Raw genomic sequence first — 72,089 nt, 5'->3', positions numbered from 1 at the left:
GGAAACACATTGAAACCCTTCAGTAAATTTTCATCCTCATATTCCCTCTAATCCTCCATTAAATTTCTAAACAACCTTTTTGATTATTTCTCCAAGTTTATTCACTTAGATCATTCATCATAAAGCAGCCACGCGACCTGGTCCACGGCACTATCATTTCCAGCTTGGAATACGTCATTTGACACTTTACTATTTTTTATCCCCTTGTTCTTACCAGCAACATTTATTTTCAAACATAGCCGGAGTTATTCATTAAATGTATAAGTTAGATCATGTCACTCCTCTCCTTAAAGCCACTACAGGGATTCTCACTTCACATACATAGCACACCTGCCATACACACCATAGCTTTGAACTCTGGTACGACATCTGGGCCCCTTGTTTGCTGCATTCCAGCCACCCTGTCTTTCCTGGCCCATGTTTCTATCCCAGGACTTTTGCAGTGATTTACTGTTCCCATTTCCTAGATTGCTCTTCCCTTGTCTGTCCCATGGGTCATTAATCCTTCACCATCCTCTAAGCTCTTTTCAACTTATATGAGGTTGGTTGAATTTTATATTCTTATTGAGATCTGACCTCGCACCTGTCCCCATCATTCATCATTCTTTTTAATATATCCCTTTTCTCCATAACACACATCACCAAATGACTTGATATTTTTATGTACTTACTTAATTACAGTACAATTAAACGTCAGGGTGGCAAGATGTGTTTTTGCTTTGCTCACTCCTCCATCACCAATATCCACAGAAATATGATGACTTACTATTTATGGAATGAATAGACTAAATGAGGAAATCACTAAAATGCTCTCATGAACTGTTAGGCCTATTCTCTGGCTCTAACTGGTCCATGGCCATGAAGTTCCTATGGAGAGTGGGTGCCAGGCTTCTTAGGAGAACCAAACAACATCCTGCTACAAAACATGGCCTCTCCTTAGAATCAACAAGTACCATGCAAATGAGCCAACACATGGACAAAGAGAGTCAGTCCACAGGCACCCCCTCTACCCTCTCTGTTCTAAAGTGGGAAATGGATAAAGCTATACAGGAAATGAAAGCCACAGAACACTTCATTCTGATGGCAGACACAAGGTGCTTGTGTTTCAAAGGAAGGGCTGCCACACACCTGCCCAAAATCAACACTAAATGTTTGCTTAAAAACCAAAATAAGACAAAATGGGGAAAAAGCAGATACATGATATGCAAAACCTCTGTGGATGTTTTGAACCAAATTAAGTTTGGTTGGTGGCATCCACATGCATCTCAATGACTTCTGTGAAATCTCAAATGATGTCTAAAAAAAAAACTTTCCAGTGGCCAGAGGCCCACAAGTACATAAACATCAGGAGAGCATATGTGAAATATTACAAGAGGAAGAATAAGTGCTCACTGGGTCAGCCTTACAGTTAAATTAGGACATTGAGGCCTGGATATTGGAAACATGAATAAACAAGGAAGATGCTCCCTGGGAACTCTTCAATACAGAATGAGAGAACAGATCTTCAGGAGAAGGTACCAGGACACCATGACAGAACCAATGTTAAAGAACATGGTCAAGATAAAGACAGGAATGTGCCTCTGGCAATGGTTCCCTATCAGGATAATCTTGAACCCCTGGAGACACTTGGCAATCTATGTAGAAATCTCTGGTTGTCACAACTGGAAGGTAAAATGGTACTGACATCTCTTGTGCAGAGATCAGGGATGTAGCTTACTGTCCCACAACATACTCTGAAGTACTATCAGGCCCCAGATTTCCATATTGGGATGAGTGGAAATCCTTCCTTTCCTCCTTCAGGGACCTTATAGCATAGCACAGTCCTGGGGTGGGCTGTGCAGGGTTAGTCATGATTTAGGAAGAAATTACTTTCACATTTATGTGAAGTCTGGTCAGGGAACTCCTTAATAGTGGTGCCAATTTTTCTGCTTGAAACCAAGGAAAACACCCAGAAATGTGAAGGAATCTATCCAATCTGTTGGACTGTAGGGGTGGACAGTGATGCAAGGATCTACTGGGAACTGTGCAGACCTCACATGGCCAATCAGGGATTTTCTCCTCATACTAATCCCCAGAGAAGATTGGAAGAAAAGGAGGATAATAAAGAACATGATGAACCGCAGGGACATCAAGCAAGCAGCCTTGCAACATGGCCCCTGAGTGGTGTTTGTGAAGCCCACTGAAAAGTATCCAGTGAGCTCTGCAACTCAGGGGTGGATGGGCCCACAGCCACCCTGAAGGCCATGGGAGCAGTCTCAGAGCATCTAGAAATAGCCAAACTGGAATGGGAAGAATCAGTTGCTGACTCATGAACAAAGCCCCAGGGTGAGGTCATTCTGACTGTTGACCAGAAAGATGGGGATAAAGAGAATAGAATAGAAGAAATGCTAAACCAGCAAGTAACAGAGAAAAAAAAAGAACCATAGCCAGATTCACTAAGGAAGGAAACAAGAATCCTCTGGCATGTCCAGAAAGTCACTAAGAGCACATTGTGTTATGAGTAGACTTCATTATTTTTTCAGTCTTCCTCTCTTTTATCTTCTACCAATTCCCTGTTTCAATGACACTCCATAGTCTGCTTTAAATGTCTTGTCCACTATGAACACAAGGGACAAGGATTTGCACTATCAATCATTTTAAAGGATACATGTCTCAATGACATTATTTTGCCATTTTTTTCCTGACTTGCCTGACTTTTCTTCACAAGAGATCATTAGCTTTCCTACTCTACATTTTAAAAATGAAAGACTCCCTAGTCATAAATGTTCTACAGTTAGTTATAGCAGAGGTGGCATGCAGAGTTGCCCCTGCTCCAAGTCTAGCTTATGCTGCAATGGAAGGAATAAAAAGTGCTGAATTAGAGTTAATCATATAAGAACAGGGAATAAAAGAACTGAGACAGAACCAACCTCACATATTCTGTGGTGATATTCCCTAATATATTCTGACACATACATTTTCAACTATTCTAGAGGGAGGTGCTAGAGACAGAACAAGACTAATGAAAAAAAAACATTTCACCAAGTAAAAAAATATCCAAAACATTTGCTTTAAATTTGCCTGAACTTCAGTGATTAACTATAACTGTTCATTAGCCCATCCTACCTCCCTTCCATCAAGGCTCCTTAGCTTCCAAGTTGAGCATCTCATCCCTCCAGCCCGTGCTCCTAAATGTTTTGATAACCAAAATTTTCTTAGAGAAAAGAAATCTTTTGGGTCGGAAGTCACCTGAATGGCCTTGCTGGATTAGTAGAAAATCCTGTGTCTGGTTGATGGCTTACTGTTGTTTAAGGCTCTGTAGCTCTGATAGGCTCTTCTGAAATCTACCTCTTCTCAGTCTGTGCAAAGTAACACACACAAGGTGGCTGAACAGGGCTTATATACTCACTTGGCTTCTCTCCCTCCTTTCTGTGTGATGCTGACCAATCATAGAGGAATTTGGGGAAGTCCCATTTCTGAATCAACTGTATTTCCCAGAACACAAAAGTGAAACCCAAATTTGTCTTTCCAGGAATTCAGTCAGTTCTGAGAAGAGAAAGTTGAACGGTCTTGAGATCACAAGTAAGCTGTCAGAAATTTAAGGCTTGACAAGAGAGGAGAGCACAGGGAAGCAACTTAATAACAAGGCTAGAATACCTTCCATGGTCCCTGATCATTTTTTCTGATCCCTGACTCCACAAATGCAGCCTGAACTGAGAGTCACATCAGCTGTCTCACCAGAGACACCCCCCACTCCCAGCCTCTGTGACAGTAACCTTGTTCCTGATTAATGTGAGTTTATTTCACTCAGACCTCATCACTATTTTATAAACATTAAGGAGTGCTGTAAAATGGATGTGAGAGTTTGGGGTGAGGCAGTCAGAAGACAGAAAGGATGGTGTTGTGGTTTGGATGTGAGGTATCTCCCAAGAGCTCTTGGGTGAGAGTACAAAAATACTCAGAGGTATAAGGATTATATTATGAGAGTTTGAACCTAATCAGTATTATTCCACTGATATGCATTAACTGGATGGTAGCTGTAGGCATGTAGGGTGTGGCTTGAGGAGTAAGTCACTGGAGATGTACCTTAGGGTTTGTATTTTGTCCTGGATGAGTGGAGCTATCTCTGTTTCCTGGTTGCCATGGCCTGAGCTGTTTTTCTCCTCTCTTCCATGATGTTCTGCCTCATCTTGGATCCAGAGCAAAGAACTCTACTGATCATGGACTGAGCCTCTGAAACTATGAACCAAAATAAACTTTCCCTCCCCTACATTATTTTCATCTAGTATTTTGGTTACAGTAATGAAGGAATGAATAAGCTGACTAAAATTGACAGGGAAGTCAGTATTGATTAAAGCATACAGCTCAGCCCATAGTGCACATGCAAACCCTCATTCCTAACAATGACCTTTGGTTTTCAGTAACTCCGGAGGGCATAGTGCTTTTCCACACATTTGCAGTTAAAGCAATTGAGACACTCTAACAACTAATTAAGTTATTTGCCCAAAATCAGACAGAAAAGAGATGGAAGACTTCTCAAACATTTTAAATTAAACCTTCTCGAAGACTTCTTAGACTTTCAAATCACTGTCATTTAGTCTACAGCTTATAGAGGATGTCTATTTATTAGACAACTATTTAAAATAGCCCACTTCAGACATTTTGTTTTAGTGATGAAAAGTAAGTAATACAGTCATAAAGATGTTTCCCAAAAGGAGAGCAATGTAAACACAAACCAAGAGTTTTACCAAGGAGATAGAAAATATTTAAAAGTACCAAATACAAATCAAAGAGCTGAAGAACTCAAATATTCACCAGAAGGGATCAACAACAGGTGAGATCAACAGAAGATGGGATTAGGGAACTTGAAGATGGTTCATTGAAAGTCAAAAATCTGAGGGAAAGAAGAAAAGAAAATTAAAAAGAAAGAAGGGACTTGTGGAATATCATCAAGAAGAAGAAAAGATGTCTGACTGGAGTTCTAGACTAAGAGACACAGAAAGGGACCAAAAGTATTTTCAAAGAAATAATAGAAAACTTCCTGGTAAGTCTGGGGAGGAAAACTGAAATTATGGTATGGAAAACTCAAAGGACACTCAACAGGAGAAATAATCTAATACTCATGATATGAAAATCCAATTTATCTTGAATATGAAGGTTAAAAGAAAAAATATTTAAAACAACTACAGCTCAAATAATGTGTTAAGGAATACAAATTATTAAAACATGTAAAATGTGATGTGGTCATTCTGGTTACTGATGTGGTCAATTAGTCACTTGGCTAGTCGTGGGGGGTAGAGATGCAGAGTCAACACACAGACACTAGGAGCTGGTGAGAAGCTGGCTGGTGACAACAGCAGTCGATGTCCAGCAGCCCATTTATCTTTGGAATGCATACAACCGCTATAGGGTTTGGGTGGGGCATGCCTGCCAATCATACATAAACAAGATAATATCCATAAGTCAATCATCTTATGCCTAATGTAACCACACTACGAGGAAGCTCTAAATATTGCTGTTGTGGTAGAAAGAAGTCTGGAAGGGTTTTTGTTCCTAGGGGAGGGGGCCTTCTTAAGTCAGGGATTTCATTCCCTGAAGCTCCTGGCTATCAGTTTCCTGGCCTGGTAGTTTGGCAATGCTAACCACAAGTGCTGAGGATGTGGTTTCACAAACAGCTTGCTAGAGTGGACCACCGCATCCTGCAGGAGTTCCTGTCAGGCCTGAATGAGTGTAGATTCTTCCAGCACTCCGAGTTGCTCATAGCTGCTAGCTGTAAACTGAAAGTTATTCCAACAATGTGACATGAAATGGGGAGTAATAAAAGATATGAAGATAATTAACAGGTGCTATGATAAGATGCCTAAAGATAACCACAAAGAAGGGATCCTTGACAGATACACAGAAGATTAAAAGAAAGGATTCAAAGCATATCACTGCAGAAAATCATTAAAAGGAAGACTGCTAGAAAGGAAACAAGGAATGAAGGACTTATGAATCAGCAGGAAAATGAATTTTCTTTCTTTTTTTTTGGTACAGAGGTTTGAACCCAGGCTTTACCACTGAGCCACATCCCCAGCCCTTTTTATTTTTATTTTGAGACAGACTTGCCAAGTTGCTTAGGCCTTGATAAATTGCTGAGGCCAGTCTCAAACTTGTAATCCTCCTGCCTCAGCCTCTAGAACAATTTTCTTATATGACAGTAGTAAATGCATAGTTATTAATAATAACTTTAAAACAGATTAAGTTCTTCAATCAAAACCATACAGTGTCTGAATGAGTATTTTTAAAAGACCCAATATTATGTTCCCTACAAGCAACTTGCTTCACATTGAAAGATATTTTCAGCGTATGGACACTGAAAACAAAGGGAGGAAAAGAAATTCCACACACATCAAACCAAAAGAGAGCAAAGGTAATTATATTTATATCAGAAAAAGAATGGCTATTAAGTCAAAAGCAGTTAAAACAAACAGGGTCATGATATAATGACAAAATGCTTAATTAATTAATAAAATAATAATTATAAACATATAGACATTTAACATCAGAGCACCAAAATATATAAAGAAAATAATAAAATATCTGAAGGAACAAATAGATATCAATACTCTACTTTCAGCAATGGGTAGTTCATCTAGATAGAAAATCAACAAAGAAACACTGAGCTTAAAGAACATTTAGACCAAATGGACCTAACAGACATCCAGAATATTCTCTCTAATAGGCACAGAAACACACTTTCTTCTCAAGTGCATGAAGAACATTCTCCAGGATCATACATTAGATGAGAGAATATATCTTAGGTAATTTAAGAAGAATAGAATCATATCAAGTACCTTCCTGACTACAGTGAAAAGAAACTAGAAATGAAACAGAAGTAAATTTGGAACAGTCAGAAATATGCAAACATTAAGCAATATTCCTGAGCAACAATTGAACCCAAGCAAAAATATGGGGAAAAGAGTCAAAAATATATTGAGACTGGCAAAATTGGAAGCACAATATAACTAAGGTTGTGGGATACAACTGTGATAGTAGGAGCAAATGTGACTCCATTTTGCTTTATGACTTCATCATAACAACCCTGCCAAGTAGAAGAGTCATGACTGGGGCAAAATATTCTTTTCCTTTTGCTATAGAAACCTTTAAGAACACAAAACTACCTAATGAGGTATTGTTTCTGTAACTAGGGTAATGGGGCTCTGTTTCTGTAACTGGGGTGACTTGGCTAACTGTGATTGGTTAGGTTTCCCTCTGCTTGATGGCCCTGTCCCGCTTCTTTAACCTGGCTTGCTTGCATTGGCTAGACCCCCCCACCCCCCCAAACATCCCTTTTGCGGTTTTCAGGCTTATAAGGAGCACCCTTGCAATTGTTCAGGGCTGATCAGGGGAACAGCTTTATGTTCTGGTCAGTCACCACTGGTGTGCTTCAATAAAGGCTTGATTCGATTATATGTGAGTGGTCTGGAAGTCAGTTTATGAAACCCTGGGATAAAGCTTTAACTATAACACAACAAAACTGTTATCTGTTAGAGTCTGTAAACAAGTCAAGATGGCACCTGGCATTTTGCAGAGGGAGTGGTTTGTGAAGTAACACCAGCAAGCCATTAAGTGTGGAGATTCCTTATTGGTTGACTGCTGTATCTAGTTTATGTTAATTAAGATAAGCTGTGTGGAATGTATATATACCCCTCTAGTTATACAATAAACGGCTCCCACTCCTGCTGTATCAAAGCACACAAGTTGCTCGTCAACCCCCAGTTATTTTGCTGCGGCCGGACTTCGACAGATGGTGGCCCGTACAGGGAGCCCCGGGACACTCGAGGGTAAGTGACCAAAAAAAAAAAGCTGCCCGTCCCTAATAAGGACTCGAGCAAATCTGCTCATCCCTAGGCAGATAGGGCGAGAGGAAAAATGGCCATTTTGAGAAAATGGAGAAGATTGATACAGTATGTTTGTGTCTTGTTTTGTCTTGAAATGTTGTATTGTCTTTGTGACGAAAATATGGAAGGGGTGAGAAGTAAATTACTAAGGGAAGAAGGCACCCCAGTGGAACCAAGAATAGTTAGAGCATGTGTTGATAAGAGCCCAGGAACTCTAGTCAGAAAGAAGAAAGTTCAGAGGAGGAAAAATTATCAGGAAAAAAGTTGCAGCAAAAGGCTATTACTGAATACTTTTCGTTACTGGAGGGTGCGTGAATCAGTGCGGCAGCTGTGCACGTGTGCGAGCTGGTCATGGCGCAGCAAGGACTTTCCAAGTGGCAGTAGCCGGCTCTTCCCCACCCCCCGCCTGGGGAGCAGGACACCACTGCGAGAGCCCAAATCCAGACCTGACCCCGGAGGCACAGTCTTGCAGGCTCTTGCTCCCTGTGCCCAGTGGCAGTTTGAGTCCGGGACGCTCCCTGGAACTCTCCCCGGGAGTCTGGGACACTCCCCGGACTCTCTCTGGGGCCATCTGGGGCTGCCCGGGACGCTGCAGGCGGAAGACGCCCCACGTCCCTGAAATTTGATCATTTCCAAGGCCAGTAACTACAATGGTTCTCCCACACCTGGAAGCAAATGAGTAATGAGCACTATTAAGGCTTATTTCAAATGTAAAAAACCTTGAGATAATGTACTAAATTGTTCAGAATGTTGTTTTCTTAGTGGGATACTACAGGATTTTCTTTGGCCATCCAGAGTTCCTGCCTTCGTCCCAGTGCTGGTGAAAACAAAGGTGGAAGAATTTCCAGTGTTGCTGAGAACTGGACGAGACTTCGGATCAAGCTAGCTGCCTGCAAAACTTACCTGGACTGTGATTTAAGCTAGCTGCCTGCAGAACTTACCTAGACCGTGATTTACCTGGACTGTGAGTTAATCTATTGAGACACTGCTTTACCTAAACTGAGACAACAATCTGTAATCTACAACAAATTGTAATTCGGTATCTTTGCTAACAGTGTCATTGCTGGTATAATTTTTCCAAGGGCTTCTTGCATGGAGCCATCAATTGGCTTGGTATTGTGGCATTTTGTATCCTCCCCTTCAACTTGTAGCAGATTATTTATGGTGTTTGTGTAAAAACCACTATGGTCATTATTTAAATTAAACAAAAGGGGGAAATGTTAGAGTCTGTAAACAAGTCAAGATGGTGCCTGGCATTTTGCAAAGGGAGTGGTTTGTGAAGTAATGCCAACGAGCCATTAAGTGTGGAGATTCCTTATTGGTTGACTGCTGTATCTAGTTTATGTTAATTAAGATAAGCTGTGTGGAATGTATATATACCCCTCCTGTCCTACAATAAACGGCTCCCACTCCTGCTGTATCAAAGTACACAAGTTGCTCATCAACCCCCAGTTATTTTTCTGTGGCCAGACTGCGACATTATCAAAGGGGCATTTATATTAATATCTATGTGTTAAAAAAGAAAGATTCTAAATAAACAACCTAACATCATGCCTCAAAAAGAAAAACAGAAAAATAAGAAACCAAGTCATGAACATAACAAAAGAAAGAAAATAACAAACATTAGAATGACGAAAATAGAAAACAGAGGAATAATACACAAGATCAACAAAATTGAAGTTCACTTTTTGAAAAAATAAGCAACAAAATTTCAGCAAGATTAACAAAGAAAAATACAGACAATGTAAATAAAATCAGAAATAAAAGGAGAGACATTATAATTGATAACACAGTAATACACGGGATCATAAAGGAAGACAATGAGCTATTACATACCAATAAGGTGGATTAAAATTAGAAAATACTTAAATTTTTATCCAACTGAGTCAATAGATAAAGAATGAAATATAACAATTTGTAATAATACTGGAGTAGAATATTTCCAGTTTTCTTTTTTATTAATTTTTCTTAATTGACAAATAAGTATATTAATGTATTGACAAATATTGACAATTTATCTTAATTGACAATTTATCTTAATTGACAATTATGTATGTTAATGGTTTACAATGTAATATTTTAACCTAAAATCTTTCCAACAAAGAAAATTCCAGGACTGGATGGATTAATTGCTGAATTTTACCAGACTTTTAAAGAAAATCATATACCAATGCTCCTCAAACTATTCCATAAAATAGAAAGGGAAGGAATTCTTCCAAACTCATTCTACAAAGCTAGTATTAGATGGCTAGTAAAACCAGGTAAGGCCTCCCCAAAAAAAGGAAGAGGAAGGAGGAAGAGGAGGAGGAGGAGGAGGAGAAAGAGGAGGAGGAGGAGAAAGAGGAGGAGGAGGAGGAAAGGGAGGAGGAGAAAGAGTAGTAAGAGGAAAGAAAAGAAAGCTAGATATCAATATCCTTGAGGGACACAGATGCAAAATTTCTCAATAAAAATTTGAAAATCAAGTTCAACAGCATATTTAAAAGATCATACTCCATGAACAATTTGATTTCATTCCAGGGTTGCAAAGGTGGCTCCACATATAAAAATCAATAAATGTAATACAGCATATAAATAGAGTCAGTGATAAGGCTGCCACCCAGAGGCTTGCTGCACATATGCCTGCAGGTTTAATTGCACATGACCACTTCCATCCAGATCCTAGAGGTCCATTGTCAGGGTGCCTGTGAATTTTGCTTTACCTGAGTCTTCCTGCTGGAAATGCTGGTGGCTGCCATCCTGCTGCTTCTTCACAAGGTCACTCCTCTATGTGTGCACATCCATTGTTGTCTCTTGGCAAGTTGGAATGGTGTTGAGATCTTAGGACTGCAACATAGCTGATCCTGGTGTATCTGAAGCACAGAGCCATCTGATAGTAAATGGGTCTACATGGGTTGGTCTGGGCCTAGCAGTCCCATGAAAACTTGGAGACTGGGGGCATTTTTCCAGGGATTGGAGAAGCACAAGTTGGAGAGGCTGAAGACTCATGCTATCCCCAGTTCCATGAGTCCCTGATATGGGGATGAATGGATATGACTACATTGGGTCCAAAAGTTGGAAGAGGGTGAGACAGCATCTTGCTATCAGCTCACCTAGCCAGCCAGTTCAGCACCCAATGGATGGGAGCTACCATCAAACTCCAGACAACCCCCACCTATCAGTAGAGAAGGGAAGCTGAGAAACCTTTGGATGCCAAAGGAAACAGTCATTCAATTTTCCATCAACATTCTTTTTTTCCCTAATATCTCTACCATATTTGAAATTAAGTATTTTTATGCATCAGTTAATTGAGAACTAGGATATATGAATAGTATTTTATAGTTTTGTTGTGATATACGTATACATATATATGTATATATATGTGATATACATAATATACATATATATATATATATAAACTTTGTATATATTTTTTCTCTCACTTATCTATTTCCCTGGATTCTCTTTCTCTCTTTTCTCCTGCTAACAGCCAATCTCTATCAATTTCTCTTTCACTCTTTCTATAAATTTTTACTTCTATCTTCTGTCCTTCTTCATAAACATCACATTCTACACCATTTCTGTTCTCTTTGTCCACCATTTGAAATTTTAAACCCTTTTGCATACCTATTGATATTGTAGACAATAATTGAACATTTTATTTCTGTTTATTGCAACAAAATGGTAGAGGTCTCAATGGGAGATATAAGGGTTAATGCTGTATATTATTTATATTGGGTGCTGTTAATATTGATCTCCCCTTATCACTTCCTTTAAGGTGAGGTACTGGAAACATTCAGAGAAATTATACACTAAGGGAAGAACATGTACTGCCTCAGACCCATATGGCTAGATGGGAAAACACAGAAACAACATGAAAAAACAAGAGAACAAAAGTCCCCAAGCAAAAAGATGCTCCATTAATAGAAGCCATCAACAACAATAGAAAAAATGTCAAAGAAGAAGTTTTTAATGTACATAAGAAAACTTATCTGCAAAGTAAAGAATGGTATAAGGAGGGAAGTCAGAGAGAAAATACAGGAAATGAAAGACCACTACAATGAAGAGGCAGAAATTTAGAAGAAAACAAAAACAAATAGAAATCCTCAAAATGAAGGAATTAATACACTAAATTAAAAAGTCAATGGAAAGCATCAACAAACTAGACCCCTTGAAACATCAAGCAATGAAAACAAAATATATAATCTTTTAAAATAATATTGATCATACAGATAAGATAGTAAAAATCCATGAACAGAAATTCCCAAAATTGGGGGATAACATAAAAATGCCAAATTTAAGATTTATTGAGATAGATGAAGAAACAGAGATACAAACCAAAGGAATGTACAATCTCTTTTTTTTTCAGTTTTATTTGGACATTTATTTATTTATTTTCATCTGGTGTTAAAGATTGAACCTAGTGCCTCACACATGCTAGACAAGAGCTCTACCAATGAGCCACAACCACAGTCCTGCACAATATTTTAATGGCATAATATTTTTTAAAAATCCCAATCCTAAAGAATGAAATGGAAAATCAAATACAAGAGGCTTACAGGACCTCAAATCTACAAAATTACAGCAGACCCACATCAAAGCACATTATAATGAGAATGACTAATATAACAATAGAATCATAAAGGCCACTTGAAAAAAAATCAAATTATGTATACAAGAAAATCAATTTGGATCTCAGCTGATTTCTCAACACAGACCCTCAAAGCTAGAAGGTCGTGGAATAAAGCTCTGGAAGAAATAGCTACCAGCGGGAATTCAAGCTCCCATTCGCCTGCTTCCCGCAGACAAACAGCTGCGACTCAGCACTGATCCATCCGGCTGAAACAACTGGTCGGCCCTTCTGATCCTACAGAGGTAAATGCCTACCGAGCCTTCATAGGTAGCGGCCACAGGTTTGAAACGGGGCTTGGGAGAGACAGTAAGGACCCACCCATTGCATTGGTCACCCGGCAAAGGGAAACAAACTGTCGCCATTTGCAAGAGATACCACCATGGCAGAGAACTGACGTTATCAGACTGCGGCGGAGGAGATAACTTCATTGAATCCTGCGGCTACAGCATCAAATAAATTTATAGGAGTAAACAGTAACTCAGCAGTCAAACAGAACAAGAAGTAACATGAGCAGCTTCAAAAAGCAAGGAAGAAAAGGAGTACAAACAATGCAGGACAGCCTAAATATTCAGGAGGACCTAGAGTCATCAGAAAAATGGTCATATAAAGAACTCATGGAACACCTTAGACAGATGGAATGGAACCTTAAAGAGGATACGAGACAGCGAATTCAAGCAGCGAAAGAACACATTGAGAATGAGTTACATAAACAGATAAAAGAAGAAGTTAAGCATCTTTATCAGGAGATAGAGATTATAAAAAATAATCAAACAGTAATTCTAGAAATGAAGGAAACGATAAACCAAATTAAAAACTCAATTGAGAGTATCACTAACAGAGTGGATCAAGTAGAAGCCAGAACATCAGATAATGAAGACAAAATATATCATCTTGAAAAGAGTCTAGCCAACTCAGAAAGGCTGGTAAAAAATCACGAGAAAAACATCCAAGAGTTATGGGATAACATAAAAAAACCAAACTTACGAGTCATCAGGATAGAAGAAGGTACAGAGATTCAAACCAAGGGAATAAGAAACCTGCTGAATGAAATAATTACTGAAAACTTTCCAGAAATAAAAAAGGAAACAGATATACAAATTGAAGATGCATACAGGACACCGAGCACACAAAATCACAGTAGACCAAGACCAAGACACATTGTTATGAAGATATCCAATATACAGAACAAAGAGAAAATATTAAAAGCTACAAGAGAAAGGAGGCAGATTACATTCAGGGGTAAACCAGTTAGGTCAACAACATATTTTTAATCACAGACGCTGAAAGCAAGAAGGTCATGGAACAATGTTTTTCAAACACTGAAAGACAATGGATGCCAACCAAGAATTCTGTATCCAGCAAAATTAAGCTTCAGGTATGACAACGAAATAAAAATCTTTCATGATAAACAAAAGTTAAAAGAATTTGCAGCCAGAAAACCAGCATTGCAAAGCATTGTGAGCAAAACACTACAGGAGGAAGAAATGAAAAACAATAACCAAAACCATCAGAGGGAAGAGCCTCGGTAAAGACAGAGGGTGAGGGGAAAGATAATCATGGAGAAACAAACTAAATTTTTTTTAAAAAAGGATAAATAATCAAACATGGCTGGAAGTACAAACCATATATCAATAGTAACTCTGAATGTTAATGGCTTAAACTCTCCAATAAAGCGACATAGGCTGGTATCATGGATTAAAAAAACAAATCCAACAATATGCTGCCTCCAGGAGACACATCTGATTGGAAAAGACATACACAGGCTGAAGGTGAAAGGATGGGAAAAAATATACCACGCACACGGTCCTCGTAAGCAAGCAGGGGTGGCCATCCTCATATCGAATAAAATCGACTTCAAGACTAAGTTAATCAAAAGGGATAAAGAAGGACATTATATACTGTTAAAAGGAACCATTCACCAACAAGACATAACAATTATCAATATCTATGCACCAAATAATGGCGCTGCAGCATTCATAAAACAAATACTCCTCAAGTTCAAGAATCAAATAGACCACAACACAATAATTATGGGTGACTTCAACACACCTCTCTCACCAATGGACAGATCCTCCAAACAAAAGTTGAATAAAGAAACTATAGAACTCAATACCACAATCAATAACCTAGACTTAACTGACATATATAGAATATATCAACCATCATCAAATGGATATACTTTTTTCTCGGCAGCACATGGATCCTTCTCAAAAATAGACCATATATTATGCCATAGGGCAACCCTCAGTAAATATAAAGGGGTGGAGATAATACCATGCATTTTATCTGATCATAATGGAATGAAACTGGAAATCAATGATAAAAGAAGGAAGGAAAAATCCTACGTCACATGGAAAATTAACCATATGTTACTGAATGATCAATGGGTTACAGAAGACATAAAGGAGGAAATCAAAAAATTCTTAGAGATAAATGAAACTACAGACACAACATATCGGAATCTATGGGACTCAATGAAAGCAGTTTTAAGAGGAAAATTCATCGCCTGGTGGTCATTCCTCAAAAAAAGAAAAAACCAACAAATAAATGAGCTCACACTTCATCTCAAAGCCCTAGAAAAGGAAGAGCAAAACAACAGCAAATGTAGCAGAAGGCAAGAAATAATTAAAATCAGAGCAGAAATCAATGAAATTGAAACAAAAGAAACTATTGAAAAAATTAACAAAACTAAAAGTTGGTTCTTCGAAAAAATAAATAAGATCGACAGACCTTTAGCCATGCTAAAGAAGAGAAGAAGACAGAGAACTCAAATTACTAACATACGGGATGAAAAAGGCAATATCACAACAGATGCTACAGAAATACAGAAGATAATTAGAAATTATTTTGAAAACCTATATTCCAATAAAATAGAAGATAGTGAAGACATCGATAAATTTCTTAAGTCTTATGATTTTCCCAGACTGAGTCAGAAGGATACACACAATTTGAACAGACCAATATCAATGGATGAAATTGAAGAAGCAATCAAAAGACTACCAACCAAGAAAAGCCCAGGACCGGATGGGTATACAGCGGAATTTTACAAAACCTTTAAAGAAGAATTAATACCAATACTTTTCAAGTTATTTCAGGAAATAGAAAAAGAGGGAGCTCTTCCAAATTCATTCTATGAGGCCAACATCACCCTGATTCCGAAACCAGACAAAGACACCTCAAAGAAAGAAAACTACAGACCAATATCTCTAATGAACCTAGATGCAAAAATCCTCAATAAAATTCTGGCAAATCGAATACAAAAACACATCAAAAAAATTGTGCACCATGATCAAGTAGGATTCATCCCTGGGATGCAAGGCTGGTTCAATATACGGAAATCAATAAATGTTATTCACCACATCAATAGACTTAAAGATAAGAACCATATGATCATCTCGATAGACACAGAAAAATCATTCGACAAAGTACAGCATCCCTTTATGTTCAAAACATTAGAAAAACTAGGGATAACAGGAACTTACCTTGACATTGTAAAAGCTATCTATGCTAAGCCTCAGGCTAGCATCATTCTGAATGGACAAAAGTTAAAGTCATTCCCTCTAAAATCTGGAACAAGACAGGGATGCCCTCTATCACCACTTCTATTCAATATAGTTCTCGAAATACTGGCCAGAGCAATTAGACAGACGAAAGAAATTAAAGGCATAAAAATAGGAAAAGAAGAACTTAAATGATCACTATTTGCAGATGACATGATTCTATACCTAGAAAACGCAAAAGGGTCTACAAAGAAACTACTAGAACTAATAAATGAATTCAGCAAAGTGGCAGGATATAAAATCAACACGCATAAATCAAAGGCATTTCTGTATATCAGCGACAAAACTTCTGAAATGGAAATGAGGAAAAACACTCCATTAACAATATCCTCCAAAAAAATAAAATACTTGGGAATCAACCTAACAAAAGAGGTGAAAGATTTATACAATGAAAACTACAGAACCCTAAAGAGAGAAGTAGAAGAAGATATTAGAAGATGGAAAAATATACCCTGTTCATGGATAGGCAGAACTAACATTATCAAAATGGCGATATTACCAAAAGTTCTCTATAGGTTTAATGCAATGCCAATCAAAATCCCAATGGCATTTCTTGTAGAAATAGATAAAGCAATCATGAAATTCATATGGAAAAATAAAAGACCCAGAATAGCAAAAGCAATTCTAAGCAGGAAGTGTGAATCAGGCGGTATAGCGATACCAGATTTCAAACTATATTACAGAGCAATAGTGACAAAAACAGCATGGTATTGGTACCAAAACAGGCGGGTGGACCAATGGTATAGAATAGAGGACACAGAGACTAATCCACAAAGTTACAACTATCTTATATTTGATAAAGGGGCTAAAAGCATGCAATGGAGGAAGGATAGCATCTTCAACAAATGGTGCTGGGAAAACTGGAAATCCATATGCAACAAAATGAAACTGAATCCCTTTCTCTCGCCATGCACAAAAGTTAACTCAAAATGGATCAAGGAGCTTGATATCAAATCAGAGACTCTGCGTCTGATAGAAGAAAAAGTTGGCTCCGATCTACATATTGTGGGGTCAGGCTCCAAATTCCTTAATAGGACACCCATAGCACAAGAGTTAACAACAAGAATCAACAAATGGGACTTACTTAAACTAAAAAGTTTTTTCTCAGCAAGAGAAACAATAAGAGAGGTAAATAGGGAGCCTACATCCTGGGAACAAATTTTTACTCCTCACACTTCAGATAGAGCCCTAATATCCAGAGTATACAAAGAACTCAAAAAATTAGACAATAAGATAACAAATAACCCAATCAACAAATGGGCCAAGGACCTGAACAGACACTTCTCAGAGGAGGATATACAATCAATCAACAAGTACATGAAAAAATGCTCACCATCTCTAGCAGTCAGAGAAATGCAAATCAAAACCACCCTAAGATACCATCTCACTCCAGTATGATTGGCAGCCACTATGAAGTCAAACAACAACAAGTGCTGGCGAGGATGTGGAGAAAAGGGTACTCTTGTACATTGCTGGTGGGACTGCAAATTGGTATGGCCAATTTGGAAAGCAGTTTGGAGATTCCTGGGAAAGCTGGGAATGGAACCACCATTTGACCCTGCTATTGCCCTTCTCGGACTATTCCCTGAAGACCTTAAAAGAGCATGCTACAGGGATGCTGCCACATCGATGTTCATAGCAGCACAATTCACAATAGCTAGACTGTGGAACCAACCCAGATGCCCTTCAATAGATGAATGGATAAAAAAATGTGGCATCTATACACAATGGAGTACTATGCAGCAGTAAAAAATGACAAAATCATAGAATTTGCAGGGAAATGGATGGCACTAGAGCAGATTATGCTTAGTGAAGCTAGTCAATCCCTAAAAAACAAATACCAAATGTCTTCTTTGATATAATGAGAGCAACTATGAACAGAGAGGGAGGAAGAGCAGGAAGAAAAGATTAACATTAAACAGAGACATGAGATGGGAGGGAAAGGGAAGAAAAGGGAAATTGCATGGAAATGAAGGGAGACCCTCATTGCTATACAAAATTACATATAAGAGGTTGTGAGGGGAATGGGAAAATAAACAAGGAGAGAAATGAATTACAGTAGATGGGGTAGAGAGAGAAGATGGGAGGGGAGGGGAGGGGGGATAGTAGGGGATAGGAAAGGTAGCAGAATACAACAATTACTAATTGGGAATTATGTAAAATTGTGGATGTGTAACCGACGTGATTCTGCAATCTGCATTTGGGGTAAAATTGGGAGTTCATGGGGCTGGGGATGTGGCTCAAGCGGTAGCGCGCTCGCCTGGCATGCGTGCGGCCCGGGTTCGATCCTCAGCACCACATACCAACAAAGATGTTGTGTCCGCCGAGAACTAAAAAATAAATATTAAAAATTCTCTCAAAAAAAAAAAGAAATAGCTACCAGCCAAGAATCTCATATCCAGCAAAATTAAGCTTCGGATTTGAAGAATAAATAAAAAATTTTCATAATAAATAAAAGTTAAAAGAATTCACAACTACAAAGCCTGCACTGAAGAACATTCTCAACAAAATATTCCATGAGGATAAAATTTAAAAAAAAAAAAAAACGTGGACACCAGCAAAGAGAGGAAGTACACTAAAAGAATAGTCAATTTAAGAAAAACTAAGTCAAATTAAAAAAATAAATTAACAAAAATGTCTGGAATACAAATAACATCTCAATAATAACCTTGAATGTTAATGGCCTAACCTCATCAATCAAAAGATGTGGACTGGCAGATCGGATTAAAAACAAGACCCAACAATATGCTGTCTCCAAGAGACTCACTTCACTCTTAGTAAATTCAAAAATAAATGGAGATAATATCCTGCACTCTATCAGATCATAATGGAATGGATTTAGAAATCAACCATAAAATAAAAAATTGATGAAACTCCAACATTTGAAAACTATATAGTACACTATTGAATGATGAATGGAGGGCAGAAGAAATCAGGGTGAAATTAAAACATACTTAGAGGTAAATGAGAACACTGATACAACATATCCAGACCTCTAGGATGCTATGAAGGCACTTCTAAGAGGAAAGTTCATTGCTCATTCATTATAATGAGCTCATTCATTAAAAGAATAGAAATGACCTAACATCACATCTCAAAGCCCTAGGAAAAGAATAGCAAATCAATACCAAAAGCAGTAGAAGACAGGAAATAATTAAAATAAGAGCTGAAATTAAGACAAAAGAAACAATTCAAAAAGCTGATTTTAAAAAAAAGTTGGTTCCTTAAAAAAATAAATAAAATTTATAAATCCCTAGCCATGCAAATGAAGAGAAAGAAAATTTGAATTACTAAAATTTGTGATAAAAAATGAAATATCACAACAGACACTACTGAAATGCAGAAGTAAATTAGAAACTATTTTTGAAAATTTATACTCCAAGAATGATTAATATCATTTTGCAGCACAGTGGATGGAAACTAAAGGACATTATGTTAAATGAAATAAGCCAGACACAAAAAGACAAATGCTGCATGTTCTCTCTCATATGTAGATGCTAAAAAATGTTTAGCTGAACATTGGATAGTGATTACTAGAGGTTAGAAAAGAGAAAAGGGAGTGATAATAGAGGGAGGCTGGTTAATGGGTACCTAAACACAATTAGAAGTCACAAATTCTAGTGTTCTACATCATAATGGGATGACTAAAACTCGTGATAACCTATTACATATTTTGTGAATAACCAGAAGAGAGGAGCTTGAAGGCTCCAAACACAGTGTAATGATAAAAAATGGGAATGTTAATTGCCCTGATTGGATCAGTATACATTGTAAACATGTATTGAAACATCACATATGTAATTGAGTTATATATTTGTAACTCAATATGTAATTGGGTTACATATTTATATGCCTCATAAATAATGTAACTATTATACACTAATCAAAATAAATTTTTAAAATTTGTTTAAGGAAATGGAAGTGCTAACTACCCTGATTTGATCATTACCTATTGTATTCATGTATTGAATTATCATACTCTACACCATAAATATGTACTTTAAAATAATAATTAATAAAGACATTTTAAAACTAAAAAAACAGAAAATTTATACTACAATAAAATAGAAAATCTTGAAGACATAGAAAAATTTCTAGAGACATATGACCTACCCAATCTGAACCAGGAGGACATACAAGATTTAAACAGATTAATTTCAAGCAATGGAATAGAAGATGCCATCAAAAGTCTACCAATCAAGAAAAGCCCAGGACCAGAAAGATTCTCAGCCAAGTTCTTCAAGATATTCAAAGAAGAATTAACACCAATAATCCTCAAATGTTACCTGAAATAGAAAAGGAAAGAAATCAATAAATATAATTTATCACATCAATAGACTTAAAAACAAGAAACATATGATCATCTCAAAACATGCAGTAAAAACATTTGAAAAAATATTGCACCTCTTCATTTTTATAACAGTAGAAAAACTCAGGATAGTATGAACATACCTCAACAGTGTAAAAGCTATGTATGCTAAACTCAAGGACAGCATCATTCTAAATGGATAAAAATTGAAAGCATTCCCTCTAAAAACTGAAACAAGACTATGATGCCCTCTTTTACCACTTCTATTGAACATCACCCTTGAAACTCTAGTCAGAGCAAGTAGATGGGAGAAAGAAATTAAAAGAATATGAATAGGAAAAGAAGAACTCAAACTATCACTATTTGCCAATTACATGATTCTATATTTAGAAGATCCAAAAATCAGGCTAGGGTTGTAGCTCAGTGGTAGAGTGCTCACCTTGAATGTGGAAGGCACTGGGTTCAATCCTCAGCACCACATAAAAAATAAAACAAAGGTATTGTGTCCATCTACAACTAAAGAACATATTTAAAAACAAATCCAAAAATCTTCACCAAAAACTTCTAGAACTAATAAATGAATTTGACAAAGCTGTAGGACATAAAAATCAACACCCATAAATCAAATGCATTCTTTTATATCAGTAATGAATCTACTGCAAGAAAAATTAGGAAAATTACCCTATTCACAATAGCCTCAAAAAAATAAAATATTGGGACTCAATCTAAAAAAAGAGGTGTAAGACTTCTACAATGAAAACTACAGAAGACTAAAGAAAGAAATTAAAGAAGACCTTAGAAGATATAAGTACCTCCCTTGCTCTTGGATAGACAGAATTAATAGGTCAAAATGGCCATACTACCAGAATTGTTATACAGATTTAATGCAATTCCTATTGAAACCACAATGACATTCTTTATAGAAATTTAAAAAGCAATCATGAAATTTATTTGGAAAAAAATAGAGACTTAGAATAGCCAAAGCAAATCTTAGCAAGAAGAGTAAAGCAGGAAGTATCAAAATACCAGACCTTAACAAAAATGGCATGGTATTGGCACCAAAATAGACACATAGCGCAGTGGTACAGAATAGAAGACACAGAGACAAACCCACATAAATGCAGTTATCTCTTACTAGACAAAGGCACCCAAAACATTCACTGGACAATAGATAGCCTATTCAACAAATAATGCTAGCAAAATTGGAAATCCACTTGTAACAAAATGAAATTAAACCCCTATCTCTCATCCTACACAAAACTCAAATTTAGACCAAAAACATAGGAACTAGAACAGAGACCCTGTGCCTAATAGAAGAAAAAGTAGGTCCAAATCTTCACCATGTTGGCATAGGATCTGACTTCCTTAACAAGACCCCTAAAATGTAAAAAGTAAAATCAAGAATTAATAAATGGGATGGATTTAAATGAAAAAGCTTCTTTTCAGAAAAGAAAACAATCAATAACTTGAAGAGAGAGCCTACAGAATGGGAGAAAATCTTTACCACACACACCTCGGAGAGAGCCCTAATCTCTATAGCATATAAAGAATCAAAAATGTAAATCCAAAACACAAATAACCCAATCAATAAATGGGCTGAGGAACTCAACAGACACTTCACAGAAGAAGAAATATAATGGATGAGCAAATATATGAAAAAATGTTCAACATCTAGCAATTAGACAAATTCAAATCAAAACTACTCAAAGATTTTATCTCATTTTACTCAAAATGGCAATTTATGAAGAATACAAGCAACAATAAATGTTGGTGAGGATGTGGGAGGAAAGCTACCCTCACTCATATATTGCTGGTTGGACTGCAAATTGGTGCAACCATTATGGAAAGCAGTATGGAGATTCCTCAAAAACTTGGAATGGAACCATTAGATTCAGCTAGCCCACTCATTGTTTTTACCCAAAGGACTTAAAATCAGCATACTATAATGATGCAGCCAGATCAATGTTTATAGCATCTCAATTCACAATAGCTAAACCATTGAACCAACCTAGATGCCCTTCAGCAGATGAATGGAAAAAGAAAATGTGGCATATATATAAACAATGGAATACTACTTAGCCTCAAAGAAGAATGAAATAATGGCATTTGCAGGTAAATGGATGGAGCTGGAGAATATCAGGCTAAGTGAATGACAGTCTAAGCCAATCCCAAAGAACCAAAACTAATTGTTTTCTCTGATATTCAGATGCTAATTCATAATAAGGTGGGGGGTGGCTAGAGAAGAATAGAGTTACTTTGGATTAGTTAGAGGGAAGTGAAGGGAAGGGAAGGGGTATGGGGGTAAGAAAGATTGTGGAATAAATAAGACATTATTACCCTATGTGCATATATGACTACACAACCGGTGTGATTCTACATCAAGTACAACCAGAAGAATGACAAATTATACTCCATTTATGTGTGATATGTCAAAGTGCATTCTCCTGTCATATATAACTAATTAGAACAAATTTTTTTAAAATATATAAGTAAAAAATAGTGTCAGTGATAAAAGTCACATGATAAATCTTAATACATGCAGAAAAAACCTTTTACAGAATTCAATAATCCATCGTGATAAAAGCCCTGAAGGATTATGTATGGAAAACTCATACTTCAACATAATAATAGCTATCTATGGCAAACCCATAGTCATCACCACAGTGAACAGGAAAAAATTGAAAACATTTCTTCTAAAATCAGAAACAAGGGGCTGGGGTTGTAGCTCAATGGTAGAACACATGCCTAGCACATGTGAGGCACTGGGTTCAGTCCTCAGACTGCATATAAATAAATACATAAATACAGGTATTTATAATAAATCTAAAAGAAAAAAGGTGTGTGTATTCTCACCACTCTTATTCTCTAACACAGTACTTAAAATGTTAGTCAATGCTTAAAAGAGAAATACATAAGAAAGTAGGAAGTGAAATTATTCCCATTGGCAGATGATAGAATGCTATACTTAGAAGAGCCTAAAGATTCCACCAATAGACTCTTGAAACTGATTTTATATGCTGCTACTTCATATCAGTAAAATACAGTAGCAGGATACAAAATCAACATACAAAAATCAATAACTTTTCCTACAGAAATGACAAACTTGCTGAAATCATTCACACACAGAAAGATAAGTATTGCACATTTTCTTTCAAATGTGGAAACTTTAAAAAAAAAAGGAAAGAAAAAAGATGATCTACAAATAGAAGATGGACTATTAGGAAGGAGAAGAGGACCAGTGGGGAGAGAAGGTCATAGGGAGGGTAGATTTCAACCAAGTATAATATGTGAATGTATGAAACATCACAGTGAAACCCATTGATTAGTACAATTAATATGATTGAATGAGTATAATTTTTTAAAATATATACTGACCTAAACCTCTCTGATTTAGCATGGAGAAAAGCACACCCTATTAAGAAAAGAGCCACCAGGGGTCCTTAGTGCCACCTGAGAAGGAGCTACTGAGGATTTATTTCCAAATTGACTTTCATTGTGGGATAATGGAGTCTTTCAGGATTTTCTTAGGACAGTCTTGGTGACCTTGGCGAGTATCTATCTCAAAGAAGCATCTCAAGGAGTGGGTGATACAGTTACCTCACAGTGAGAGGTACCTGGAAGGCTAAGAAATTCCTTCAGGACTCTACAGGTCATGCAGGTCAATTCCCAATCCCTTTTGCTCAGGTCCTGCACATCATGGGACCTTATGATTTTCTTATAGTCTGTGAACATTCTCCCATTCTTTGTCCCACCTGCCAAAGAGATTCATCATCCAAACCAAAGAACAACTGGCTGGCTGTCAGACACTCAGTCACTTCCCAAATGCCAAAGGCATTCTGAAGAGAATGTGTGGTTATTTTCTTCTGCGGAGAAGTCACTTTGTCATTAGTGATATTCTCATAGGTGTGGGACATATTTTGAAAAGTTTATGGGGAAGTGCATTTTGGTGCATTCGTGTGAGAAACATTTAGAGCTGAAGACCAGAAATATGGGAAGTTCACATACCCACCTCTTTGAAGATTTTCAGAAATATTTTCTCTGATAATCTCCAGTATCTACTTTTCTGTGAGAACACCCAAGCTGAGGTCTATGTCCAGTTGGGGGTCCAGACAATGCAGAAGTTCTTTCTCATGTCCCCGATGGTTTTGGCAGGTATCACATGATGCGTTCTGAATCAGATATTATTCCTGTGCAGTGATGAAGAAGTCTTACTGATTGACCTGCATTTCCACCAGATCATGTTCCAGGGTTTCAGTGAACGATCCAGTGCCAGGCATTTCCCACAGCACCACATTTGGGAAAATCACATCTAGGTAGTTTGACCATCCCCCCAATGGATCAAGGTCCTCCCTGGGACCATGATGACCTATGGTGTGAAGCCCGCTGATGAAAGTGGACATATCATTGCCAGAATCCTCTATTACAGCAAAGTTAACAAGTGTCCTGGACATGATCTCTGGAGACTCCATGGTGGCAAAACACCTTCAGCAAATCCCCATCACCTAACATTTTCTCAGTGTTCACAGCCTTCACCTTGGATAAATTACCCCAATCCCTGTGGTGTGGCAAACAGGGGTTAAGGATGCAGACGACAGAGGGTGAGGAAACCAATAGGAACGTTGTCCTATTGGTGAGCAGTGGGGTAACCTCCAAAAACAGCAGAGTGAGCAAGTTAGAATGGACAGGCTTGGCAAAGCACACAAGAAGCATCAGACTCAGTGTCCCTAACTCAGGATTTTATCTACTTGTGAAGATCACAGCAAAGACAGTTGGAACAAAAACAAAGCAATGGAAAAGAACTCATTCAAGAAACATGCCCAGGGCTGGGGATGTGGCTCAAGTTGTAGCGTGCTCGCCTGGCATGCGTGCGGCCCGGGTTCGATCCTCAGCACCACATACAAACAAAGATGTTGTGTCCACCGAAAAAACTAAAAAATAAATATTAAAAAAATTCTCTCTCTCTCTCTCTCTCTCTCTCTCTCTCTCTCTCTCTCTCTCTCTCAGTTAAAAAAAGAAAGAAAGAAACATGCCCATTCCTTGAGGGGATGTAGAAAGACAGAGTCCTTGAGTAACGCCCTGAGGCTTGGGCCTCCAATAACCAGCCTTTAAAGAAGGCACATGATGGTAAGAGGACTAGAGCAGAAGAATTAACTCAGTCTCAAAAAAAAAATTAAAACTCCTCTCTCATAATATAGGTCTGCTCCTTCATAATTTTCAGTACTCATTGCATGACCACAAAACTACCAGGAAAGCAATAGTCACCTATACATGTCTCTACTCTAGGTGGCACCAAAGAACCTAAAACAGCTGCTTGAAGGTATGGTCAGTCTTGCTTAACATTTAACCTACTTCATCAGGCAGGAGAGCACACATGCAAGGTAATTTTGAAATAATGCACTATATGTGAAGTAATCAGCCTTCTTTTGACCTTCATGAAGCTTCCATCAGATTGTCATATTGGAGGGAAGAAGGACATCTGCACAAACATTCTGCTCTTATTCATGGCAGCAACTAAATAATTGATGATCATTGCATTTCCCAAAATCTGGTCCTTCCCTTTTGCTCATGCAGCTGTATATTTGTGACTGATTAAAAGATGACTCAACCCCTAAAGGGGTCTGGACGCACACCTATTTCACACATTCAAATATGAACACATACTTGCACACTCACCATGCTCCAGACACATCAATGCACCTTGCAACAAAAGCTTGGTGTGTGCCCTCACCCATCCCCAATCATGTTCATTCTCACTCCCACACACAGTTGGCATATTCATGTGCACACTCACTTGTACTTCATGCATACATCCATATAGACTCATTCACACTGACACGTTTGCACATTCTAACATACCCAGGTTGACACATGTAAGTTCTGCTACATATGCACTCATTTCATCCTTGTTGCCTACACTCACACATTTGCTCAGTCAGCAAAAGGTTCATTTACTCCTCAGAAACACTCATTCACACACTCATTCATGGTGACACATGCTCACACAAACTCATGTTTGGTGCAAACATACACACTCACACAGCACACACAGAAACACTCATGTAGACTAATGTGTTCACTCATCCACATTCATTCATGCTCAGTGTGCATGATGCCCACACACTCTCATATGACACATGCTCACATCCTCACAAAAATACAGGTTTTTTCTCCTCCTGCCTGGGACAATGAATTTACCCAGTATTTGGCTTCTATTAGATGTTCCTGTAAACAAAGAATTGGGTCATCTTTGAGATGCAAGGAAATGGATCAGAGGAAATGGATTAGCGAGCTGCTGTTCTTTGGACTATGCATGAATCTTCCATTTCTTGGTGTGTCATTGTCTGGCAAAGATTTGTGACCCACAAAATGGCAAGAGTAGCAACTGCAGGTGGACTTTCCCTGTGTCAGACTTCCTCTGAGACTATAGGAAGTGTCTCAATTGTAACAGTGTTTACTTAGGTTTACAATAACAACTAGTTTCTTCTCATCCAATATTACTTAGATTTTTTTTGTTTGTTTTTTTAGTGAATCCACAAAAGTTAACTTTTGGAATGTAAAGGAAAGTGTGTAGGACAGTTATCAGGTTGGAGTGGAAGTCCCTCAGCAGCCTGGAAGGAGCCGTAGGGCTGGCTTTTATCTCTGTGTCTGCACAAATAGCCTGTGGGTTGGCTAAGGTACAGAGCCAAGTGCCCCTCCCCTGCAACATTACTCCTAATATGTGCACAGGGAGTGCATGAAAGTATAGATGGGGCTCAGGCCCTTGGCTGAGCCATTTTTTCAGCTAAATAGTCCCAGAAAGTATTCCTTCATCTGTCATTAACTGTTTGGCATATTAATGCACATGTGGGCCTTGGCTCTAGCCCACTCGTATTCCTCCTATTGCAGAGCACACTCTGCTGGGTACCAGCAATTGTGGGGTATTGATGTGTGTGGAAATCAGTGTAAAGTCCTGTGGTCATCCTTGCATATCAGGTTCTGCATTGGTGGATTCAACCAACTGCAGATTAAAAATATTTTTCAAATAAAGGTTATGTTGTTGCTGGCAGGTATTACATGGTCAGACCTTGTCATTATTCCCCAAACAATATAGTGTAACAACTATTCACACAGCATTGACATTGTTCTAGGAATTATAAGTAATCTAAATTTAAAGTATACAGGATGCTGCAATAGGTCATATGCAAATACTATACCACGTTAGGTAAGGGATTTGGGCATTCACAGTGATCTCTAGAACAAATTCCCCACAGATACAAAGGGATGACTTACTTATCCAAACTGTTTCTATGGTTGTGTCTGTGAACGAGCACATCATGCCCAAACCTATTTTTCCACCTGTTAACTGCTGCTGATCCCTGTAGAGGAGACCCTTAGACCTGCAGACCTAGTCCCAACTTTCTCTCCCTCAGTCATTATTAATATAACCTATTATCCTATGCCCTTGGTGGGGCCTTACCAGCTACACACTGATGGCACTGAGCTTCAGTTATAGGACCTTCTGTGGTGGTGCCTACCCAGGCCCATGCAACACTTCCAGGCATGGTTTGGTCTGAATCATAGAGATCAGAGTGTGTGCCACATAGTGCCCCTGTGCCTATGGGTTTGAGTTCATGAATTTGCAGGAGCACTGACCTGGAGGTTCAGGAAAGATCACCAGAACATAGCCTGGAGGCAACCATCCCCAGGCTCTCCCCTTTGAGTATCCTGCCCAAATGTTATTCCTGGATTCTCTCCTCTAGACAGAGGCTAAGGAGTCCTTGTGAGTAGGAAGAGGCCCTTCTGAAGGAACCCAGGAGCCAAGTTGAACTAGGAGTGGCAGTCATACGCAGAGAGAACTGGACACCATAGGAGCATCCTACTAAGTTCAAGTTCACTGAGTGAGACTTCCAGTAAGGAATGCATTTCATAGAGGAACCAAGTATACATGCACACAAATGGGTAACATTTGTCACAAAACAATTTGCCTTATATCCACCCCATATTCTCATCTCTTCTACTTCATTCTTTCGCATTTCATGAATGTTCTGTCATGTGTTTATTTGTTTTTTGTTTTTTAATGTTGGACAGAAGCCACTAACCTGATTTCATGAGCCAAGGCATGCAGAATGAAGAACACAGATTAGTGGATTCTACATGCAAGTTTACATATTCTTCATTTCTTGGCCAATTATCCATATGGCCCCCAAAGAGTACTTAAAGTAGGACCTGGGATTAGCACAGTTGTGGAATCTGGACATCAGACGACTTCATAAATGCGGAACCCATTGTAAACCAAGTCCCAGGGTTTTTGCCATGTTCAATCACTATTATAAAAGGCTGAGGGAAAAATCAGTATAATAATTTATTCAGAAATAGCATAACAAATTTCCATAGAATCAGTGGGGTATGTGCTGGGCAGGACATTTTCTGAACATGATAAAAACTGCCAGGCCCCTTCTGTTAATACACACACATACACACACACACACCCCCAAAGTCATCTACAAAGGAAAGATTAAGTGCTCTGTGGTAAGGGCAGGACTCTCCACTACTACTTTGACACCTAATCTCTGAGAGTCTGCCTCCCAGGTGTTACACATTGGTGGTCCCGCCTGGCAAACTGATTGATGTACTATTTAGGCTGCATTGCCTGGTGCTGATCCTGATCTCCAGATCACATCTATATGTTGAATATCAAGAGATTCCAACTTAGCAACTGAGGAACATGAGTGGCATAACAAAGAAATGCCCATCAGAAAACTACTAATGCCAGGACCATCCAGGTGGGAGGGGCACTGTCTCCCACACTCATAAGTTGGTAGAGTTTAGGGCAACAAAATGTCAGAAATGAGATCAGCTCTGAATTGGTCACTGAAATGAAACAAGTCAGATAGAACCTAAAGCTCACTTATGTGGGTTCCTAGGACTTCATCGCTTCAGGCCTTCAGAGGAGCCTGTTTATTTGCCAACTTGTTATCTTATCAGCCCTCTCACTTAAGCTTCTATGGTCCCTCATAGAAGGTCAGCAGTGACCCACAATTCCCAAATCCAGAGGCCACTGGGGCCAGACTGCCCTGTAACATGGAAGTGACACTTTTCCTCCTTTTGACAACTGCTCTTCCTCTCCATATCCCCCTATCTTTGGCCCACACTCCATACCCCCCATAAAGATCCAAAACTGTGGAACCACATAGCAGAAGATGTAGAGGAAGAAAAAGATCCGAAGCTGACTCCTTTTGATCCTTACTGCTAATTCCTCAGTGTGAGGTAGGACCAAGCCTGGCCAAGGTAGATTCTAGGGTGACAAGGGTCTACTCTTTATTTCTTAGGATGTGTGATTCCCTGAGTCGGCCATGGAGAGAGGATGCTCCCTGGGTGATATTTCAGCCAACTCTTAGGGAGGGTACATTTCTGACCACAGCAGTGCTGAGGGTGCAGTGATGAGGAGGAGTCGAGTTGCTTGCAGTGGCTCCAGGCAGATCCCTCAGCTCTGTCTCACTGCGTCCCTAGTGCCCAATGGCAGCTCTCCCTCATTCAATAGGAGTGTGGGTGGAACAGAGATCCCAGCCTGACCAGCACTCCTGGAGGGAAAGGCCCCAGAGCTGAGCAGCCAGGAGAAGAGGCTCTCACTGGCATTTGCACTGACAACAGAATCCATCTACCCACGCAGAAAACAACTGCGCTTACTGAGAGCAGTCCTCTTCACAGGACTCTGTGCCAGGTGGAATCTGTGTCATTAAAAGCCCTGGACCTGGCCCAATTGACTTCTTGCCCTTCATGCGACACTCAGCCATCTAACAGAATGGCCTGACAAGGGCTCACAGAAACTTTCAGTTTCCTATTCCTTGAAATACCTGCTATGTTGGGAAAAGAAGAAAACATGTCTAATTTCACTTTCCAATCCTATTGACATTTGGGGCTTTCAAAGGAAAAGCCAAAGACTATTTATTGTCCAACATCCTCCCACTTGATCATCCCACATCAGGCTTCCTCTTCCACTGACTTTGTTTGCAGAACAATCTGATGTGAGGCTCACTCTGTCACCCCCACCTGAGGAGAGATTGGGAATCCATAAGCTCTGCATTGGGCCTGGGAGCCTTTGCATATTAATCAGCAGTGACGCTTCAGGGCTGTGGGAGTCACATGATGAAAACCTCTGAGGTGCCCTGTGACCCGAGGGCCCCAGGCAGGCTTCACTCCCCAGGGCCCCTACAGTTCTTGCCACCACCGACCAGCCCCAGTAGGCCACAGGGTTTTGCCAGCCCTTCTTCCCTCCTTCTTGTGACAGCAGCCAATATTTGGAATAATGCTGTGATGGTGGAGTGGGCTGGCTATCACAGGAGGGGTTCCTGATGAAAGGATGGTGTCTGACCCCTTCCTCTCTTGTCCGCATATACTCTTGTTATTCCACCTGCAGCCAGGAAATGTCACAGCAAGAAGGTCCTGGCCACATGTGGACCCCTTAACCTTGGACTTCCCAGACTCCAGAACTTAAGAAATAAATTCCCATTCTTTATAAATTAAAAAAAAATAAAAAGTCCTATCCTGTGGGCCCTTTGAGGCAGTGTCAAGGGTGACTGGTCTTTCTTCATGTGGCACCTGCTGAGCTGCTGGCTGCTTAGGGACGGCTGGGAGTGGGGGTGCAGCCCAACAAGCACCGAATGTGTCGCTTGCTCCTACTGGAGCTCAATTATTTCTCATGAACTTAATTTCTATTATAAAGCCTTCTATCTGTTTCAGGCTTCACATGATACATTTGCATGACCAGTCTTTGAAAATGAAATTGATTGAACTGTAGCTAGAAGAAAACTGAACGCTGCTCCCATAGTTGTTCTAGGAAACATAGTTAAACACATGTGTCCCTTTGTTGTGTCTAGTTTTGGTCAACCACCCCTCACTAGCTCTGAAATAGCCTATTACCCCGAGTCCCTGGTTGGATCTTTTATCACAGAAATCTTCCAGACAGTCTCCATGGGATCCTTCTGGCTGGAACTCAGTCAACACTTTCCTGTTCAGCTACTGCTCCTAAGGAGAGAGCTGATTTACTATGTGTTCCTTATAAATTTTGCTCCAATATGGAATTAAAAGCAACTGGGTCAGGTCCAGGGCTTTCAATGACCATGAGATCACCTGGCAGAGCCCTATAAGAGGATTGTTTTCAGTAAGTGTGGTTGTTATCTGCTTGTTTGGAACAGGATCTGCTGTCAGTGCAAATGACAGTGAGCAGCTCCCCTTCCCCTGGCTGCTCAGCTCTGGAGTCTTTTCCCTCCAGGAGTGCTGGTCAGGCTGGGATCTCTGTACCCTCCACACTCCTATTGACTGAGGGAGAGCTGCCATTGGGCACTAGGGACCCAGGGAGAAAACTTCTCCATGTGTCTGAACTTATCTGTGGCCCCAGAGCTCATTTGGGTATTGGACGTTGACAGTCACTCTGGACTGAGAACTAACACATAAGGACACAGTTAGGGGGGAAAGAGGCTGCAGCAAGTTGGCTCAGGCAGCAGGAATCTCAAAAATGCCTCCTCTGAGCATCTGGACAAAGGCCAGTGGTACTTCATCTTCTGCACCATTTATTTGCCTCCTGTTGTTTCTACCATGAGAAAGTGAAACCCTGTGCAGTCTTGCTTTTTCAGAGACAGAGCTGATTCCAGAATAGAAATCAGAAACTGTCCTCATTTGATACCCTTCCCACAGATGTCATCTGGAGATGAGGATCAGCACGAGGCAATGTAGACTAGAATAGTACATCAATCATTTTGCCAGGCAGGACCACCAATGTGTAACACCTGGGAGGCAGGCTTTCAGAGATTAGGTGTCAGATTAGCAGTGGAGAGTCCTGCCCTTACCACAGAGCACTTAATCTTTCCTTTGTAGATCATTTTGGGATGTGTGTGTGTGTGTGTGTGTGTGTGTGTGTGTGTGTGTGTGTTAACAGAAGGGGCCTGGCAGTTTTTATCATGTTCAGAAAATGTCCTGCCCAGCACATACCCCACTGATCCTATGGAAATTTGTTATGCTGTTTCTGAATAAATTATTATACCGATTTTTCCCTCAGCCTTTTATATTAGTGATTGAACATGGCAAAAACCCTGGGACTTGGTTTACAATGGGTTCTGCATTTATGTAGTTGTCTGATGCCCAGATTCCACAACTGTGCTAATCCCAGGTCCTACTTTAAGTACTCTTTGGGGGCCATATGGATAATTGGCCAAGGAATGAAGAATAAGTAAACTTGCATGTAGAATCCACTAATATGTGTTCTTCATTCTGCATGCCTTGGCTCATGAAATCCTGTTAGTGGCTTCTGTCCAACATTAAAAAACAAAAAACAAATAAACACATGACAGAACATTCATGAAATGCAAAAGAATGGAGAAGAGATGATAATATGGGGTGGATATAAGGCAAATTGTTTTGTGACAAATGTTACCCATTTGTGTGCATGTATACTTGGTTCCTCTATGAAATGCATCCTTATTGGAAGTCTCACTCAGTAAACTCAAGAAAATGCTTTCTATGGTGTCTGGTTCACTCTTGGTATTGCTGCATTGTTGAACTTGATCCCTAGGTTACATTCCTAACAGCCTACTCCTCTTTCACAAAGACTCCTCAACCTCGGTCTAGGGAAGAGAATCCAGTGATGTCATTTGGGCAGGATACTCAAGGGGAGAGTCTGGGGACACTTGCATCCCAGGCTGTGTCCTGATGATCTCTCCTGAACATCCAGGTTGATGATGCTTTCTATTGCATTTTTAATTTGGCTTATTGTTTCCTTCATTTCAATGATTTCTAATTGTTTTTTTCCCCAAAATCTTTGCCTCTTTATTGAATTGATCTTTCACTTCTTTTTTTGTCTCCCTGATTTCATTCCTTATACCATGCTTCTCTTCACAGATCAGTTTAACTATGTACATTCTAAAGTTCTTCTCTAACATTTCTTCCCATGTAGTGTTGATGGATTCTGTTATTGGAGTATCTTGGATTGTTTGGAACACTTTTTCCCCTTGCTTTTCTGTGATGTTTGTGTTTCTACTCATCCCATAGTATGGATCTGAGAAAGGAGAGTTTCTACCCTGTGGACTTATGATATCCCTGAAGGTTTCCATTGCATCACTGTTTAGGGGGAGACAAACAACATAAAGACAAACACTTACTACTGTGATGTCTACACTGTTAATTATCACAATAAACAGAAATGATATGATTAGTTATTTCCTACAATACAACAGCACGTTTCCAAAAGTGTTTACAATTTCAAATGGTGAACAGGGAGATAATAGATGTGATATAAGATGTGATGACTATGAGGAAGGAGGAGAGAAAAGAGAAGTAAAAGATTAAAGGAAGAGTGAGACCAACAATAAAAAAAAAATTAAAATTAAAATTAAAAAAAATTTAAAAAAAAGGAAGAGTGAAAGAACAATAGAAATTGTTAGTGGAAGAAAATAGAGAAACATTGTAAAAAATATATAAATACATAAGTGAAATTTTTTAAAAATTAAAAAGAATACATTACAAAACTAATATACACTAATAAAATATCCTAGTTCATGGAAAACAAATTCATGAATAATAACTGGCTTCAGAAATGCTAGAAATTAGAAAAAAACAAATATGATGATGTATAAATGTACATGTACCATCAAGGTCACATCAAACAGAAAAAGAAGAAAAGAAAAGAAAGCAATATTGATGAAAAGTTAAAGAAACCTTTCCATTGGAGCTTAGAATATTCTCAGCTTCTCTTCTCAGCAGTTTTCCATGGGGTCATCTGGGGTGTGATGCTCCACCCTCTGGATTGCTGGAGTGACAGAGGTAATCCCCTAGGCAGAGTCCTGGAGGCAGGGTTTAGGCTTAGGTGAGCTCCAGGCTCTTTGCTGAATACCAATTGTTCTGAAGATGTTAAATCAGGACACCTCCAGTGCCCAGTGCTTGCTATCCGCAATTGAGAACTCTACCCCAGGGATTTTCCCAGGTTCCACTCAGGTGGTGGAGGAGCCCATTCTTCGTCATCTGTGTCACGTGCAGATCCCATGTTTCCTTGTCTGGGGTTCACTCTCCAATCAGTTTCTCAGCCCTCGCCCTTCTGAGTTCCTGGACAGATGTGTCTCTCTCAGGCAGTCCTGCAAGCAGTCAGAATGGAGGAGGGGAAGAACCAGGTGGGATTCTGAGATCAGTTGTCCCCTGTGTAAACCTCTCTCCATGTTTGATTTTCTCCTGGTCACTTAAACACACTCTATGCTGTGCAGCGTGTGTTTCCTGAGCCCTGTATTTCAGACCAAACTCAGGTTTGCCAGGAATCAGCTTCCTCAGCTGCAAAATAGTTCCTCCCTTTGTCCTCTGCACAAACCTGGGGAGAAGGCAGCTTCTTTCCCTGCACACAGACATCGTGCAGCACATCTTTCAGGTTTGTTGGGCAATAAAGTCCTTGATCTCTAAATGTTCTGTACCCACATGTCTCTATTCAGATTCCTTTAATTCCCTCATGGCTCTACTATGCTCATGAGGGAATTTTCTGGCTGCACCTTCTGGCCTGACTGTGGCAACACTGTGCCAATGGGGATTTTTCCCTTATTTTATTATATTCAATCTCTTCAGCCCCTGATCTACTTTGAATGACCACTTTAAATTCGAGTAAAGTCCCACTGCCTGTTGTTTTTTGCTCAATCACCTTAAAGAGAAGCTGCCTGTCTGCTTTTTATAATGCCATGGAGCAGCCAGGAACACAACTTATAGCATCATTTTTAATTAGTGCATTATAATTATATATAAAAACAGGATTCACATTGGTCTACTCATACATGGACATAAAATAGCACAATTCAGTAAATTTCATCCCCCCAAAACTATGGCATCTTTTCCTTTCTTTCCTCTTAATCTGCTTCTTCTACTCCATTTGATCTCCTATTTTCATGAGATCCCCTTTTTTCTTTCTTCCCAGTCTTATTTTTTTTCTATTTCTTCCCACTTTCTACATATATAAGAGAACTTTCTGAGTTAAGTGAAGCTTCCACCCATTTGATACTTCCCATCGGGGATTAAATTAACTCAAGAAACCTTGGAAGACACACTGAACATACTTACACCACAGCATCTGGGTATGTCCCACTTTACTATTTGCAGACACTTCTTTGTTGTTTATGATAACAGATAATGCAGAATCATGCTTGCCTGTGTATTTTGGTACTTACACAGTGTAACCACACGGGGCATTGAGCCAAAGGGATTAGAAAAGAAAATCTAGGGATGAGTAAGAAAACGAAATTTTGCCTGGGACATGGGGTCAGGAAATTATAGAACTTGGATTTAGAGAGAACCATAAATGATTGTTTAAGAATAATGAGACAATTATCTTAGCATCATCCCAAAAGTGTGAGACAACATATGGAGGCTTTTGACAAAAAGAGTGAAAATACAAATTTTTAAATCTAAATTTGTTGGCTGCCTGGAAAAATAGTCTGATAATAAATAATAGAGTTTTAAATTTTTATCTATTGAAATCAGTGCTTGGGCTTAAGGTAGTAATTCAGTGCTAGAGCACTTGCCTAGCATGTGTGAGGCAGTGGGTTTGATCCTCAGGACCACATAAAAATTAATTAATTAATTGTGTAATTAAAAAATGTATTGTGTTCACCCAAAATCAAAAAAAAAAAGAAATTAGTGCTTACTTTACATTTATTTAGCTGTGAGGAATTATTTATATTCATGAAAGTGGAGAACATAAGTGTGCTCATAGGGAAGAACAATACATGAACATATTTTATATACTCCCAACACATGTTAATTCATGTTTTCACATTTAATATCCTTTCTAAAGTTAGCAGAAGTACCATCTGGGGGAGATAAGGATGCTTTGTAAATCATCAGAGTACTATTTCTTGCTATAACTAAAGAGTCTTAGTATGCTTTTCTCTAAACTCCCTCCCCAAAACCCCAGCTCCAGAAATAACCAACTCATTGGAGAATTACTAGAAGGAAAAGAAGAAATAATTGCAATATTTAGGTGGTCATAGAGGAGTGATCTGGTAAACATGGTTACAAATAATGGAATAACATCATGTGAAAATTAAAGCACTATTCAGTATAAATGGTAAGTAACAAAAAGTAAAATACAAAATTGTACCTTTTCAGTGACACCCCCAGAATTTTTACATAATGGGCTAAGAGGTGATAAGTTACTTGGAGAATGGAACATGAATCTATAATATTGTATAGCCCTTTATATAAGACTGGGAATGGTCAACTGCTCCTGCAAAATAACGCGGGAGAGCTGCAAAGAGAGATAATATTTTGAATATGTATGCATCCAAACAAGAGTGGGAAGGAGAATAGAGAAGATCTAGACAACTTTACTTGGGGCAGAGAAATTATGGTGACCACTTTCTTTCTGTTTGTTTCTTCATTAGTCACAATTATCTATAATAAGGTTATGAATGCACGTTATCATTAATGAATTTATTTCTGTGACATTTGTTCCATTTCTAGTTACAGGATAATTTCTGCTATTGTATTTTAAATGTAAACTGTCTTCATTAGATTTACTTCTTCAACTAAACCTGTGTCTTTGGAAACCTACATTTCAAGTGCATATCTCTATACATACCTACCTAGCCCAAAGGAATACAGTTTGGGAGATTGTGTGTGTGTGTGTGTGTGTGTGTGTGTGTGTGTGTGAATGTGCACTCCTGTGTGTTTAAATGAGTAACTTGATCCACCTGAAACACAAGTGCAGCTTTTTACATTATTTGCTTAACCATCCATTTAGTGATAAATATGTTTTGTAATACACAGATGTTGTAGAAATAACTACAAAGCACACAGAACATCTTACCGTTGTTATGTTTCTAGAAATAGTATTTAGTATTAATTGTCACTAATGTATTGTTTTTTGCATAGCTTTATTGAGATAAAATTGAAATACAATAAAATGCATGTATTTGAAGTATGCAGTTTGATCAGTTTTGACATGTTTCAACACATATGTATCCAATACAATTAATATAAAAAATATTTCCATTATTTTTTTCATTTCAAATCATGCAGACTATGTTTTCTCCATGATTTATTACTTTAGAAATCAATTACTGCAAGATATGAGGAACCCCAATGCCACATCCCAACTACTTCAAAATTAAATGGCACACTTATAAACATCTCACAGGTGAAAGAAGAGAACACAAGAAAAGTAAGTAAAAAGTGGTTTGAACTAAGTGATAATAACACCTTAAAATATAATAATACCTGAATTGAAATAATACTCAGATAAACATTTATAACTTAAAATATTTGCATCAGAAAGAAGCTAAAACACAATATGCTTATGTAGTAACATCTCTGTCACAGAGATCATAAATGTTTATACTTTAGTACTACAAAATGGAGAGATATAGAGAATGGTAATTAACTACCCAGCTTTCATTATTGTTGAACTTACCAGTGGGATAGTTGGAGACCACCACAGGTATAAAAAGCAAATGAACTCTTGGGCTTTGCACATGCCTTGACAGCCATTAAAAAGTCCCAGCTTAACCCACAATTTGTCAGCCACCAAATGTGCTTCATTTATTCACTCTCAAATGGTCTTGTCACATGCTTTACAGAGAGCTAGGGTGACCTTGCCATATCTCTCCCAATACTAGAAGGGTAACGCTGTTTACCTAGCATTATGTAAGAGCTAAAACTATACTATGTTACTACATAAGCATATTGTGTTTTAAAATGCTAATGGAAGAGGCACTAAAATGGAAAATTCCAAGGTCCTTAACTTGCTACTTGTTCTCTCACTTAGTTCATCCATCTCACCGTTTAAAGATGTTTAAATTAGAGTACACCTAAATTCAATTCACATCCTAGACTCCAGTCCACTCTTGAAAGATGTCAAGAAACCTAGCTCCTTCTGTTTCAGCAAGCCAGCCTGCCGCTTTTGGGGTGGGAGGTGCTGGAAATTTGACCTAGTGGTCTTTTACCCCTGAGCCACTACCCAGCCCTTTTTATTTTTTGTTTTGAGACAGGATCTTGCCGAGTTGCTCAGGGTCTTGCTAAGTTACTGAAGCTGGCCCCAACTCAAATTTGTGAACCTCCTGCCTCAGCTTCCTGAGTTGCTGGGAATGTAGTCGTGTGCAAGCATGCTGGGCCCTGACATTTGCTTGTTGAAGCTATGTTTCCCTTCCCATGTGGTTGTCCCAATAAAGGCTTTGCCTGTATGTTTATACTCATACAACTGGATTTTGTTTTTATCATCATCAAAGTTTTCAGTGTCTAGCATCATTAACAGAACCCTAATGTGATTGGGATCAAGACTCTTACTGCTTTGGTTTCTTAAGATTCTGGGGAAAGTGAAGACAAAAGTCTAGCACAGTGTTTTCACCTTAACATTGAATTATCCTTAATTTTTGACTGAATCTATTTATATATATATATATATATATATATATATATATCACTTTTAAAAACTTTTTAAAATTTATGAACAGTATAATTGACCTGTTTGCTATGAGATTTGAAATATATATAGACTCATGTAACCATCACTGCCAACAGGATAATATGCATTCTCCACACCTCAAAACACTGTTATAATTTGCTTTTTAATAAAATCATTCCCCCTTCCCCAGTACTGGGGACCAATGCTGTGTTCTATGCCAGTATAGTTTTAGCTCTTACATAATGCTAGGTAAATGGAGTCACAATGTATACTCTTTTGAGTCTGACTCCTTTGACAGTGTATTTTTTGAGATGTATCCATATTCTGTGAATCAGTACTCTGTTCCATGTTGTATAGAATTGTACCACATATTGGTTATCCATTCACTAATAGGAGGATATTTGGGATGTTCTCAAGTTTTTATTGCTACAAAACAGCAACTCGCCTAAGATGTGTGAGACCTAGGTTCAATCCCTAGTATTGCAAAAAAAATAAAAATAAATAAGGTCCTTTACAAACTAAAAATAAAATTCTTAAAAATATCAACTTGACCAAGATTTGAAATATTTTTAAAAAATTAGTGCATATTGAGGCAAAAAAAACAGGCTTTTTTAAGAGAGAGAGAGAATTTTTTAATATTTACTTTTTAGTTTTCGGCGGACACAACATCTTTGTTTGTATGTGGTGCTGAGGATCGAACCCAGGCCGCACACATGCCAGGTGAGCGCGCTATCACTTGAGCCACATCCCCAGCCCAAAAAACAGGCTTTTTAAAAAGAAAAACCTTCTTTTCATTATGAAAAAGAGACATCTTTATATAAAAATATTTAATTTTACAGTAAAATGCATTTTGACATATTTTACACAAATGGAACACAACATCTCATTCCTCTGGCTATACCTGGTGAGTCATTCCAATAGTATAATCATACATGTATATAGGGTAACAATGACTGTCTCATTCTACAGACATTCTCATCCCCACAACCCCATCCTTCCCCTCACTCCCCTCTACACAAACCAAAGTTTCTTCATTCTTCCCTATCCCCCCAAGTCAAAATAATTTTTTAAATTATGCTGAACAGACAATGCCATATAATTCTAGTTTTCTAGTCAATATACCAAAAGCAAGCACTTAAGGTCTTCAGCATTGATCTTTTGTCATTTCTTATTGCTGAAGTTCCATCTTCATTTCCTCTTGTTGTATGACTAAACTAGAAGAATGTAGAGATGTCTTCTGGCATTCACTCGCCTTCCCTGCTCAGCCTATGGGGCTGATAAATACTCAGCTAATGGACAAGTAGCTCTTATCTTTTTGCCATCACATGGTTTAGGATTTTCTGGTATTTGTGTGGGTAAATGATAAATGGTATTTGCTAAGTTACTCCTGATGAAGTGGCAGCTGACCTTGGATCTCATTTCCTTGGTTTTCTCTGTCCTCTTCATTGCTGTCCTATCTAGGCCATCTCAGTGAGAAGGGTCCCTGTGGACTGTGGCCTACAACTCCACTAGCTTCCTGCAGCCTGCTTGTCATAAGCCTCTAGCACTTCTCCCTGCCCAAGAGGGTTGAAGTCTCATTATGCAATGCAGCAACATTGGATTAATAAATTGATGGCATTATTGGAACGAGGCAGTGGAAAATTTTACAATGTAGGACCAAGTTGGGAGAAGAAGGTCACCTGAGCATGCTCTTTCAGGGTATCTCTTATGCCCTAGCCCTCCCCTCCCTCTTTGTTTGTTCTCTCCTCTCCCCTCCCCCTCTCTCCTTTCTGGTTGCCTTGAGATGAGCAGCTTTCCTCCACCATGCCCTTCACCATGATGTTCTGTCTCACTCAAGCCCAAAGGAATGGAGTGGACATGCAATGGACTGAAACTTGTGAAATCCTAAGTCAGAATAAATCTTCCTACTCTTAGTCGTTCTTGTTCAAGTATTTGGGACATAGTAACAAAAAGCTGACACAAACATGAAGGCACATCCTAGTGTTATTCTTCTTGATGCCAGCCTGGTACATTGCCTTTGGTGTCATTCCTGTTGATGAAATCATCCCCTTTTCTTACATTGAACCATTTTGTTATATTCCCAAACTTACATTGGGAACCTTGTCCAAGCCAGTAGATACCACTCATGTCTTCCCAAGTAACCACTCTTTTGTCTACTGTATATGGTGGTGGGATGAAGGGGCACAGCACCAAGAGAGGAAGCATCAGTTGAATGATAGGTCTAGGCTTCAATGCCCATGCTTCAGGTGATAGTGGCTATGGCAGGCTGCAGTAGATCTGACCCCTCCTATGTTTGAAGGTAAGTAGATCTGCAGAGCTATAGATGCTCATGGCTCTCTGGGGTCCACTGTCTGTTCTCAGTATTTATAGAAATCAGTAATATGATCTTGAGAAGGAAGTTCTGTGTGGAAGCAAGATTTCTGTGTATTAGAAGGAAAGATACAGTTGTAGATATATACCTGTTTAAAACAGAAATAGGTCTCTATCTCTGGATCTATCTATACCTCACTTTAGAATAATGCTAAAATCTCTAATTTGGGATCCTACCCTTGGTAAGGAGTGAGAAACCACAACAATGTCTTAAAATGCAATAAATGATGATGACTTTGATTTAAAGCAGCCCATGTAGTTGAGTATAGATGATTTTCACATTGAGTACTACATCTCTTGAAATATATCACTATAATATGCTGAAAACATGATAGGATTTGATTTAATTTAATAAGTAACTCACCAGACTCAGATGAGTCATCTTTGTATCCTGTGGAGGAATAGTGGAGGTTTGTATGTCTTCCAAACTACTTCAGTGGCTTTGTCAATCTAATGTACAGAGATGCCAATTGGGAGGGTGTGAAGATCATTGCATTAATTTTGAATCTATGTTTATTATTCCATTTTCAAAAGTAAGCTAATGAAAACATTAACTAAATAAGTATGCCATTCTGAAACCTAAGTTTTAAAATTACTGAAAGAATATATAGGTGGATGATCCAAGATGGCTGAATAGAGGTTATGTTCCTGGCTGCTCCATTGGGTGAAACCAGGAAAGCAGACAGGCAGCTTCTCCACAAGGTTGATGAACAAATAAAAAGGAGGAGGGTACTTTACTGGAAACTGAAACTGCACATTCAAAGCAGATTGGGGTACAAGAAGTTTGACATAATAAAATAAAGAAAAAAACCCCAGTGGCACAGCTGGGCTGCACACTACAAACCAGAGACATCCCTCCAAGAGTATAGTAGAGGAAAAAGGGAATTAAAGGAACCCACATATTTTGTGCTACATGATATCCGAGTGTGGGGAAAGAAGCCACCATCTCTCCAGGTGATATTCAGAGGGTAAAGGAAGGAACCATTTTGCAGCTACAGCACAGGGACTGGTTACTGAGGAAGCCAATTCCTGGAAAACCCAAGTTTGGCCCAAACTACAAGCCCAGCAAACATACACTGCATCATATAGAGTGTGTTTAAGTGACCCAAAGAAAATCAAACATGGAGACAGGTTTACACAAGGGAAACCCACCCAGTTCTACTCCTCCCCCTCCAACCCAACTGCTTGCAGGACTGGCTGTGAGAGTCACATATGGCCAGAGACACCCTCAGAAGGGCAGGGAAAGGAGAAATTGTTTAGAGACTGAACCCAAGACCAGGAAACGTGGGGGCTGCAGGCGACTATAGGGTACTAAAAATTGGCTCCCCCACCACAAGAATGGAACCCAGGAAAGCCCTAGGGTAAAGTCCTCCATCATGGACCAGAAAGCACTGGACACTGGAGCTGTGCTGGTTGAAAATCTCCAGACAAATTGGTATTCAGCAAAGATGCTGGAGTCCACCTAGACCTATACCCTGCCTCCAGGAAATCTGCCTATGATATTACCTCTCTCAATCCAATCCCGAGTATGGAGCACCACACTCCAGAAGATCCCATCTAAAACTGCTGAGAATATTTTTAACTCCAGGGAAAGAATTCTTTAACTTTTCACCAAGATTTTTTAATTCTTTTCCACAGTTTACTTGTGACCTTAATGGCACATGGACAGTTATACAGTTTCCTATTTTTTTTTATTCTCATCTTTAGCATTTTTTAAGCCAATTATTTTACTTGGGTTAATTTTTGTGAACTAGGATGTTTGATTAGTATATTTTAGTTTTGTTTTGTATTCTTTTATTTTTATCATTAATTTTTTATTTAAGTTTTGGCTTTATGTACATTTTTTCTCTCACTTATATTTCTCTGGATTCTCTCTTTTCTTGTGCTAATAGCCAATCTCTATTGTTCTGTCTTTGGCCTTCTTCTAATCTTTTACTTCTGTCTTCTCCTCCCTCATATCATCACATCCTATGTCACTTCTCTTCTCTCACTTTCCACCATTTGAAAATGTAAACCCTTTTGCAAACTTGCTATTTTTATGATAGGCAGAACTGATCATATCATTTCTGTTTATTGTGATAATTAATATTGTAGATGTCACAGTAGAAATCTTTGGCTTAATGCTGTAAATTGTTTGCATTAGTTGTTTTTATTATTTGTCTCTCCCTAAACAGTGAGATACTGGAAATCTTCAGGGACACTATAAGTCCACAGGGTAGAAACTCTACTACCTTGGATCCATACCATTAGATAGGTAAACACAAAAACAACATGAAAAACACAGGGAACAAATCACCCCAAGCAAACCAAGAAACTCCAATGGCAGAATCCATTGACACCATAGTATAAGAAATATCAGAGAAGAATGAATAAAGAGTCAAACTGATCTATGAGAAAAGGATGATGTAAGAGAGCAAATGCAGGTAGCAAAAGATCACTTCAATAAAGAGATAGAAAAAAAAGAAATCCTCAAAATGAAAGAAACAATAAATCAAATTAAAAATTCAATAGGAAGCATCACCAACAGAATAGACCACTTGGAAGGCAGAACCTCAAGCAATGAAGACAAAATATATAATCTTGAAAATAGAGTTGACCATAAAGAGAAGATGTCCAGAAACTATGAACAAAATTTCCAAAAATTATAACAAGAAAAGACCAAATTTAAAGATTTATTGTGTTAGATGAAGACACAGAGATACAAACCAAAGGAATGCAGAATCTTATAATAAAATTATGAAAGTAAACTTCCCACAGTTAAAGAACAAAATGGAAAATCAAATACAAGAGGCTCACAGGACCCTGAATGTACCAAATTACAATACATGCACAACAAGCTACATTACAATGAAAATGTTTAGCCTAGATTTTTTCCTTTAGAATAGGAAAAAATTTTAAAGGCTGCAAAAGAAAAATATTCAATTACAAAATATGGGGAAACAAACTTGGAACTCAGCTGATTTCTCAACCTAGACCCTCAAAACTAGGAGGTCCTTGCATAACATATACCAAGCTCTGAATTAAAAAGAATGCCAACCAAGAATCTTATATTCAGCAAAATTAAGCTTCAGATTTGAAGATGAAATGAAAACCTTCCATGATAAACAAAAATTAAAAGAATTCATAACCAGAAAGCCTGCACTTCCAAGTATTCTCAACAAAATATTCCATGAAGATGAAATTAGAAAAAAAAAACCTGAAAACCAGTGAAGGGAAGAACTACACTAAAGGATCAACCAATCAAAGGAGAAACTAATACAAATTAAAAACTAGAAATAAACCAAAATGATCAGGAACACAAATCATATTTCAATAATAACCTTGAACATTAATAGCCTAAACCCATCAATCAAAAACATAGACTGGCAGATTGGATTAAAAACAAGACTCAATGATATATTGTCTCCACAAGACTCACCCCATAGGCCAAGACATCCACAGACTGAATGTGAAAGGATGGGGAAACCTATCACATGGATCACATAAACAAGCAAACAATTTTATTCTTCAAAATAGACCAAGTTATGTAAACTATATAATTGTAATCAAACAATTGCAATATTACCTTAATACATTTTCAGTGTCTGTAGGGTTGTTTAGATAGCTCCCTTTCCATTGACTTTTTTTTTCTTGCTTTTCCTTTCATTAGACTTGTTAGTTTTTTATCAATTTTTAGCTGTATTTTTTCTTTTCTATTTCAAATATTTTTGCCTTTCTACTACCCAATTAGAAAATAACTTAACTGTAAGTCTATCTTCTTTTGATACAAATACTGTAAGTTAAAAGTGTATATCTGAGTACTTTGTCATCCCAGAGACTCTGATATTTTAAATTTTATTATGAGTTCACAGCACTTTTTATTACTTTTTTGTGTGTTTTATATTTGAACTGTCGATATTTGTAAGTGTGCTGTTTAATTTTGAAGTAGGGGAGACATAAGAGTGGGGTTCTATGTATCTTAAGGTGAATGATTTCAAATGTAATAAATTATGCAGGAAACACAGTCTGTATGATTTCAAATTTTTAAAATTTCTCAAAGCTTATTTTATGACAGAATATAGTCTATCCTTATGAATTTTCTACTTTTTTCTACATTTTTGTGCATACTTTTCTACATTTTTGTGCATAGTTCTTTATAAATAGGTCAAGGTAGCTGATAATGATGTTAATCCTTCTATATCATAACTCCTTCCATCAAAGTGAGGGGGTTTAAAATCTCTAAATCTGACTGTGGATTTGTCTTTTTAGTTTTATTAATTTTTACTTCATGTATTTTAAAATTTTGTCATTAGGTACATACACATTTAAGATTATTAAACTTGGGCTGGGGATGTGGCTTAAGCAGTAGCGTGCTCGCCTGGCATGCGCGGGGTGTTGGGTTCGATCCTCAGCACCACATACAAATAAAATAAAGATGTTGTGTCCACCGAAAACTGAAAAATAAATATTTTAAAAAATTCTCTCTCTCTCTCTCTCTCTCTCTCTCTCTTTAAAAAAAAAAGAATGTTAAACTTACCTGAAGAAGTTACCCTATTATGGTTATGAAATGTTCCCCTTTATCTCTGAAAATACTTTTTGTTGAAATTATTTTATATAAATAGCTCTATTTTAGATTTCTCATGCTTATTTTCCCTTCTTTTGTTTTGTAATCTATTGGTGTATTGGTATTTCAAGTGTAATATATGTATAGAGAATATATTTATTAATTGCATTTTACACATGTTGAACATTTATACCTTTTAATTACAATATTTAGGTCATTTATACTTAAATTAATTATTGATATTGTTGAAAAATAAAATAACACCTGGCATGAAGTTCAGTGGAAAACTGTGCAAATGATAGGTTTGATGATGTAATATTTTGTGTGATGTTTTGTTTGTTTGTTTGTTTTTATATATGACAGTGGAATGCATTACAATTCTCATTACACATATAGAGCACAATTTTTCATATCTCTGGTTGTATACAAAATATATTCACACCAATTCGTGTCTTCATATATATACTTTGAATAATAATGATCATCACACTCCACCATCATTTATAATCCCATGTCCCCTCCCTTCCCCTCATATCCCTCTGCCCTATCTAGAGTTCATCTATTCCTCCCATGCTCCCTCTCCCTATCCCAATATGAATCAGCCTCCTTATATCAGAGAAAACATTTGACATTTTCTTTTTTTGTATTGGCTAACTTCACTTAGCATTATCTTCTCTAACTCCATTCATCGACCTGCAAATGCCATGATTTTATTCTCTCTTATTGCTGAGTAATATTCCATGTATACACAAGATGCCACAAGATAATGTAATATTTTGAAAAACATGTTGTACAGTCCTACTGTCAGGTTCAGAGAGAAAATTTTTGGAATGTTTTTGTTGCAATTATTCATTCTCTCATTTAACATATGGTACACAGCAACAAATATATTTTATTATTTGTTAACATGTTTTATTTTGCAAATGAAATATTGTATATATGCATATTATATTTGTATATATTATATATTATATTTATATAATATGCATATTATAAATATATATACACACACACTTATATATTACAATAGGCACTCACTTAGGTATTCTATTATGGCTTAAATATAAAATTTTCTAATAAATATTGCTGGGAATTTTTTTCATATGTTTATCTGCCATTTGATTATCTTCTTCAATGAAATACCAGTTTATGTGTTTTGTTTATTTTTAATTGCATTATTTGCTGATTGTTGAGTTTTTCAGTCTTTGTATATTCCTAAAGAAGTACATGTATTGCAAATGTTTTTTCACGGTCTGTGGATCACTCCTTTATAAATGATTTGTTGATTAAAAATTTTTAAAAAGAAGAAAAAAGAATATATGGATTGTTTATTCCCACAACTAGAATCAGGCTTATGTCAGACTTTGAAATCAGATTGAAAGATTTTTGTTTATGTCATTTCCTTTAATTATATTTCTATAAAAATTTATTATTTAACATGATACCATATTAAATAAATTTAAGATCTCACCTTTTATTTATTTGTTTGTTTGTTTGTTTAGATGATTCAAGATTTCAATTTTAGAGAGCAAATGGTGATGACTGTAGTGTGGCACGATCAAAGGATGCGTACTTTGGTAAGATAGAAAAAGATCCAAATAGAGAATCAGAGAGAGACAAAACAAGGAGGCAAGTTTCCCCCTCACCCAGTGGCCACTGACCTCCCTTTGGTGTTTTTCCCTTCTTCCCACCTTCTGAGTTTGCATACCTCTTTCCTGACTAATGATCAGTAGAACAGAAAGGTTTCACTTTCCCATTCCCAGCACTGGACTCCAGATGTACAGCTTTCTTTGTCATGTTGACCAAGGGTCCAAAGACTGAGCTCCTAACACTGGCAAAAGAGTCTTCACTTTTCTCCAAGGATGATGCGCAGACACTATTACAGGGCCTAACATAGCCTTGAGTCAAAAGGAATTACCAAAATTACAACTGCTGGAATGAGCTTCGTGGTCCCAGTCAAATGATAATATCACCATGACAGATATATGTATTTGAATTGGGTGATCTCTCCTGTCTTAGCACCTGATCCTACTCAATATTGTCCAGCAGAGCTTCCTTAGGGCACTTAAGGTCTTGGAATCAGTTGATTATAGTTACTTATGTCTTCTTCCTCACAAACTTCAATTTCCCTCTAGATCTTCTTATCTTATGGTACACAGCAACAAATATATTTTTGTCATGCTGTTTTGTCACTCAACATTAGCTGAATGACAAAAATTCAAAGTGGAGTCTAAATCTCAAATCTTCCATCTTACATCTGTGTGATTTAGGGCAAGAAACTTAAATGTTAGAGTGCCTCAAATATTTGAACCGCAGTGTGAATAAACACCACCTCTTCCTGGAGTTAATATTAAGTGGCATGCAGAGTGTGCCCCTGCTCCAAGTGTAACTCTGCTCAATGGAAGGAATGAAAAATGTTGAATCAGAGGTAGGAGAATAAGAACAGGATATGAGAGACATGGTGATGTTCCCTAATACACTGAGGAAGAAGACACAAGTCATTATAAACAACCGATTCCAAGATCTTAAGTCCCCTAAGGAAGCTCTGCTGGACAATATTGAAACTTAAACTCCACTTCGAATTTTTGTCATTCAGCTAAGGTGGCTGACAGAAGTGAGGATTTGCATGTGCACAGTTGAATAAAACACACAATTTTATCAATAGTGACTTCCCTATCCTTTCTGTCTTCTCATGACCTCACCACAAACTCCCAAACCCACTATCCAGTTCTCTCTCCTGTCTATAACAGCAGTCATGAGGTCTGAGGGAAATAAACCCACAGTAGTCAGAAAACTGAGCTACCATCACAGAGGCTGGATGGTAAGACTGATGTTGTGTGACTCTTAGTTCAGGCTGCATCTGTGGAGTCTGGGATCAGAGAAAGTGACCTTTCAGGAACTGTGGAAGATATTCCAGCCTTGTTAATAAGTTGCTTCTCTGTGCTCTCACTTGTCAAGTCATAAAATTTAGGTAGGTTATTTGTGATCACAAGACCGTTCAACTTTTCCTTCACAGAACTGAGTTCCTGGTAAGACAAATTTTGGTTTCACTTTTCTGTTATTGGAAATACAGTCGATTTTGAAATGGGACTAAATCCACCCTACTTCATGATTGGGCAGCAGCACACAAAGGGTGGGAGAGAAGCCAAGTGAGTGTAAAAGCCCTGTCTAGCAGCCTCATATTTGCTACTTGGCCCAGATGAAGAAGAGGTAGATTTCATATGAAGAGACTGGACTACAGCAGAGAACTGTTCCTGAGCCTTGAACAACAGCGAGCCATCAACCAGAATCAGGATTTTCTGCTAATCCAGCAAGGGCATTCAGCGCTGACTTCTGACCCAAAAGGTCTCTTTCCCTAAGAAACCTTTGGTCATCAAGACATTTAGGAGCATAGGCTGCAGGGCTGGGATGCTCAACTTGAAACATAGGGAGCTTTGATCAGAGGGAGGCAGAATGGGCTAATAGTCCAAGCTGATCACTGAAGTTCAGATAAATCTACAGCAAGTGTTTTGGATATTATTTACTTGGTGAAATGTTTTTCCATTTGTCTTGGTCTGTCTCTAGCACCTCCCCCTGGAATGGTTGAAAATGCATGTGTCACAATGTATTAGGGAACATCACCATGTCTCTCATATCCTGTTCTTATTCTCTTACCTCTAATTCAGTATTTTTCATTCCTTCCATTGAGCAGAGCTACACTTGGAGCAGGGGCACACTCTGCATGCCACTTAACATTTATGGCTGGGGAGTCTTTCATTTTTCAAATGGAAAGTAAGAATACTAATGATCTCCTATGATGAAAAGTAGGGCAAGTCAGAATACATTGGGAAAATAATGTCATTGACACATGTATCCTTTTGTAACAATTAATAATTTAGATCTTTGTCACTTGTGCTCATAGCTAGCGTAAAAAAAAAATCTAAAACAAATTATGGAGTGTGTCATTAAATCAGGGAATTGGTAGGCTAAGAGAAAAATTGAAAATCACAAATCTGCTAAAAACAGCATGTGCTCTCAGGGACCTTCTGAACATTCCTGGAGTGTTCTTGTCTCCTTCTTCAAGTGAATGTGGCTGTGGTATTTTTTTTTTTCTGTGTTACTTGCAGGTTTTGCATCTCTATTCCCTTCCTCCTCATTTTTCCGATCAACAGTCAGAATGATCTTGTTGCAGGAAAGTAGGGAGTGGAAATTCCAAACCTCAGTTCTTATGTTCCAATGAAAAAAAAAAAAAAAAACTTAAAGTCAGACACAAAAAGCCATACAAGAGAACTTTATTACGGGTGAAAGGTAAGTAAAAGCAAAGTGAGGCATAAGCAGAGAGCACTCTTAAGAGATAGTGGGTCATCTCTGAGCAGAGAACAACAAAGAAGATAGTGCTATCTCCAAATCTGATATTTACCTGGAGAGCTGGGAACCACGTTCTGTACCACAATCAGGTGTTCAACTCCTCTTCACCTTGACAGGGGAGTTGGTCCTCTCCAGAACTGTCATGGTGGCCCTCCTATTTAGGGAAGCTTCATCTACAAGTCAATCCCATGCTAATGTGAGCACTGGGGTTAGTAGTTGATCAGAAGTTACCTTAGTGTGTCTTTGCTACTAAATGAATCTTCTTTGCTCAGTGGTAGAGCACTTGCCTAGCATGTGTGAGGCACTGGGTTCAATCCTCAGCACCACATAAAAATAAATGAATAAAATGAAGGTATTGTGTCCATCTACAACTAAAAAATTTAAAAGAGGAATCTTTTTTACCACACAAAGGGAGATACTTTTAGCCATAGTTCCTAGCTTCACATCAACATCAATGGATCCTGTCAAGAGTTAGTCTCATTAATTTCTTTTGATGTATTTTCCCTTTAGTTGCTTTGTTTCTGTTTATTTTCTACAAATTAAATACCAAACTTTGCTTTCTCTTCTTCTTTGAAAGTAGCTTAAAGAAGACCCTAAAGTAATTTTAAAATACTTGTGACCTCACCATGCATTTCATTGCTCATTGCTTAACTACCAGCTACAAATCTCACCCTGGGCTTGGTCCAAGGGTCAGCAACTGGTTCTTCCCACCCCAGCTTGTCTGTTTCTCAGGTCCTCTTAGGTGGTTCCCATGACCTTCTGGGGTCAATGTGGGCCCATCAACCCCCAGGTTACAGAATTCAATGGGCTTCACGAGCACCACCCAGGGGGCAGGTTGCCAAGTTGCTTACTTTATGCTTCTGAGGTTCATCATGTTCTTTATTATCCTCCTCATCTTCCAATATTCCCTGGGGATTGGTATGAGAAGAAATTCCCTGATTGCTACATGAGGTCTGCATAGTTCCCAGAAGTTGCCCTCATCCCCATCCTCCCTCTTCAGTCCAACACCCTGTATGGATTCCTTCACATTTCTGGGTGTTTTCCTTAGTTTTAAGCAGAAAAATTGGCACCACTATTAAGGAGTTCCCTGGCCAGACTTCATAACTATGAAAGTAATTTTTTTCCAAATCATGGTTCTGCCCTGCTCAGCCCATCCTAGTACTGTGATGTGCTATAAGGTGCTTAAAGGAAGAAAGACTGGATTCCCACTCATCTCTTAGCATTATTGACATTTGGGGCCTGATAATACTTCAGTGTGTGTGTGGTGGGACACTAAGCAGTATACCTTGTCCCTGCCAGTAGCATCTCACCTCCCAGTTGTGACAACCAGAGACTTCTACATAGACTGCCAAGTATCCCTATGGGCTCAAGTTTGCCCTGATAAAGAGCCATTGCCAGAGGCCCATGCATTGACCATGTTCTTTAATATTGGTTCTATAATTCGAAGTACCGGGCCCTTTTCCTTACTTACAGAGTTAAAATAGAATAAGAGAGAAAGAAGATCAAGGATTACTACAGAATTTTGCTGTTTTCTTGAATAATGGTGGGGTCCATGAGTGACATGGGAAGACTTCAAAGAGAGAGGGTAACTGTAAAGGTGCCAATCCTGAGCTGGTTGAAAATTCTTCTCAACATCATCTTGTTTCCTCCAGCTTCCAGAATGTGACACTCATGACTAATTGCCTATTTATTTATATCTACTATTTTTATTGTGTGTGCACACATATGATGCTTTCAGATATCCAATGTTATTATTTAGCACTTTTCTAACCCTAATTATAATTAATGTTGGTCTGTCATCTTTTCTTCATTAAGTTTTATCATCAGTGTATTTTATATTTAAAATGAATTAAGCATGGGTAAAACATTTTTACTCTCCTTTCCAAATTTACAATTATATGACATATATACTTTCTGAACTTTTATACTTGGTAGAATTTTTTTAACCATTTCAATCTGAGCTGTTTTGTAATAAGGAAGTTTAATTTTTTTCTTTGTTACAGATTGTATGTCATTTTGTATTTCATCTACAACTAATTTCCACATGTCACGTTTTATGAAAGTTTATGCTGTTTGATGAATAAGACTATGCTATGTTTAAATATACGTGCTCTTTTCTATATTCCTGGCATCTAGGATGAAAAAAAAAATCTTTAAATATACATCTAATGTAAGTAATAGGTTTTTTGCATGTCTCTCTTCAAAAAATGCTTTATAAAAGCATATAAATAGTTTACATACACATTTAATTTTACAATTTTGCCCCCAAACAATAGATCTGTTTTATTTTTATATCAATTTTGCCCAACATTTATAAATATGACAATGTGTTGAAATGGAAATGTTTTTGTCATTCACAATAGAAGTAGCAATTTGACAGGGAAAAAAAAAAACCTACAGTAACCCTGGTCAGTTGTTTAACCTGAGCATTTGACCTACTAGAGAGTAGCATCTTCTTGCTTTCATAAATGCTCACATCCACATCACCTCTGCATACAGGTTGGGCACATGCTTCCAGACACTGGTAGACCACAATGTCCTTCCCATTGCTCTAATCACTGAGAAGCAGTGTGGCTGATGATTAACAACACTAGCCAGTACCTTAAGACAGCCATTGTAATGAAGGGCAGATTTGATATTTCATATCAAGTCAACCTATGTAACTCATAAACACTCATAAAAACTCATACAATTTTGTTTTTAACCCTCCAAAATAATGTTTTAATTTCTTTAAATTTTGTGAAAATTTCTAAATATTCTATTATTGAAAGCAAAGGGTTCACTTCATAAAAGGTCAGAAAATAGGCTTATGTTTCTCCAGAAGCATTTCACCTTGCACAATATTTTTTTTACTAACACACACAACTTTTAAGAGTGGACATTGGAGCCCCAACTATGTACTAAAAATTATTTCTAGTAAAAAAAAATAATAAGTTTTTCAAGGAAATAAATTGATTTGAGTTATGGACACTGGAGCTCCAAAATCTAAATAATTATTTCTATTAACAAACACAATTTTTGAAAATCTGAAGAAAGGACCAGAAAAAAAGCAGCTTCAAATGCAGGAAAGCAAAGTAAAATGGGGGGTGTGGTGACTCAAGTTTATTAATACTGAAACTTTCACCAGGACCAACTTTCATCTTTTTAGGAATTTAGAGCAACTCATTTGTAATTTTCTATAAATAAACTTAAGTTAATTCATATCTTCTGGTGCAAGCAGAGTTCTGGAGCCATGATTGCTTGCTGTTGGTCAAATCCAGTATTAGTCTTTTGATGTGAGCCAGTTTGTTATGAAGATACTCACATCTGTATTTTCCTTAGTAATCCAACTGCAGTGCTTGATTGGCTGATAGTCTTGTAAGACTTCTTCATGTACCTTATGATACTCTTTTATCTGGAGAACGGTGTGTGTGTTCTTTTGTTTGTTTGTTTGTTTGTTTTTCACAATGTTTGATAAAACTTCTAGCTGCCACTTTCATCTTGGCCAGCAAAGTCCTGTTCTCATCATACTCAGAATTGAAATTGTCCTTGTAATTCCATCATTGCTTATAGCAGACGATCACAATATAGTTATCCTGGGAGTTCAATGTTGAAGAAGGCACCGTGGAGGCAGTGCAACCTGCTGTAACTCCCTCACAGCAATCCAGACTGGAGTTACTCAGCTTGGCAATTTCTTCTGCTCTTCAAACATCTTCCCTCTTCTTCTAATTGTTGCAATGTTAAGTATTTTTCCTTATGTTTTTTAGACTGGCAGGGGGATGGGGTACCAGGGATTGAACTTGGGGCCACTGGAACCACATCCCCAGCCCTATTTTGTATTTTATTTAGATACAGGGTCTCACTGAGTTGCTTAGTGCCTTGTTGTTGCTGACGCTGGCTTTGAACTTATGATCCTCCTATCTTAGCTGTTGGGAGCCACCCTGGACAGGACTATGTACACACCTTTAAGTCCTGAATTAAAGAGGTGCTGGGCTGGTATTGCATCCAGTGCAATGCAAATGGAATTTACCTCTGATCTGATAAGAAAGGTGCAGCTCTCCAGTGGGCAGTCACCTGATGGGGTGAATTACACCCACCTACCTGTTTGTTGGAACCTTACCCTTTTTACCCTTTGCCCTTTTTTGACAGAATGTACTTTGGAACAGCTTCCCCCAATAAAACCTGGGTTGGAGGCATGCTCTCTCTCTCTCTCTCTTTCTTGCTTGCCTTGCCTCCTTTGTGGCAGCTGGATCAGAGGGACCATCACAGAACCCAAAGAAAAAGATATTTCTCTGTGTGATTATTTCATGCCAGCCCACTTCTCCTGGAGGGACTGACTGGTTTAGTCGTGTGTCACCAAGTCACCGCACTCAGCCTCCTGAGCCACTGTGATTACAGGTATGCACCACCCTGCCCAGCTTTTTTTTTTTTAAGAGCTCTTCCTGGAATTTTTGTGAGACATTGGTTTCTTCCATAGGCTGTGGACACTTTAGAACTGAACCAGCTGATAAGGTTTCCAGAGAAGACCTAGAGGTATTTTGTCGTGCTGGTCTTCATAGACACTACCATTTTCATTAAAACTTTCAAGAGGTAGATCACGAGTTCCCCAGCCTTCTGGAGTGTTAGGGGAACTGGAGTTCAAATTTTTCAGTCTGAGGAGGATTTGAGACTGGCAGGAGAGTTGAAGACAGTGGAGGAGGGGTGGGGATGGAAGCAGATGCAGGGTGGTGGGGCACCTACAGAAGATTTGTCTTTAGTGGGATTCAAATGTCCATTTAATGTTGGCTGTATTCTCTATGTCAAATGAGATAGTCTATCTCTTTTATTCATTAAAGGATCAATAAAATCTGAATCCAAAGGCCATTTCCGAGGAGTGGATGCAGAATCTCTACTAGAAAACATGAGAGATTCTGAACAACCAGGGCCAGAGGAATTCTGAGATGGATTTAGCTTTCTAGAGAGCATGAACACCAATATCATCTGTTTGGTTTTAGCCTGGGCAGTCTTGCCAAAGCTGCTTAAGCACATAATCCTTTAAAGTATAGAAGAGGTGTTTTGGAGTCAGAATGGCTCCCAGAGTGCTTACTCCACCTTTCTGCAGTGGAGCCCGCAGTTCAGGTTTCTTGTAGGACTTGAGTGGCAGTAAGTGAATCACCCAGTCCCTGTATGGCAACTGAGAAACACTGCTATTGTCTTTACTCTTGCTCTTTTGGGTTTATTCTTGCTCATTCTGTATGGATCTAAGCTAAATTCCTCAGTGCATTTGTTTTCATCTTCTTTGGCTCTTTGAAGCTTAGAAATAGAGGCAGGAATAATTCCAACACTTCCTATATGGAAAGACTTCTATCTTCTTTCTCCCTTCTATCATCTCTGTATATCTATATCCAATCTATATCCAATTTCTATATCCAGTAGCCAGGGAACAAAGCATAGAGAAAGACTCAACTTGAGAACTCAGTTGAACTGGAACATGCTATTACCAAATCATCAATAGAAAAGTGGGAAAGCATTTAGTATTCTTTGAAAATTCTGAATTGTCTTGAGGCACTCATAATCTCAATTCACAGTTAATCTTAAGCCACCTCTCATATGTAGAAAGTGGAGATGGGCAACAACTTAGGTTCTCAAGGGCAAGAGCTTATTAATTTCTGTTGATGAAGCTAGTAGTCTTCTTTACAATGCAATTGTCACCCCTCTATCAAACTCAGAAATAATAGGACAAGACCATTTAACATGGTATGACACAGTCAAATATATATTTGGGTAACAGAATATTTTTCAGAATTTTCAGCTATTCTATTTTTGTATCACTTGTTCAGATACATGGTATCCTTAGGGAGGAAAGGATGCACATATCCTTACAGCACCTCACTTAAGAGAAAATGAGACATGTATTACAGTATATGGAGGATTCATCAATAAGCCTTCAAATGAAGAGAGTTTGATGCGAGAGCAACTTCAGAAAGTTAGCCCAGGTGAGGCAGATCAATAAGGGATAGTGAGTCACCAGAAGCCAGGAAATATAAAAAGCCATTATCAAAGCTAGCACAGGAGCAAGACCGGGAGAAACGTTTTCTAAAAAACTCTATTGGATTACGAACACTTGATTGAGGCCACTTAGCGTGATTCTCTTAGTGGCAGATGCAGCTACCATCAGAAATACAGCCCAGGCAAAGAGAGAGCAAGCAGGCCATGTTCTCACCTCTCACTTCACACTCAGACACTTGCTGCTGCCTCTCAATAGCTCAACTTACTGGCAGCTGGGAGGTGAGGGAGCTCTACTGATGTGGCTATCCACTTGAAGACTCAGGCCAAGAAAGTTCAGATGGATCTGGGAATACATTATGGAAAATCTAACACTAAAGTCACATTAGAAATTCTTGGTCTGTTCTACTACCCACGTAAAAAGTGTTCTTCCTGATCGCATTTATATGTGGAATCCCAAGTAATCAAACTCATAGAAGCAGAGAGTGGTTGCCAGGGGCTGGGAGAAGGGAATAATAAGGATGTGTTGGGCAAAGGATACAAAGTTTCAGTTACACAATGTGAACAAGTTCTGGAGACCTAATGTATGGAATGATTATAATAATTAAAAATACTTAATTATACACCTAAAATTTGCCATGTGAATAGATCTTAACATTCACTCTGTACACCATACACACACAGACACATGCACACAGACAATGTAGAGGTGCTAGTTTTGTTAGATAAATGGACTTTGATTATAAGTTAACAGAGATCATATATCAAAACATTAAATTGTACATATACAGTTTTTATATGCTAGTGATATCTTAATAAACCTATTACAAGAAATGATCTCACATAGTGACATTAAAGAGTAGCAGGATTTCTCAGATACTCTTCCCAAAGAAGTGTTGCATTTCAAAAAGTATTCTGTACAGTTAGATTACTCTCATAAAAAAAAAAATTGTTTAAAAGACAACAAGGGAGCTAGACATGAACTCAAATGTGCTGAAATGTTCTATTCATTTAGTGGGTTTAACCATTATTGCAAGTTAATAATACTCCTGAAAGATAAGAACTCACCAACGTGAGTTCCAAAGCCAAGAGAAGTACCTAAAAAGCAAACCAATGAAACTTGAGAAGTACATAAATCAAATAAAATAGCTTGCCTTTGTTAACATCTAGACCCATACCAATATTGCAAAACAAAAATACAAACAAAAATGTGGCTGTCGGGGAAGTTTGATCTGATTAAGAATTGAGGACAATGAAGTATTATTGTTACTTCAGTTTGGTAATTTTATTGAACTTAAGTTAATAAAAATTCCTGATAATTAGGAGAAATATACCGAATGATGATATCTTGGGTTGGCTTTAGAGTCCTGCAGTAGGATTAGGTGAATTAGGATTGAAGCTAGTTAAAAACACATGCAGTTTTTTATGATGTTTTCCCTAACTTTGTTTCCGTTTCAACCTTTCCCTAATAAAGAATTTAAACAAGAAAAAGCAGAATGATACCACTGAAGCAGCTCAGGACATAACTAAGGACATAATGGCCCTGAGTTTACAGCACTTTTGGTAAGATCAAAGCTGTAAGATGTTCTCTGGTGTAATAACCCTTTCGACTTTATTCTTCCCTCTTTCTTTCAGTTACTTTGCTTGCTTGCAGTCATGGGTCAGTTGTTCTCTGCTACTCCTAATCATGCTCAACACCAAGCTTTGGTCCCTAGATTTACGTCGTATTTTAACAACTTCGAGATGGGAAGCTTAATCATCTCTCAAAAAACCTTCAGTTTGATAGTGTCACTCCTACAAAAAGGGAACATTCAGGAGGCAAATTCTACAATCAGGTATGCTTTAAAAGAAATTGACAATACCCAACTGGACATTGCTGTGACAGGGGAGTCTGGAGCAGGGAAGTCCAGTTTCATCAATGCCCTGAGAGGGGTTGGACATGAAGAAAAAGATGCAGCTCCTGTTGGGGTGGTGGAGATGACCATGGAGAGAACTGCATACAAACACCCAAACTTTCCCAATGTGAGAATCTGGGAGCTGCCTACAATTGGAGCCACTAATTTAGAGCCAAAAGATTATCTGGACAAAGTAAAATTTAGGGAGTATGACTTCTTCATTATTGTTTCTGCTACACGATTCAAGAAAATTGACCTAGACTTGGCCAAGGCAATCAAAACTACGAAGAAGAATTTCTACTTTGTAAGAACCAAGGTGGATTCTGATTTACGAAATGAAGAAATGTCTAAGCCAACTACCTTTGACAGACAAAACGTCCTGCAGCAGATCCGAGAGGACTGTGTGAGAAATCTGAAGAAGAATAACATTGAGGAACCACAGGTATTCTTAATTTCCAACAACAATTTATCTGAGTATGATTTCCCAATCATGATAGACTCCCTCATAAAGGATCTTCCTGCTCAAAAGCGCCACATTTTTATGTTTTCATTGCCTAACTTTATGGAGGCAGACATTGAAAGGAAACGGGATTCTCAGTTGCAGTATATCTGTCTAGAAGCCTTCAGTGCTGGAGTATCTGCCTTCACACCTTTCAAAATCTTCTTCAGTAACAATGAGGTGGAGAAGCTGAAGGCAAGTTTAAACCAGTATCGAGTCCTTTTTGGAGTTGATGATGCATCCCTAAAAACTTTGGCTAAGCATTTGCAAGTGCCAGAAGAACAACTCAAAGAAATCATTAAATCTCCAACTTTATTGGAAACTGAGAAGGAAGAAACAATAGGGGAAATGTTATTCAGATATTTGAAGAATTTTTTTATACATGGTGGAGGCCCCCTTGGTGCAGCTCTTTACTATAATAAAATATATTATTTGCAACTTTATCTCCTTGACACGGTAACCGATGATGCTAAAGTTCTCCTTAAAGCCAAATATTCAGGAAAACTGTTCAAACCCAAACCACACACAGCTGCTGACCACAACAGAACCTAATGATCAACACCAGAGCCATCCTCTGCTCACATTTTATCTTGAAACTACCCAATCAGCAACCCCCATGGGAAATCCTAGGGGAAAAGACACATGGGCCTTAATTCTAGGATAATCCCAGTGGGCATTTTCCCTCTCTCTCTGGCTCTCTCTCCCCTTCTACCCATCTTGCTTTCTCTCTGCCCTCCTCTCCCTCTCTTCCTCCCTCTCCCCCACACACATTTTCAAGCTCCCTGTCACCTCTGCCATTCCTCTCTGTGTCCTGACGGCACTCCTCTCCTCTCTGGAACATGGAAAGAATCGGCTCTTGGTTTCATGGATTTTGTTTCCCATCCTCATCATCTCACCTGACACACATACCTGAGCTTTAGACTCCCTCCTGCCCTCATCCATCCTGTGAAGACAGTGACTATCATAGCTTTTGGCCACTCTCAATAGGGAGACCTCAACACCAAAGTAGAAAGAAACCCATAACCATAGGAAACACAACTCAAGATAAATGATTATTAGCCAGTTTCTACGAATCCTATTTAGACAGAATCTTTTTTGAGACAATAACTAAAGGAAATCTATGATTCTGTATTGGAAAGCAATGGGGAGCCCTAGGAGAGCTCTCTGGTTTGAGACTACTGCTGATCTTTTGATTGTTGTGATGGTAAGGAATTGCTTTAATCCATATCTAATGCCAGAAAGTATTTGCTGATGCGATTTTATATTCTCAATACATCATGACACTTCATATGGATTGCTGTACTGTTTTTATTTACTGATAATCTCCTTGACTATTCAGTAGCCTATCACTTGACTTTTCCTTAAGGTGAAATACAGTATCTGATTTAGAAAGACAAAAAAAGGCAAAAAATGATTCCCCCGTGAGTGGTAATGTCTTGTTCAGTTTGGACTGCTACAATAACACCACAGATTGGATGGATTAAACATCATAAATTTATTTCTCACACTTCTCAAAACCGGAAGACAAAGATCCAGGTGCCAGCATGGTTGTGTCCTGGGGTGGAGCACTCATGCCAGTCTGGTCCTCACATGGCCTTCCTTGGTCCATGTATGCAAAGAGACTCATTTTTCTCCCTTCTTTCCATAAAGGCATCGATCTCCTCATGACATGCTCTGACCCTAATTACTACTTCTTTATCACCATCTATCCAAGCTGGTGGCCTATATTGGGTTCACAAAATCTGACTACTTCAATAACTTAAGAAAATGGTGAAGAAAGCATGCAAGCCCACAGAAGTACCTTTCCAAAATCCAGGGACGACTCTGCGACCTTAAGGTCTGTGGAAAGAGAGAGAGCCACTGGAACACACAAGGGGAGGTTCCATGGAACATTCTGTCCAAAAAAGGGTAAAGAGTAGGATTACCAAGGAACAAGGAGGCAGCCCACTCCAGTTGGGCAATGCCCATTCCCAGAGCTGCACCTTTCTATCTGAGCAGACACGAGTCCACTTGTATTGCAATAGGTACAACACCAGTCCAGTTCCTCTTTAGTCAGGACTTAAAGGTAAGTGCATAGGTGGCTCCTACATATTCCCCCTTTTGTCTTTGAAAGAGTAGGTGATGAGTTGTTATCTTGAATTCCTGGATTCTTGTTCTGAGGGCATGACATCATATTGTCACAATACAAAAGAGGATTAATAGCAAAGATAACAGTCCAATAATATCATGCAGAATGCTTCAGTATTTCTCCAGGATTGAAGTCATTTAACTGACTCAAAAAGACCCAGGTTATTATCATTACTCTGCCAAACACTCATCAGAAGATTTTTAACCTTTTCCCAATTTTAGTGGGAAGCATTGTGTTTGACCACAGTAACACAGACACAATTAATTGGCGTGGCATTTAAGCCTTTCCTCAAACCATAGAGCAGAGGGCTCATTTGTATTATTCATTACAGTGGCTTCTAGAGTGTTCAACTTTGTTCCAATCCTTCCATCAGTATTCATCTGACTATGGAGAATCTTGGAAGTAATTTAATTCAAATTATTAAGAAAATTCACATGTTGTAAGTTTTGAGACATAGCCACCATGGCTTTAATTGTACAAACAATAATATTTTAAGTAGTCACTTTAAGGATCATGAGATCAAGATCTTGCCTAGGTCTGGTTAATTGGCAGGTACCTGTTTTAAAGCCTGAATTTTAATTTCAGCACAGCACGGTTCTGAAATGCCAGCTGACAATAGGACAATGGAACATTCGTGAAGGATCAATGTCCTTTTCCTCTATTATGACTAGTGATACAATTAGGCAAGTTGCATTTTTTATAGGTTACAGGATATTTATCATCCTTTCTCTTAATCCTCACATTTAAAGAGTGTTTTAGGTCTGTCAGTAATTCAAAAATTCTGGAGGCATAAGTTAAGTATCAAACTTCCTTTTGGATGCCATCTCACTGAAGGTCAAAGTTCCTAAGAGTTATGGCATCCTTATGTAATTGCTTGTGTGAATTCTAGGAGACCAGTCTGTGAATAACTGGCCTATACAGGAAAACTTTATTTCAACAATCTTTCTATTTTGACAATTGTTCATATATATAAATATAGTCTTAATTTCTAAGGACCAGAATGGTTGGCAGATTTAGGTTTTCATATGCTTTTTCTCAAAAAAAAAAAAATACTTTTAGACAGCCAGCATGTATCATAGGATTAACATAGGTAGTTGATCATTATAGTCAATATGATTAATCTATATAGTCAATATAATCAATCTAAGTTACATGGGTGGACTTTCCAGTTCACATTGCAAAGCACATTAAAAGTGGACCTGAGAAATGGATCCACAGAAGTCTTCATAAGTTTTACTTACCTGTCAAGCTTGTGAAACCTGCATTGCTGCCAACTCTGCAGCTGGAAATTTACCTTTCTGTATCAGGTTTTTCAGCCATACTATGATGACCAACTTGAACTCTACCTTTTGAAATTTGATTCAACTTACTAAATCATGTTAAGCAGCAGTAAGACTCTCAATATTACAATTAAGAAAAAAATTAAATATTTTGTAAGATCTAATGTGTTCTTATGGGGTCCTATTTTCCTCCTTTCTTTATTTAAAAAAAAAATGAGTAGAGACCTGGGATGCCATAACATCATTAGTTTAAGTTATAGACAATAGTACAAGTATTTAAATAATAAGAAGGGTTTTATTATCCTTAGGTGGTCATAAAAGTTGACAAAGGTCTCTTACTACTTATGTTACATTTAACATTAATGAATTGGAAAGGAACCATGTTAAATAGTTTAAAGTTTAGCCTTTACTAAATGTATGACTTGATTTGACTTTAACAGAATTACCAATAATGAAGAACATAATAAGTTGTATATAAAAATCTGTACTTTGAAACTAGTTCTAGATTAACTTAAATAATTATCTTATTTTAGAATTAAGTGAGAGACAGAGTTTTTAATTTAGGAGATTTGGCCTTTACTAAGGGCATGAGATATACACACACACACACACACACACACACACACACACACATATGAGAAAGAGACATCTTTCCAGGATAGGAAATACATGTGTTTAATAAACACAGGAAAGGTATTTTATTTTTTACCATTAATAAAAATGAAATAGAAAAATGAATAGTTCTTTGTTTATCAATCTATGAAATAGTTCTTTGTTTATCAATCTATGAAAAAACTGTCATTACTGTTATCAAACTTAGTGTTAACCTAAGTATGGGGAGTTAGTATCTCAAATATTAATGGGTAAAAACAAGTCAACAGTATGGTTTAAAACAGTGATCTAATTTAGAATTTTATATGACATTGAGCTAGCAGTGACCTTTGAGGGACTTATGTCAAAATAATCTTTACATAAAAAGAAATGGTTAAATGAACATCTTTAATAGTTTTACTTAATATAGCAAAATTGACTCTAATAATTATGTATATTTTATGACTATTAATTTCAAAAATATGAATGTGTGATATAGGTCATTACCTTGTTTTTAGTTAAGGTAGAGAATGGGTTTATTATGTTTTAAACTTTCTGTTGAGACTAACTACTGGCTATTGAACTGACCTGATCATGGCTGTCTGTCTAATACTTTAGGGGTAACTATTTTTTATTTTCCTCAGTTATAAACTGTTGACAGGGGCTCAAAGTAAAGCCCTGTTTCAATGTTTAGAGGCTTCCAAAATCTGTTTATAACTTAGAAGAGGACTAAAATGTTTTACCCAGGAAGCTTATTTTTATTGGGACGAAGATTAGCATTTTAATCTCTTTCTGTCTGTATGTTTTCTATATTTTCTATTTAATCTCTGTACAAATTTGGGGATAACAGCTAAATTTGGTTCAGGTAATGCCAATTTCTATAATCCTTTGAAATTGGGTGGCCCTCTATAAGTTTAGGATGCTGTGTGCTTTCTTTATGAGTCTCTCTATGGAAATAGAAGGATTTTTCTAAAGGCTTACTAAAATTATTTTTGTGACATTTTGTTTATCTGTTGGATATTAATCTGTTTGGGGGAGTTGTCTGTGCTGCAGATGGACTATCAGGTTTGTCCCTACTTTGTGTTACTGGGACATGGTTAAGATAAATCCTTTTTAAAATTATTTGGGGTGGTCTTTTACCTTAAAATTTAGCTAAGCATAATATCTTTCTAGGTGAGGTCAGATATTTGGCATAAAGTTTGAAACATTACAATACATGTATTTGGACCTTTTAAAAATATCTCTCTCTCTCTCTCTCTCTCTCTCTCTCTCTCTCTCTCTCTCTCTCTCGTCTATATCAAGTCTGAGAGGTCCCCTTGGATCTTTTTTTCCAGTAGGCAATTTTTTTAAGTCCTTCTCTGATGATAATAGTTGAAGCTAGATATAAAATTTAGACATCTTTTATTAATCATTGTAATTTTCCAGTAAGTATATAGACTAGCTGATCCATTTTGATGTTACATGTAAAATGGACAAATTAAAGAAACTTGTAATCCCTTCCTGAGAGAAGGTCTCAAATTATCCTTATTTTTTAGAATATTATTTTTTTAAATGGGTTAGAGTCAGTTGTTTTAAAAAAAATTATTAAGGTTATTTCCCAGTGTAGGGAGTAGTATACAAGTCTTATCATATATCTGATGGAAAATAAGTCCAGTCAGAGAACCCTACATGATATAAATAAATTTCCAATTAAGTTTGCAAATTTATTGTTTAACACTAACATATGCAAGAAATTAGCAGTAATTATTGAGATCAATTAAATGTTAGTCTTTTTTTATGAAACAAGATTCAGCTTTTATTCTCCAACTGAATCTATCCCACTTGGAGACAAAAACATGTATGTTCACTTCTCTTTTTTATTTTTTATTTGTTTTAATTAGTTACACATGACAGTACAATGACCTTGATATATCATACATTTGAATCAGATAGGACATAATTTCTCATTTTTCTGAGTGTACCAGTTGCAGAATTGCATTGGTCATGCAGCACATAGAAATCTTAATCTTACAACAGAAGTTTCAAAATTGGAACTCAAGGTAGTATTCAAAAACATTGTTTAATCAAGGATGTAAATTTTATTCACTAAAAATTTAGTCCTTGTTCAAACAGTAAAAATTATTAGGTATAAGCTAAATATTTAATAAGTTCTGTCATGTCAGAATATAGACAAAAATCTTAGCTTACATCCTTTTATCATTCAAATCTTAGAATATATAAAGACCTTTTCTTTTACCCAAAGATGATTTCTTTCTTCCTCTTATGACTCTCCAATGTATCCTTTCTCTCTGTAGAAGCATCCTTTTTTCCTTCTAGAATTTCTCCTTTTAGAATTCATTGGTTATATTTGGAATAATTCTTGTAAATCTTAGAATCTAAATTATCATTATTTCTTTAGTAAGAATTTATCTGGACATCTTTGCTTCATAGAATTATATCTGTCTATCATTTACAAAATCCTGAATAATGATTTAGGAATTAGAGATCATTTGATGGTTATAATTCAAACTTTATAATGTAGTAAGTATAGCAAATTACATTTATCCTAAATATTTGTAACTATAAAAGGCAGAGCATCAGAGAAATGCATATGTAAAAGTAGAAATTACATGTTTCCTTTTTCGGGAAAACAATTAGAAGTATAGATTATTTAAATAACTGGAAAAATGTGCGTTAAGAATAAAGGTATGCTCATACTTATGTAAATCTTATGAAGCCACGTGGTTCTTAAAATATCTGATCCATTTTAACTTATTTTTAACTATGAGTGCACTCTTACATGTGATGTCACGGGGGTGTAGCCAAAATAAGATCCTTGTGTGTACATTATTTATCTTCTGTATTTATATAGTCAGAAATGAGAAGAAAAGAATTTCTTGGTCATCACGGGAACATTGTGAGAAAATTGTCTTGAGAAACTGATGTGACTCCATTTTTGAAAACCCAGCTTCTACCTCAAGGCCTGTCCAAAGGGAGGGGCCTGACCCTTGTCCTTGGAAAAACCCACAGAGCACTCCTAGGCACATAGCCACCCTGCTGAGTTGTTTGTCTGTAAATAACATGCCAGTCAAGTGTCCCTGACTCAATTAGGTTAGGTGAGGACCCATAGCAACCCCCTAGCAACCACCAATCAGCAAGAGACAGGGAAAATACCTGAGATGCCAGATGAACCCACCAGTAGTCTTGGTAATTGATAACATGTTGGGAAACCATGCAGTTTAGCACATACACCCCTCACGGATTAAGCCAATCAGTTCAGACGAATCCCCCTCTTGTACTAACCAATCACCCTTACCCAACTTTTTTCCCCCCTCCAGTGAATATGCTAATCAACGTTAAGAGTTGTTGTTTGATTTTCCCGCAGTGTGGAATGATTTGCTGTGTGATGTTGTGATGCATAGAGTATCCAAAAAAAACTTATAAAATCTCACTGAACAAAGGACCAGGGCTCACTCCCTGGGACCGCTGCTTTGGAAATGGTTGTGAGTCCAGGTTTGAGCTTGCAATAAAAACTCTTGTGTGATTGTATCGGATGTGGCTCCTGGAGGTCTATTGGGGTCCCACGAATCTGGCATTACAGTCTTGAGTTGCCAGCTTTTGTTCCTGTGAGGAGCAAAATGCATCCTCATAATCTCCAAAAATAAAAGCAAAATACAAAGAAGCATAAGTATGATACCTTTCATCATGTAACATTTTTTGGTAACAACCACTGAGAGGAAGAAGAATTTTAAAGGAACCTGTTGAGTGATAAAATATAGGGTTATTTAATTAAAGAGTTTGTCAAATCAAATTTTACCAGAAAAAGAAATATCTTTAAGTAGTGGGAGTGTATTAAAATCATGAAGGAATTTTCTAACAACTGAGCGCAGGCCTTGTAGTTCCTGTTGTCAGCCTGGGTGAGAAAAAAGTATGTTAGTAGCTGTGAGGCAGAGCGGGAAGTCCTGCTTAGTGACAGTGGGAAGGACCAAAAGAAAGCCCAAGAAAGCAGGAGGAGGGACTTTTCCACAGTTTTATCTGGTAGCCATGTAGCTGAAGGATTTCTGGGTGTAAAATCGTGGACCCAAAGTGTAACCCAAAGTTTTACTTGAAATGTTAGGATTTTGCCCCCCTGCATTGTATCTTTTGACCATAACAATCCTGGTTGAAGTTCTGCAGTGCCCAGTGATGCGGAAACACTGCCTCTTACAGTCCCTTCTGTTTCCTTGATGGGCTACCATGGTAATCAGGACAGTGGAAATTTTAGTGCCACTTGTACCAAAATAACAAAGTCCCCCATGGGCTGTCTGCGTCTTGTTGGGACGGGGCCGGCGCCTAGAGACATGTGTCAGTGGCTTGGCGCCATCCAGCCTGCACTTTCACCAACTTGCTATAGTCTGGAGCCAGCAGGTGTAGCCGGCTCACTCCTGGGGTGGACTTTGTGTCTGGGAAAAGGCACAAGTGAGCAGTTGTCCCAGGGACGAGCCCTGTTGGGGCAAACGCTCCCAGAGCTTCCCCAGTGGGTCGCATTCTGTCCCATCTGTCTGCCTGGGAGGAATTCCATGGGCGGTGGTGGTAGCTTTGTCTGCACCCCTGCCAGTCGCTGCCATCCGGAGCCTCGCTGTTCCTTGCTCTGTGAACCTCAGGCCCGCAGAGACCCGGCCACCACTAGTAGCGCCCTCATCTGGGTGAACCTTTGTCGCGGCCATGCCAGCATTGTGTGGCTCCCACCTTGCGCTGGGCTCTGGGCGCCGGGCTCCTCCGCCTGTACCTCTCCATTGCAAATCTCCTTATGACTGGGCGCGGGCATCCTGCCAATCCCTCTGGGGCTGAGAGTCCCTGCAGTGGCAGCTGGGTATCCACATCGTCCCAGCTGTGGAGGTAACTGGGCTCTTGCCTCTGCAGATGGTCAGCACTCTCCGAATGGTGGGAAGGTGTAGATCTATGGGTGGTTCTCCTCTCCCTTAGCTCCCCCTTGTAGCGTGAGAGCACCCTAAAAACAAAAATAAAAGCTTTTCAAACCCCAAAATGGGGCCCAGGGGCAGAGGCTGGCGCTGGCTGGCCCCAGGGCAGCCTTTATTTGGCCAGAGTCCTGCATCCCCCTCAGAACAGCTGGGCCATAGTCACCCAATGGATAATGCATACTTGGCAAGGATGTAGAGAGAGGTTCAGCAGATCCACGAGCTCAGTTTAAATTTCCCAAACAATTCCAGAAAGTAATAATCAAACAAAAAAAAATGGGGGAAAAAATTTACTTTTTAGAAGCAGAAAACTTCTGGAATTTTAAGGTCCCATAGTGAAAACAATGTTTTCCTCTCATCCTTCCTTCTCTAAATATTAATTCCCAGCACATAAATTCAAAAATCTTCTCCAAAATATTTCAAAACAAAATATCTACATTAATTTTGCAAAAAGCCATAAAAAGCATGCTTATGAGAGAGGGCTACACTTCAACCATATACATTTTATTAACTACCTTACTAATGTGATGAACCCAGCCTAATTCCATCTTAAGATTGGGAGCCAGCTCGTCACAAAGTCATGAAAAGTTCATTTCTGTTTTACTGTAAAATACCAAGATTTCTATGTGACCTGAACATAATTGGATCTTTTAAAAACTTGCTTGGAATTCCTGCCTGTGCTTTCAACCTACTGGTGCCCCACTCTCCTTGGCCAGATAACAACCCTCTCTGAAATCCCAGCTGCTCCTCATTAACTTTGATGTTAGAATCTGAGTTTGCTCCCTACCTTGAGATGTAAACAATGTAGATCATAAACCTGCTATCTGCCCTTGTATTATGCTTGCCAGAACCCTATTAGCTGTAAGTTCCCGACACACACACCCCACCTTTGTAACTTTTTGTGCTATAAAAACTTCCCTGTAATCAGACCAGGGGATCTTCTCTAGCCTGGTTTTGGGGAGACCGTTGCTGATCAGCTCACTCAGTGTACACAAATTAAGCTTACTTTAATTTGATTTAAGTTGGAATCTGTGGTCTTTTCTTTGTGTCATGGTTCAACAAAATATCCCAGTAGGTCCTCCATTTATCGCTGTTTATCGAAGCTGGCGACCTATGCTGGGTTCACAGAATCTGACTACTTAAATAACTTATGAAAATGGAGAAGAAAGCACGCAAGCACACAGAAGTACCTTTTCAAAATCCAGGGACAACTCTGTAACCTTAGGGGTCTGTGGAAAGAGAGAGAGCCACTGGAATTCTTTACTCTTATAAAGGGGACACACAAGGGGAGTTTCCATGGAATATTCTATCCAAAAAAGGGCAAAGGGTAGGATTACCAATGAACAGGAGACAGCCCACAATGGCAATGCCCATTCCCAGAGCTGCACCTTTCTATCAGAGCAGAGGCAAGTCCTGAGCAGAGGCAAGTCCACTTGCACTGCAATAGGTGCAATAGCAGTCCAGTTCCTCTCTATTCAGGACTTAACAGTGTGTGCACAGCTCCTGTCTAGGGCAACCCCCAACACCTCCTAATATGATCCCATTGATTGTTGGGTTATTGACATATGAATTTTGTAGGAAAAAAAAACAGGCAGTACATAAGAGCTAGGTTGTGCTAGTTATGACTCTGGTTCAGTTGCTCTTTTATTAGAACCCAGGATACTCATTTACCAACATGAAACACTTCAAAATATTTTGAACACAAATTGAGATACTAGTTGCAGATCTCATATCCAAAATGCTTGGAACCAACAATATACTTGTCAGCTTTCCATCACTATAACCAAATACCTGAGAAAATTAACATAGAAGGAGAAAAGGTTTATTTGGCTCTTGGTTTTAGAGCTTCCTTTACATGACTGAGCAGAACCACTGCTTTTAGTTCTCTGGTGAGGATGCCAGATAGCCATGGTTGTGAGCATGTGGCTAAACACAGCACTCACCTTGCATCCAGAAACAAAGAAGGAAGGAATAGGATCCTACAATCCCCTTCAAAGGCATACCCCCAATTGACCTGAGTACCTCACACCAGGCCCCACCTCCTAAGGTTCTACCTCCTCAGGATAGTGCCACCCTGGGCACCAAGCCTTCAGCACAAGGGCCTTAAAGAATCATCCAACATGTAAACTATGACAAGAAAAGTTTCAGATTTCAGATGCTTTTCAGATTGTAGAATATTTGCCTATGCATAATGACATATTTTGGGGGGATGGACTTGAGGTTAAATACAGAATGCTCTCATGTTTCATTTCTACTTCGTATCCACAGCCTGGATAATTTTATACAATATAATAATTTCACAAAATAATATAAAGAATAATATAAATTACACAAAGTAATGATTTTATACAATATTTTTGGTGGACCTGCCATTTGACTACATTCCATCCATAAGGTCACATGTCTGTGGCATCATGTCAGTACTCAAAGGGATTCAGATTACAGCATTTTGCATTTTAGATTAGCAAAATAGATATGTTTAAACTCTATTTGAAATTAACAGCAATGAATCAGTTGATTTTTCATTACTATAATGAAATACCTGATGTTTAACACATATTAAAAAAAAAAGACTTATTTAACTCACAGAGTGGAGGAAGAAATTCCGGACTTTTACTTTCAGGGGTCTCCTTGGCTGCCTCGTCTCTTGGCAGATGGCAGCATAAAGGCAGGAGCCTCTGTGAGAATGAAAAATCACATCACCAGAGGAAGCCACCATAGAGTCTGAGGAGGGGCCAGACTTATCCCTTTACAACAATCTTCTTAAAAGAACTGATACGTGAGTCCACTGGGATCATCTCACTTCCTTCCAAGGAAATACCCTCAGTGACTCAAGGACCTCACACCCACCTCTTAACATCACTTGGATTGAATTCTATGTTAATTATTTCAAACACTTTTATGATCAATGGAAAATGGGGACAATTACACTAGAGTAATTATTCTATGTGTTCAACATTACCTACAGCACATATATTTTACCTACTGACACATATAAATATAAAAACAAGAAAAAAATTTTCTTGGTACAGGCTTCTTTTTAGTGAAATATTCCAGATTGTTTAAATGGCAAACTGAGCATATATCTCAGTGGCAAAATGCTTACCTGGCATGCATGAGACCCTGAGTTCAAATCCTAGCACCATATAATAATAATGATAGTAAATAAAATAAATGCACATATGATTTTCTCTTCATGCCAATGGAAATTTTATTCATTGATTTCCAATTTAGTAAATTTAGATTTATCTATGACATCTACAGTTTTCATTTATAATATCATCATAAAACAGGTAGTTTTTCTTGGTGTTAAATTTTTAAACTGAATTTACACTTTTAATAATGTAATTGGCTTCATTCTTGACAAAATAAATTTCAAAATAATTCCTTTACTATATAAATTGTATGAAAGTATTAAATCATTATTAGCATTATTTCTTCTTGATATATGTAATGACATTGATACAAATGGGCTCATTTGTAAGTATTATTATTATGGTTTTTTGTTTGTTTGTTTGTTTGTTTTTGCAGTACTGGGGATTGAACCCAAGGATGCTCTACCGCTGAGCTACATAGCAGCCTTTATTTATTTATTTATTTATTTATTTATTTATTTATTTATTTATTTATTTTTCCATTCAGGGTTTTGCTGAGCGGCCCCAATTTGCCTCAAACTTGCAGTTCTCCTGCCTCCACCATGCTCTAAATTAGATTGTTAGCACTAATGTTTTCAAATGAAAAAGCAGAGTAGCACCAGCAATACACACAAGAAAACTTGGAAAAATGGGCAAAACTGAAGATGGCTGACTAGAAGTTCCTACAGTTGTACTCTCAGAGGAAAAAAAAAATAATTTAGAAATGAACAACTATATGTCAACCAAAATAATGAAAGTAGAGCACCAGAGTGCAGCAAAAGTACACCAGAAATACTAGAGAGCACAGAAACTTAGGATGGCCACATATATAAGGGAAAGGAACATTTTGTTTCCACTGCCCATGTCCCAGTTGGGATCAGCTCAGAATCAGGGGAAATTTTGCCTGTGAAGAAACGTTGTCATAAGGTCAGAGCCTAGAAGAGGGGACTTCTGGTGTTCGCAGGACTTCATTACCCATCTGACAAAATTCAGCACTCATTCACATTAAAAACACTGAAGAAACTATGGAGGGACAGAACTTACTTCAACATCATAAAGACTCTAGAGACGAAGACAAAGCCAACATCATACTGAATGGAGAAAAACTGGAAGCATTTTCTCTAAAATCAGGAACAAGGATGTCAACTCTCACCACACCTATTCAATATAATTCTTCAAATTTAGCAAGAGCAATTAGGCAAGAGAGAAGTTAAAAGGATGCAAATAGGAAAAGAAGTCAAATTATCTCTATTTGCTAATGACATGATCATAAATAACCCAAGAAAACTCCACCAGAGAATTTCTAATGCTGAAAAACAAATTCAGCAAAGTAGCAGGATAGAGGATCGACATACAAAAATCAATAGCTTTTCCTATACAGCAATAATGAACTTGCTGAAAAATAAAAAAGGAAAATAATTCCATTCATAATAGCACCCTAAAGTACAATGTCTAGGAATAAATCTAAAAAGGAAGGATAAAAATTATGAAAACTTGAAGAAGGAAATTGAAGAAGATGCAAGAAGATGGAAAGACCTCCCATGTTCTTGGATAGGCAGAATTAATATGGTTAAAATGGCCATATTACCAAAAGATGCCTATAGGTTTTATTCAATCTCCATCAAAATATCAATGACATTCTTCACAGAACTAGGAAA

At 38.1% G+C, this 72,089-nt stretch overlaps 2 protein-coding genes and 1 pseudogene across 2 annotated transcripts in view; 1 reads left to right on the top strand and 2 right to left on the bottom strand.

Annotated features, from left to right (window-relative positions):
• Nucleotides 1-3,328, bottom strand: part of LOC113201118 (interferon-inducible GTPase 1) — a 14,028-nt gene extending 10,700 nt beyond the window's left edge. The window contains exon 1 of the mRNA XM_026414657.2: nt 3,229-3,328. The gene's annotated coding sequence lies outside the window, so the exon portion shown is untranslated. The remainder of the gene's footprint in view (nt 1-3,228) is intronic.
• A 50,994-nt stretch (nt 3,329-54,322) lies between these two features.
• On the top strand, nt 54,323-58,913 carry LOC113201106 (interferon-inducible GTPase 1-like). The gene is made up of 2 exons (XM_026414633.2): nt 54,323-54,380; nt 57,603-58,913. Exon 2 carries the CDS (start codon nt 57,624-57,626, stop codon nt 58,911-58,913), a length of 1,290 nt encoding a protein of 429 aa, XP_026270418.1. The 5' UTR covers nt 54,323-54,380; nt 57,603-57,623.
• LOC113201107 (RNA polymerase II elongation factor ELL2 pseudogene) lies at nt 54,353-56,136 on the bottom strand (annotated as a pseudogene).
• Nucleotides 58,914-72,089: the final 13,176 nt, after the last annotated feature.

The sequence above is a fragment of the Urocitellus parryii genome, chromosome 1 (genome assembly GCF_045843805.1).
Source record: "Urocitellus parryii isolate mUroPar1 chromosome 1, mUroPar1.hap1, whole genome shotgun sequence".
NCBI lineage: Eukaryota > Metazoa > Chordata > Mammalia > Rodentia > Sciuridae > Urocitellus > Urocitellus parryii.
This window is presented reverse-complemented; position numbering and strand designations above follow the sequence as displayed.

Bases quoted from the DNA above. Each gene is read 5' to 3' on its own strand.
- LOC113201106 (XM_026414633.2), top strand. From the start codon at position 57,624: ATGGGTCAGTTGTTCTCTGCTACTCCTAATCATGCTCAACACCAAGCT.